Source organism: Phoca vitulina, unplaced genomic scaffold, assembly GCF_004348235.1.
Source record: "Phoca vitulina isolate PV1807 unplaced genomic scaffold, GSC_HSeal_1.0 scaffold33, whole genome shotgun sequence".
NCBI classification, from domain to species: Eukaryota; Metazoa; Chordata; class Mammalia; order Carnivora; family Phocidae; genus Phoca; species Phoca vitulina.
In genome coordinates this window covers 23,626,541-23,698,629 of record NW_022589736.1, presented here as the reverse complement: position 1 = coordinate 23,698,629, position 72,089 = coordinate 23,626,541, and the positions used below count along the sequence as shown (strand labels likewise).

The 72,089-nt window shown below is 43.3% G+C and overlaps 1 protein-coding gene across 2 annotated transcripts; it reads right to left on the bottom strand.

Annotated features, from left to right (window-relative positions):
- Positions 1-31,575: 31,575 nt before the first annotated feature.
- On the bottom strand, positions 31,576-51,933 carry MSRB2 (methionine sulfoxide reductase B2). Of its 2 annotated transcripts, none has more exons than XM_032425766.1 (5): positions 51,775-51,933; positions 43,081-43,181; positions 38,881-38,957; positions 33,478-33,655; positions 31,576-32,335 (listed from the first exon to the last, which is right to left on the bottom strand). In XM_032425766.1, the coding sequence occupies exons 1-5, from the start codon at positions 51,884-51,886 to the stop codon at positions 32,231-32,233; spliced, it is 573 nt and encodes a 190-aa protein (XP_032281657.1). In that variant the 5' UTR covers positions 51,887-51,933; the 3' UTR covers positions 31,576-32,230. The 2 variants fall into 2 exon arrangements, with proteins under 2 accessions (XP_032281657.1, XP_032281658.1); XM_032425767.1 differs by having other exon boundaries at positions 33,478-33,625.
- Positions 51,934-72,089: the final 20,156 nt, after the last annotated feature.

Below are 72,089 nucleotides of genomic sequence, written 5' to 3'. Positions count from 1 at the left end.
AGGCAGACGCTTAACCGACTGAGCCACCCAGGCGCCCCCATGCATTATATTCTTTATGCTCACATAAATTCCTCCAAAATCAGCATCAATATTCTCATTTCACAAGGAAGACTCTAAAAACCTTGTCAGAATTCTTGCTCTAAGCATTTAGAGACTGGTGAGCTCATAGCTCTGCACCTTTAAGGAATTTTACTGGGTGCTCTAAGTACACCTGGACTTTGCATCTCAATGGCAAGAGAGAGAAAAGGATGTGAACTCAATTTTAGTGGTCCCACTGGACTGACACATACCTGTTGACCCAGTTCTGGGAGGAGCTATTCTAAATGGACTTAAATGAACCTGTTTGGACGTGGTAAATTCCCTGAACTCTGACTCTGGAAAAGGGACATGTTTCGCATCTTAGAGAGGTAATATTTTTGGCTCTAGAAACTCCACTTCTAGGGATCAATTCTAAGGAAATAATTTGAAATATGTAAAAGACTGTATACAAAAGTTCCGCCATGACACTATTTACAAGTAGAAAAAGAGGAAATGACCTAAATGTTGTTCAAGTTGGTTTATCATTTAATGATGCATTGTTAAGTAAAATACATAGTCATTAAAAATAATCATGCAAAGGGTGTGCAATTACTTTTAAAATGCATACAGGATAATGTTAAGTGAAAAACATTAAAATATAGATTTAAAGAAATATGGCCATCTACAACAAGAAATAAAAACATCAAAAACTAATTATAGAAAAAAGATTAGAAAGAAATATACCAAAGGTTAACTGTGTTTGTCTTTGGGAGAAAGAATTAAAAGCGATTTTTCCCACTTTTCTGATTGTTCTCTTTTGCTCACAAGTATGTTTTATAATGGGAAATCATAAAATAAGAAAATTTCAGATGTAATGCATTTTTAAAGGAAATCGTTTAGAATAAGAATTGTAACCTTTCTTTTTAAAAGTGTGAAATAAAGCATGCAGACAGAAAAATAGATCAAATACAGAGCTCAAAGATTTACTAAGATGAGCACCACCAAGGTGAAGAAGTAAAACATGGCCAGTGCCCCAGGAGCCCCTCTCATGTCCCCCTCTCGATCACCATCCCCTTTCAGGCCCCTCATTTCCTTCTTTTTCTTTAGAATTATGTCTCCTAAGCTTGAATCCTTAAAAACTATGATTTCATCTGCTTTTTGAGTGTTGTGTAAATGGGATCACAGAACATTACCATCTATCTGCTTTCTTTTATTCAACACTACAAAGAGAGATACATCCGTGTTGTGGCATGTAGCAACATTCATGCATTGCTGTATAGTATTCCATTATAGGAACATCCCACTCTTTATGTAGCATTTCCCCATGGATGTTTCCAGTTTGGGCCATTATGAACGATGCTATGAGCATTCTTCCACATGTCGCTTAGTGCACATGTGCAGACATTTCTTTGAGTATAAACCTAGAAGTGTAATTTCTGGGTGATAGGGTATGCATGTCTTTAACTTCAGTAGATAGCTAATGCCAAACTGTTTTCAACCGGGGATCTAATAGTTTACACTCCCATAAACCAGAAGCATGTGCTTTAACTAGTTTTGTAATGTGAGTCTATGGCCCAAAAAAGAAGATTGTAGAGGATTTGTTTTTCAGCCCCTTTGTTTCCCTGGGGACAGACGGAGGGGAGTTTCAATATCAGATTATGGAGTCCCCAAGGCTCACAATGGATATCACCATTGCTGTACACTTTTGACAGATCAGAATCCAAGCTGACTTTGAAGTGAATCTACCAATACAGTGAAAAACCCCGCCACCTAGGGAGCTGAGAGGTACCCAGAAACTCAACAGTTGCATTAACAGAGTTAGATACTGAGGAGTAAATGGATCACACAAATGAAATATTTTCAGTAGTTCTCAATCTGAGGCCTTTAGGAAGACGTAGAGGTGGTAATGGGGCTTCACCAAGTATTTTAAATATTAAGTCAAAATTAGAAAAATCAAACATTTACTGAAGATTGAATTTCTAAAGCTCCCTGGCTTCGTTTTTGCCTGGAATGCTATGAATCATTTCGAGCTCGGGCCATTTCAGGCTAATCACAAGCTTTGGTTGGAAGTTATATGTATCTCTGATGAATAAAAATAGAAAAGAATAATCTTTTAAACGTTGGGGTTCATAGGGTCCGTGGTGATGATGAGGTTGGCACGCACTGAAGGGTTTATGAGGAAGCTATGGGTGCTCTTGGCCACCCCTGAACACGCCCATAACTGCCGGCTCCAATAACTCCTTCTTGGCCGCTCTGTACTTCTAGGGCAGGCTCTCACTGGGTTCCCATGTGTGATGACACTTTCACCCATATTTGTGGGGCATAGGGACTTAGTATTCAACGAGCCTGTTACACCAGGATGAAAGAATGAATCATGGAGATGACACGTGCCACATCCCTGAGAAATACACCTTGGGAAGCAGAATGGGGGTCACCAGATGATGAGCAGAAAGACCCTGTATTCATTTTCTATGGTTTCCGTAGCAAATTACCACAAATTTGGTGGCTTAAAACCGTACAAATGTATTGTCTCGCTGTCTATAGGTTGAAAGTCTGACACAGGTCTCACTGGACTAATATCAGCAGGGATGTGTTCCTTTCTGGAAGCTCTAGGGGAGAATCTCTTGCCTTGCTTTGTCCAGCTTTTGGGGGCTGCCCACATTCCTTGGTGTGCTGCCCTCCTTCCTCCATCTGCAAAGCCATGACCTTGCATCTCTCTGACCATTTTTCCCTGTAGCCACACCTCCTTCTGCCTCTCTTCTTCTGCCTCCCTCTTCCACTTTTAAGAACGCTGTGGTCACTTAGAGCCCACCAGTGTCATGCTGGATAATCTGTTTTTCGATCAGCTGATTGGCAACCCTAATTCCATCTGCACCCTTAATATCCCTTTGCTGTGGAACCTAGCATAATCACATGTCCCAGAGGCTGGCGGTGGGTCCACTATTCCGCCTCCCTCAGACCTTCTGAAACAGAATGGTTGATGAGTGTGCCATGGGGCGGCACGGGGAGGGGGCCCTGAGTGGAAATGGAGAAGTGTGCAAATGGCTGTCTCCCTGCTTCCTCCTGGTGAGGCAGAGTGCCTGGGAAGGTGAGCAGACTCTGTAGACGATGTGACTGTGCATCGCGATCCTGGAAGTGACATCCTGGCATTTACTGAAGCATCCCTGTCCACTTTCTGGGGATTTTCAGGCCACCGCTTGGCTTGTTGCAGAGACACCTGCTGGGCTGAGTGGTGGTATGGTTGAATTCACCTTCCCTGGCATCTCTGGAGACCTCTGGTTGGAATGTTGCTCCGAGGGGTGGAGGGACTAGGAATGCCAGATGGAGGGACAAACACACTAGAAATCAACAGGGTCTTAGCAGCCAACAGTGACACCTCTATGAGTCAGATATCAGGTGTAAGAACTTTATATGCATTGTCTTCGTCTTTGCAAAAGTAGCTATGATTGATTACTACACCTGAGTTGAGAAAAAGAGCCATGTAGCCCATGTCTGTGGCTATTACAACCCTGCAGTCATGACCAAGCAGGGACGACCAGGAAGAAGAGCAGGGAACATCCAGGTTTTTTTTTTTTCTCTCGTGAATCCTTGTCATTCTGAAGGAGGTTGCTTTTTGGTTGAGCTTTCTCAGCTTTTGCTAAGCGACACTGAGCACGCTTGGCTGTCTGTACCTTCTCCATGCCAGCCTGGCGAAGGGAAGCAAGAAGTCATTACATCTCTAACTGAGCACATTAAAAATGCCAGTTCCCAGGATTGGATGGCAGACTTGCCCTCAGTGCCACCTGGCCCCTTTGAGGCTGCAGGGATGCTAAGAGGGGCGGGGGCCGGGGGTGGCCAAGGGATTTAGGTCTCCTTTGTCTCCAGACTGTCTTGTTTGGGTGGGGCTGCATCTGTTGTGGGGGATGGCTGTCCTGTAATGAGGCCTATGGCATGGTGGTCTCTGCTCCCTGGCCTCGTGGCATGGGACCAGCCTTTCTTACATGGGTGTGAGCCTCCTGCCCTCTTTATGGAGAAGGCTGGTCAGAACTGTTGAGACTGGGTTTCTCGACTGTCATTCTGACTCTGCTTTATTTACCACTGTGGTTCTCGGTGATCTCTCCTCTGGAACTCCTACACGACAAAAGTAAGATGCCTTGCTGCCACCCACCCCAGTATCTGAGTTTCTTCTGTTTCATGTTTCAGATGATTTCCTGTGTGTTATTGTTACCTTCCAAGGAATTTTCTAGAAGGCAAATTCCATTCTTATTTTCTCTGTCTCTTCTTTCATTCACACCAGTGCTGAGACATACAAGGTACATAAATAACTGCTGGTTTATTTATTTTTCTGGCTGGATTATAGCAGAAATTAAGCTATTTGAGTGGACTTCTGACATATGTGGACTTCTGGTAGAAATAATAGAAAGGTCAGTAACTTCTGAGCAACACATATCAAATAAAATGCTGCTTTATTGAAAATGATTTTCCATTACCTACATTTTATCCCCTAAAACCAAGATTCATGTCAGAAAATTCGTTTTGCTGTTGTGTCGGTAAATCTTTTATATCTTGAAAATGTGATATGTTTTCTCCTTCCTAAAAAATGGGGACTATGTAAGTAATTTTGTTTTCCTTCTGCCAGAGAGCTCAAAGGTACATTGGAAACATGAAATTATGCCAGAGAGCTCAAAGGTACATTGGAAACATGAAATTAAGTCCTCAATGTGGCTCAAACTTTCCGTTCTGTCTTCAGATTATTTTGGGGGGACAGGTGGAGTACAAATGAAGAAAAGTCAGGCTGACATTTTGGGAAGAAGAGAGAGCGAGAGACTGACTTATTTACTGATAAGAAAGCATAATTGGGAGATATTTTTAAAATATTACACCTGTTCTAATTTTGATTTTCCTCTTGCAAACCCAGTTGATTCCCGACTCACCGCCCACGCTCCCCCCCCCTTCCTTTTTCATTAGGAAGCCTAGCAATAGGGCTGCCAACAGCCCCAAACTGTGAGACTTGCCCCTTCAGATCTGTGCAGCCCATCCTCACTCAGACCCTGAGTGACAATGAGGGACACCAGCAAGACCCCTTGGACATCAAAGCCTTGGGAGTAACTGCTGTTGAGACTTAGTTTTTCATGTGCAATTTTCCTGATAGTGAATTTAGAACTAAACGACGTCTTTGTTGACCACGTTTTCCAGAGGACCCTATGCCTTAAAGCTCTGAACAGCCACCGAAAGTTCCGTTGGGTGGGGATCCCCTTCAGCTCAGCATATTTAACTCTCCTGGCAGCTCTGTCCTGCTGTTTGTTCATAATGAACTTGGGAGCTGCTGAAATTTTGACCCCCTTTCCCTGGGGTCACTGTCAAGCTGTGTCTCCCCCACGCGGCACTGGTGCAGCGGGTTTTCAGAGTCTAGGAGCTGGATGTTACTTGGAGCCATGATGAATTTCATCTTGTTAGTGGGAGCCCTTTGTTCTAGCTGCTTCTGATTGCTAACAGCTTATCGAGGAATCATGAACATTCCATAGACACGGCACCTATTTCAAGTTTACAGTTCAGTGCTGTTTAGTATACAGATCTCCCTCAACTTACAGCGGGGTTACATCTCAATAGACCCATTATAAGTTGAAAATATTGTCGGTCGGGAATGCATTTAATACACCTAACATCATAGCTTCGCCTAGTCGACCTCACATGGGCTCAGAATACATACATTAGCCTACAGTTGGGCAAAATCATCGAATACAAAGCCTATTTTATAACCCAGTGTTGAATATCTCATGTAATTTATTGGATACTCTGCTGAAAGTGAGAAACAAAATGGCCGGTGCAGAATGGTTGTGGCTCCTGATCGCATGGCTCACAGGGCTGCAGCTTGCTGCCCAGCATCACGGGAGAGGATCACACTGTCTACCGTCAGCCTAGTGAAAAAAATCAAGATTCGAAAATCAAAGTGCGGTTTCTACTGAATGTGTATCGCATTCCCACCATCATTAAGTCCAAAAATTGTAAGTTGAGCCGTCCTAAGTCAGGGACCGTCTGTATTTGGTGTACTTACCATATACCATATCCATCACGACAGTCAGTTCTAGAACATTTCCATTATCCCCCAAAACAACCTAGACCCCTTAGCTCTCACCCTCCAGCTTCCCCATCATCCAGCTCTAGGCTACCACGAATCTGCTCTCTGTCCCTACAGATTTCCCTGGTCTGGACATGCCATATAATCGGAATCGTGCAGTATGTGGTCCAGCGTGACTAGCTTCTTTGCCTTAGCATCATGTTTCTGAGGTTCGTGCATATTGTCGGCGTGTCACTGCTTTACTCCTTCCCCCCCCAGATAATATTCCATTATACAGGTATCACACATCAGTGGGTGGACATTTGGGTTGTTTTCACATTTTGGCCATGATGAGCAATCCTGCTGTGAACGTTTGTGTATAAGTTTTTGTGTAGACATATGTCCTTATTTCTCTTGGATGTATACTGAGGTAGAATATGGTAACCCTGTGTCAGACTGTGTTCCAAAGTGACTGCTCCGTATTAGCTTGCCGACAGCAGGGTATGAGGCTCCCAGTTTCCCCACGTCCTCCCCAACGCTTGCTATTATCCGTCTTTTAATACAGCTGTCTGAGTGGATATGGAGCGAGGTATCTTATATGGGTTTTGATTTGCCTGTACCTGGTCGTTCATGAGGTGGAACACTTTGCATGTGCTTATTGGTCATTTGTACATCTTCTTGGGAAAAATAGCTCTTCAGATTGCCAAATTTTAAAAGCGGGGTTCTTTGTCTTTTTATACGGGAGCTGTAATAATTCTTTTCATATTCTAGACACAAGGCCCTTCTCAGATATATAATTTGCAAAGGTTTTTCTCCCATTCCATGGGTTTTCTTTTCACTTTCCTGAGGGTGTCTTCAGAAACACAACAGTTTTTAATTTTGATGATGCCCAGTTTTTCTATTTTTTTAAGATTTTATTTATTTATTAATTTGACAGAAAGAGAGAGTGCACAAGCAGGGGGAGTGACAGACAGAGGGAGAAGCAGGCTCCCCACTGAGCAAGGAGGCCGACTCGGGACTGGATCCCAGGACCCTGGGATGATGACCTGAGCCGAAGGCAGATGCTCAACCGACTGAACCGCCAAGGTGCCCTCTAGTTTTTTTTTTCTTTTGTTGCTTATGGTTTTGGTGTCATGGCTAAGCATCCATAGCCTCCAGTTATGAATTTTTTAAAAATCCTCATCTGTCATTCAATATGTATATATTTCTCTTCCATGTACTATTATCTTCTACTTTAATGAGCAGACGGTGTCTATCCTTATGAAAGTGAATGTTGGCTGGCACAGGCTTGAGCACTGAGTGGGGTGGAGAGAGCAAACTCCTCATCAAGATCCCCCTTGCCTTCCTCCACGGTAATGGACTGGGAGCCGTGTGCTCGGCTGCCCCGTGAGACCTCATTTCCCGGCTGTTACATGTGGCTCTGCGACCAAGTTCTCCCCAAAGCTGGGGCACCTGAGACAGGGGAGTGTGCCTCCCCCGTGCTCTCTTCCACCTTCCTGCTGGGTGTGACCTGCACGCAGTGTGGCCACGCCCCAGCCACAGAGAGGACAAGGCCCTTGGGCGCAGCAGGGCCACAGGACGGAAGAGCCCCGGGCCCTGGATGACCACATGGGTAGAGTTGCCCACTGGCCCGGAACGCTCACTCCAGACTATTACAGGAGTCAGAAACCAGTGGTTTTCTTCTCTTCCAGCCACTGTATTTCTTTTGAAGGGAGGGATCTCATTATAGCAGTGTAGCCTTGGGCCCCACCTAAGGCTGACGGTAAGTTGCATGTTGCTCTACTCCAGGTGTTTTGCAATTGTGAGCTTAATGTGTGGGCAGTAAGCAGGGAAGGATCTGCAAAGCCCCCCTCTCTCTAATTCCCGGCTGCTGCTGTTCGTGGGACTGTGGCTGAGCGTGCTGGCTCTGGCATCGGCCTTCTGGATTCAAACCCCAGTTTATACCACTTAGGACCCTGGGAAAATTACTTAATCCTTATCAATCACCTCAGTTTTCTCAATTTTAAAATGCAGATAATAGTAGTACCCATGGGGCGCCTGGGTGGCTCAGTCGGTTAAGTGTCTGTCTGGCTCAGGTCATGATCCTGGGGGCCTGGGATGGAGGCCCACTTCGGGGGGGTCCCTGCTCAGTGGGGAACCTGTTCCTCCCTCCCACTTGTGCTCTCTCTTTTTCTCTCTCTCCCTCTCTCGCTGTCTCTTGATAGCTCTCTCTCTCTCTCAAGTAAATAAATAAAATCTTAAAAAAATAACAGTACCTATTTCATAAGTTATTTCTGGAGATTAAATGAGTTAACATGTATCTAATGCTTAGAGCCAGGCTAGCACATAGTAAATACCCGTTTTCTCTTCTTTCTTATTTTACACTCTGTTCGTAAAGATGTTATATATTCCACAAACACTAAGTCCTAGGATGTGCCTTGCACTCTGCTGGGTTCTGAGGCTACAGAGAAAATCAAGACCAGATTCTTTCCTCAAGATGCTGACGGCTTTGTAAGGAAGTCAGATTTAAATAACTACATAATGGAATTGGAGCTGTAATATGTAACAGTGTGTGGGGTCTCAGAAGAAGGACCCATTAGCCCCAGGCTGTGGATAGAAAGGTGAGGTTGGGTATCAATAAGGGAGTCTATTTTAAAAGAACTCGGCTGGCATTCAGATACCCCATTTCCCCAGCAGTTCCTGGCATGCTGAGTGCCTGGTCACGGGCAATGCCAACGGGAGAAAGCTGTTGATCTCAACGGATAGTCTCCTAGGTCTGAAGCAGGACAGATGCAGGAAAGATGCATTTGTCTATGCAGTTCCTAATGCAGAGCTAAGAAGAAAAATTCATGGTCAAGTCCTCTCTAAAACAGATGCTTAAATAGTCAATAATATTGTAATCACGTTTATGGTGACAGATGGTTACACTTACTGCGGTGAGCATAGTGTAATGTACAGAATTGTCAAATATCTCTGTCCTACTCTAATGAAACAAATGCAATACTGTATTCCAACTGTACTTCAATAATAATAATAATAATAATAATAATAATAATAATAACAATAAAACAGGGGCACCTGGGTGGCTCAGTCGTTAAGCGTCTGCCTTCAGCTCAGGTCATGGTCCCAGGGTCCTGGGATGGAGTCCCATATCGGGCTCCCTGCTCAGCAAGGAGTCTGCTTCTCCCTCTGACTGTCCCCCTTCTCATGCGCTCTCTCTCTCTCAAATAAATAAAAATCTTAAAAAAAAAAAAAGATTATTTGTGGGCACCTGGGTAGCTCAGTCATTAGGCGTCTGCCTTCTGCTCAGGTCATGATCTCAGGGTCCTGGGATCGAGCCCCACGTCGGGATCCCTGCTCAGCAGGAAGCCTGCTTCTCCCTCTCCCGCTCCTCCTGCTTGTGTTCCCTCTCTCGCTGTATCTCTCTCTGTCAAATAAATAAATAAAATCTTTAAAAAAAAATAATAATAATAACAATAAAACAGATGCATAAAATGCTGTTAGTTGAGAATATATGAAAAGTGATCAACTCAGTTGGGTAAATTGTTTATAATCATAAATCATTCTCCATCCACCCTCAACTCCTAGCCCACCAATATACTTGACTGAATTTATTCCTCACTATGCATCCACAATTTAATTTTCTTCCTAAGGCAAGATTTCTTCAATGATTCTACTCCTTATTAAGAGGGCAGAGAATCTTCACACTGTTAAATGCTTTACTGCAGCAGACTTATTTTTTTGTTTAAAGTGAGTTGTTAAGCAATAAAATACAGAATATGCATTTCTAGTGCTAGGATTACTTCTGAGTTTTTAAATCTCCGGGGAGGGGAAGCGAAGGGGAGGAAGGAGGGTATGTCGATGAATGTTACCAAAGCCTTTTCCCAGAGAGGAACCCTGCAGTGAATGGTTCTAAAGCAGTCATTTGGCTCCCTCTAGTGGGCTTTCATAGAATTGCTTATTCCCTCGCGTGTAGTGGGTCACACATAAACGCACACTTGCGTGGGAAATGGAAATATACAACGACCCAGTCTGTTAACCTAAACTCTTAGCTCTGTGCCAAGGGTGGGGGGACCTGGCTAAGGACTTTAGGTCAATCTAGGCAGACCTAGGGATTAAGTGGAGAGATAAAGTTGATTAAGCTCTATTCCACCCAAAAGGGCTTTGACATTTTGGCAATATTCATTTGTTAATTTTTTAGCCACCAATTACCACCCTCCCCCACACACACACCCAATGCCCTAGTCTACAGCAAAACAAAACAAAACAAAACAAAACAAACACTAAATATATCTCAGGGTCTTGCCTACCCCCTCCAAAAAAAAAAAAAAACCCAAACTGTTGGACGCTTGTAAAGGTAAGGGGCGCCCTCTATTGGCATGGAGAAGTCCCACACGTGAGATTTTTTTTCCCCCTTCATTTGGAATTCTCAGTGTCTATGCCTGCACTAGGCTATGTTTCTGAGCCTTTAAGAGTTAAAAGACCCCCCTTCCCAATCACACACGATATTAGTTGCACATTTCTAATTGTAACTATTTTTTTCTAATTTCTAATCTTTTTATTTAAGGATTTTATTTGACAGAGAGAGAGACACAGCGAGAGCAGGAACACAAGCAGGGGGAGTGGGAGAGGGAGAAGCAGACTCCCCGCGGAGCAGGGAGCCCGATGTGGGGCTCGATTCCAGGACACTGAGATCATGACCTGAGCCGAAGGCAGACGCTTAAGGACTGAGCCACCCAGGCGCCCGTCTAATTTCTAATCTTTTATCTAATAAAAGATACTTCATTACCATTAAGATCAATGATGCCAAGGCACAATTTGCATTCTATTAACCGCGTGCACATGTGTGTATATGTGTGTATGTGTACACATACACTTTCTAAACCACGCACAATTTCTAAATTACAGCTGGTCAGGGGGATGTGGATCACAGAGGTTTGCCCTTGCGGTGGAAGCAGACAGATGAGGGGCATCCCAGCTCAGCTCTGCCCAGACTCGGGGCACCCTGGCTCTCTAAGGCCCAGAGGTCCCGCCTCCAGAGCACAAAAGCAGGCCCAGTAAATAGACCCAGTAAGATGCCATGCACCTACTGCGTATTTCCTTCTACCTGTGGGGTCAGCTGAACTCCCTCCTCAGCCTCCAGAACTCCACCTTGCCCCCCTTGATCCGCCTGCCTTTTTATGATGGTGCATTATTAGATGGGCCCACTGTGCCTGGAGCTGATCATGATGGCAGCATCATGGGATGCTGGGGAAGGGGCGTCAGCCTTTGAAGGCTGTCCACAGACCTTGGCTTCTGTCCACCGACCGAGAGGGCACCAGGGGCTAGTTTCTCACAGGCGAGTCTCCTCTAACCCGACTGCACACGGAGGGGGGCTCACAGCAGCTCCAGGTGACCTCGCAGGGGGACCTCCTAAACCAACTAGCTCTGGCTTACTTACCCTCTTCGGTTTAAAAAAAAGAAAAGGTTTGAAGCACCTCCTATGCACCGGCCTGGACACTGTGGGAATTGAAACGTCAGTCACATCCAGCCCTGGCCTGGGTCTCTCTCTCTGTGTCCTTGTTTTCTTCTCTCCTATCATCCGGCACAAGGCCCCGCACACTGCGAGTCTGCAATGCTGAGAACACAGACATATAAGGAAGATGGGGTTAGTTCGGGGAGGGGCTGCGGACGAACGGGATGGGGGTGGGGGTGCCCCTTCGTCCAGGGGCTGGTTCGCGTCATACACAGTGCCCTGCCACCACCTAATCGGGAATTCCTGGCTGGCTCAGTCGCTAGAGCATGTGACTCTTATCTCTGGGTCATGAGTCCAAGCCCCATTTTGCATGTAGAGCTTACCTAAAAAAAGAAAAAAAAATGTATCTAACTGGGAGTTCCCCTAATCAGCCCACAAGCAGCCCGTCCAGGCTTCCCCGCCACACCTTCCCCTTGCTCCTTTCTGGCTCCATCCAGCCCAATCAAGCAGACGGATAATTCTCATCTTGCCTTTTTTGGGTTCTTTCTGGTTTGGGACTGTGTTGGGACTGCTCTGACCTTCTTGTGTATGTCTTTTGGTGCAAATAAAGGTAAACGTGGTTAGACATTTATCCAGGAGTGGAACTGGTAGGTCATAGGATGTGGGTATGTTCAGCTTTAGTGGGTATTACTTGTTCTGGTGACCTATGGCTGCTGAACAATGTTAAACCGACTTTAGTGGTTTACAAAACCGCTATTTCATTGTTTCTATTTTTGGGGGGCCACGAATTCAGGCAGGCTTGGAGGGGCAGTTCTCTCCATGTGACGTTGACTAAGGTCGGGTAGGTGCAACCACCGCATGGTCTGGAGGGACCCAGATGGCTTCACCCACTTGGCTGGTGCCTCGGGGGCGGGGGGGACAGCTGCACGGCTGGGCTCGCGGGGACTGTCGAGACCCTCAGTGGGGCCTCTCCAGCATGGCAGTCTCAGGGGGTGGCATGGCCTCTGTGGCTGCTGACATCCCCCAGAGCGAGTCTTCAAGAAGACCGAGGCGCACGTCTTCTGATCAAGCCTCCGGCGTTATGTGACGTCGCCTCTGCCACAATCCACAGGTCACACTTGTCACCGAGTCCAGCTCAGAGTCACGGGAGGGAGAATCAGAACCTCTCTGCACGGGAGAGGGAACAGAGGATTTTTTCCTGCACTGCCCAGTACTTTCCCAAAGCCTGGTCACATGTGTCTGGAAGCTTCCTTCCTCCCCCTCACCAGCTACAGGGCAGAGGTGCCGGAAGCCGGCTCAGTCTCTACAGGAAGAAAATTTGAGGCCATGGACTTAGCTGCCTTAGCTTCCTGCTCCCTGGAGACAAGCTTCTCATCCGACGGTCACCTGACTCCTTCCCTCCTCCTCACCAGGGTCAGCCTCTGCCCCCGACCTCTGCGTCGCCGTCTGCTCTGGCCTCCCCAGGACTGGGCCCCAGCGCCATGGCCACCTGCCCTCCGTTTTCAAGCTTCCCAACTCTGGCTTGGGATGCAACTCTCAACTGAACTAGCTTAGAAACTATTGCAAACTTAGTGTGGGCACATAAAACATGTTGGCTTTTTAATGTATTTTTAGCAATCACTCTGAAGTTGCTTTCGAATCCAGAGAGTTTTTTAATGAAACAATTAGATAAATACATACATAAATAAATATACATACATATATACACACATATATATAATAGAATCTATACATGAAATCGATTATATATATATATATATATATATATATATACACACACATTTTTTATATGTACGTGTTCTTTTTTCTTCTAGAAGGGTCCTGAAAGGGAGAGACTTTCTCAGCTTAATCAAAATCAGAGTCCCAGCACTTGTCATTATTATGACTACGGGGAAAGGCACTGACAGGGACTGAGATGTCTAGTGGTTTAGAAAGTTTTAGAATATCTTCCTAGATATCGTAGACGTAGGATTGAGAAGAATCTCCAGAAATCTCATTAGTTATATTCCTATGTTTGGATAATCTTGATACCCAAGATTTACCCTGAGAGGAAAACGGTATTTATTGCCTTTTAGAAATGTCCCTGTCTTGTGCTTCAGTGACGCAAGCCCAAGACTTACTCCAGGAGGGAACAGAGAAAGAAAAGGGGCGGGAGAGTAAAGACCTCCAGCTGCGGTTCTGTGTGTCCAGGCTGTGGCAGTGTCCCCTGCGGCCCCCTGCCTGTCGCCCCTGTTGTCTGGCCTGGCCCAGGCCGAGCAGCCACGAGGTGAGGTGGCCCCAGCCTGCTCCGGGTGAGATAACAAATCACGGGAACAGCGACAAGATGTTTGGGGTCATGAAGGGTTACATGCTGCCCAGCAACTTGCATATCTTAGCCCATGCCCACCCTCCACCCCCCGGGGGTTCTCTGACAGACAATTAGAGCTTTTGATTTATTAGTAGCCACAGTCACTGATCAGGCCCCCTGTTTCCTGGCAGTGAGCAGAACACAGAGCTTTGTGCCTCCCCTGCGCTGGCATCCCCGGCTTGGCGACGAGGTGCTCGGAACCGCAGGTTAGCACCTACCTTGCAGTGCCCTGGAGCCGATCTGCAGCCCCAGGGTGTCTGCGGGGCCATCCCTTGGGAGAACCATCCTGGGACTCCATGGAAGGAGCACGTGGACGGAATGAGACTTCACGGATTCTTGGCCTTCCGGCTTTCCTCTCGTGACTCGGCTGGAGGCGCCCGAGAAAGCACCCGGGGGCCGCCCTCTCCTGGTGTTTCCACAAATTGATCTGACAGCAGCACACTGTGCAACCTCGGACCAATCGCTAATTCCTCCGAGCTTCACTTTCTCCATCTGGGCAAATCAGACGTGGCTATGATGGTCCCTTTCGGTGCCAATTCCATTTTATTCCAATTAGATTGAAGGGTGGGCACCTAAAGGATGCTAGATATCCTTGTATGCCAGGCTGGGCTGAAACCATCATCCATTATGTCGCCTCCTCCTTCCAACGACCCTCTGAGCTGGGTCCTGTTCTTATCATGTCCAATTTTACACACAGGAAACAGGTACAGAGAGTTGGAGAACTTTCCTCAGGCTGCACAGCTGGTAAATGGTAGACTCATGATTCAGACCGTAGCCGGCGTCAGGGGCCCTACCGCCCCGTGAGACCCCAGCGGGGCAATGGTGGTCTGGTTCCCTCCAAGGGGCCTGCCCAGGGCTGCAGGACTGGCAAGTGGTGGGTCCTGGAGGCAACGCCGGGTTTTAGCTGACTCAGAAGTCTGCCCTCTTCAGTACTCTGCTGCAAGAGCTCCTGGGTGCCATTCTAACGGCAAACTCTCGGGAACGTACGTGTAAATGCCCGATGGTGGGCCCTTTGCTACATAAACAGTGGCACCGGCATACAAAACACTATGCTTTAAAATTATGCGTGAGAGTATGTATGTATGTTGAGAAGGTGTTCAAGATGCATTAGGTGCACGAAGCAGTTACAAAACAGTGTGTGGCTTAGATTCACAGGCGATCATGGGAAGAAGGGTAATGAAACAGAGGGAAAGGCGGTTTCTAGCCGATTAGATTGGCAACCATGTAAGCAGCCTGACAGTACCAAGCACTGATGAGAAATGTGGAAGTCCCTGGCATCTTGACATACTGATACCCTTCAACCAGCCATTCTAGCTCGGCATACACATCTTAAGAAACCCTTGAAGGAGGGCACACAGGAACTTGCAATGGGGATTTCCTTGCAGCAATGGTTGTAATAGTAAAATATTGGCTACAACCTAAATTTTAACAAAAGAGGCATAAGTGAAATATACATACAACAGACTGCTACCAGCTGTTTAAGCAAACCAGCTAGTGTTACTTGTATCAACAGTAACAAATCTAACAGATCTAAATACTGTAGACGGGAAGTAACAGGTTTCCGATCAATCTGCACAGATACTACCTTTTATTTAAATAATGTAAACACATACACTAGACACACACACAGCCTGGAAGGAGACAGACACGTCAATTCATGTTATTGATTACTCTTGGGGAAAGAGGAAGGTGAGTGGAATCGCAAAGAGAAGCCAAGGGGATGGTAACTTTATCTGAGATACTCCATACACACACACACACACACACACACACACACACACACACACACACACACACAGCTACGTACATTATTACCAGATGTTGGCATTCATCAGCGCTGCGGGGGAACAGTGCAGGTATGCTTGTTAGATTACTCTATACTTTCTGTATTAAATTGTTTTCAGTGCTCCCCAAGTGTGCTTTCATTTTTTAAAAATAAGTATATATTTTCATAGGAGAAAAATGACCTCAAAGTATTCAGAGTGTCTATCTCTGGGCATCAGTTTATGGAGATTTGGATTTTCTTCTTTTTGCATAACTATTTTCTAAATTTTCCAAATTAAACATTTATTACTCTCATATAAGCGGGAAAAAGTGATTTGCATGGAAATTCTTGAATCTAGAATCCATGTGAGAAAGGAATTTAGAGCCCCGAGTGAGGTGTTTTCATCCCTGCTCTGCATTATGGCCAATGTTTCCACCCAGGACTCGAGTGTTAGCTGCTGAACAAAAATAGAATTATGACTGACTCTCCCCTTCCTCATCAAAAAGAATTTGGGGTTAGTATTGACCCTTATAAAACACATGGGGTCAGGGTAGGCCGGTAGCTGACCACTTTCTGCAGATAAGAGAAAACTTCTGCCTTCATTTCTAGCTCAGAGTGTGTCTAAAAGGGCTTTGGCTAAACCATGTAGAAGTTGGTTCAAAAATACGAATACCTTGAAATGATTTTGATTTACTGAGATGTATCTATTTAATAGGAAGAAGAATTTGGACTGGCTGATTTTTCCGCTAGGGCATCCAAATATGTGGTGCTCCAAACTAGAACATTTTTGGAAGGGAAAGGGCACCGCCAGGACAATCGGGCACAGGGGGACATAAGGTCATCCTAACCACACACCTCGGAAACTCTTTGTGCACCCCATGACCCGGACGACCAGGCAGGTCTCCAACATCAGTCATCCGGTGAAGTGTTCGGGCAGTACCTACCGTGACCCAGGTACTCTGTAGGTCCTGCAAAAATAGCAGTGAGCATGACAGCCTTGGGGATCCCCGCTCTGAGCCCATCACCTCCACCAAGAGGACTGCTTACCTTTGGTGATGTGTCCAGGGCCCGCTGCTCCAAGGCAAGGCGATGTCAGACTCTGGCTTAAGCCACACCTGAGACTTGCGATTTAAGCCTGCCTTCAATTCCTCCATGGGAAATGCTGGAGGGACTGTGGTTAAGTAGAAGCTGGGAAACCAGATCCAGATGCTTGCAGCTCATCATCAAGAGAGGAAGAATGTAAATAAGTAATTACATCATTTTTGAATTGCAGGGGTAATTAAGTCATTTGAGAGAGTCCAGGGTGTGTGATGGGAGGGTGGGAGCTGGTCCAGGAGCTCACACGTTTTTCCCAAGCAAGCGACAGTAAGTTGAGCCCTAGGAGTTAGGCCACTAAGAGGGAAGGAAGGGGGTTCCATGCAGAAGCCCCCCCCCCCCCCCCCCCCCGCATGCTCCAAGTGAGAAGGAGCACGGCATGGTTATGGATCCAAACAAAGCCAATGTGTCTAGAGCAGAAGTTCACAGGCTTGGTTTATCTCTTTATTTTCCAGCATTTGACATATCGATAAAAGGCTTTGTGGAGTTTTGGAGTAAAGTAGTCGACAGACACACTCTTTTTCCTGGGAAGTGCCCAGAAGCTCCCAGGGCAGCAAGGGAGTGGGCGGATGGGCCCTTCCTGCTGTGGACCACAGGGGGGACACCCAATGTGGGCTCCACATTGGCGTGGTGGGGGGGCAGCAGCTGTGTTCTCTCAGCCGTCCCCCCCCCGCCCCAGGCCCACTGCATATTTTTAGGAGCTGACTGGTTTTCATGTCCCAAGCTCCTCTGCCGCTTCCCGGGTTCGGGTTTTATCTTTCAAGTGGCCCAGAAATCCTGCATCCACGTGACCTCAGAGTGACTGGCCAGCCCAGCTAATCACTGGGCCAGGGGCGGATCAGGCAGGGCTAGTTTGGCCATGCTCCCGGGGCAGCAGCTTTCCCGAGGATCTTCACTGGAAGACGGACCGGGGATGTCAGATCCGTGACACATAACTTGATGAAGGCAGAGTGTCCACGTTACATATAAAGTTGTGCCAAAAACACAGATTTTGGAGTCAGAAAGACCTGGGTTTGAATCTCAACTTGGCCACTTTAACTCCTCACCTGTAAAATGGGACTATCAATACGTATCTCATAGGGTTCTGGTAGAGATTAAATGAGATGCTATATATCGAATATTCAGCAGAGTACCCGGCAGGTGGTGCATTCTCGGTAACCATCTGAACGAGGGAGGAAATGATTTTTTTCTCCCTTCTTAACCTCAGACACACTGCCCTGGAGCTCATCTGCTCTGGAGGCTGGACCAGGGGCACTAGGTCAGCTGTCAGAACATCACAGATTCAGTGTGGAATTTGGGGGTAAGATTACAGCAAATGTCTGCTTGTTTCTCTTTTTTTGATGATGGTGACCTGGATCCATCTTTTCATTAGGGACTGCAAAATGGTAGTGCAGCACGATATATCTATGTATCATCTGGATTACTTCTTTAAAGAGAAACCTCCCCAAAATCAAGGATTTGACTGTCCCTGAATACAGTCCCTATAGGAAAGGCAGGATTGGTGCTTGAGACCTTCCTTTTATTTGCCAGTCTCGTAACCCATGTGGACTGCTACAACAGAATACAGTAGACTGGGTGGTTTATAAACAAGAGAAATTTATTTCTCACAGTGCTGGAGACTGGGAATTCCAAGATCAAGACGCTGGCAGATTCGATGTCTGGGAAGGCCATTCCTGGATGGCAGACGGCCATCTTGCAGAAGCAGGACGGGAGCTCCCTGGAGTCTCTTAGAAGGGCACCAGTCCCATTCAGGACACAATTACTCCACCCTCACGACATAAGTACTGTCCAAGGCCCCACCCCCAAATACCATCACACTGGGCACTAGGTTTCCACACATGAATTTTGGGAGGACACAAACATTTTGGTTATATAGCAGGCACTTTTCAAAATAATTACTTGGTTACCTAATACCCCTCAAAAGTTGACCAATGGGGGGCACCTGGGTGGCTCAGTCAGTTAAGCATCTGCCTTCGGCTCAGGTCCTGATCCCAGGGTCCTGGGATGGAGCCCCGTATCGGGCTCCCTGCTCGTCGGGAAGTCTGCTTCTCCCTCTCCCTCTGCCCCTGCTTGAACTCTCTCTCTCTCTCACTCTATCTCAAATAAATGAATAAAATCTTTAAAAAAAAAAAAAAAAGTTGACCAATGGATGTTTTGTGTTTTTTTTTTTAAGATTTTATTTATTTATTTGACACAGAGAGAGCACAAGCAGGGGAAGCGGCAGGCAGAGGGAGAAGCAGGCTCCCCATGGAGCAGGGAGCCGATGCAAGGCTCAGTCCCAGGACCCTGAGATCATGACCTGAGCTGAAGGCAGACTCTTAAGGACTGAGCCACCTAGACGTCCCGACCAATGGATGTTTTATTTTTTATCATTAGGAATTCAAGATTTACACATACTTGAAGTGTTTTACTCTCTTGTGGACACTAATCGTACTAATCCTCAGATTGTCCATCTTCAAACCGCGTGGGCCCTCTCAAGTTGGACCTTGAGTGCTTTTGACATGATCCTGGTTACGTGTTTGATAACCTCCTTGCCATCCGGTTATGACAAAATGCTCCAGGTTCATCTTATACTTTTCCTGTCCCATCTCTGGAGTCATCTGTTTCTTTAAGGAGCCTGGTTTCCTTCAGTGGGAAATATTTAGAGACCACAAACTGCTTACTGCCACTGGAATGCTCCTTGTTTTTAGGCCTTTTCATGGATAGAGTTAGGAAATTAATTTTTTAAGATAAAAAAATGAGTTGAATATGATTGCATACTGGTATTTCTCACTCAAATTGAAAACTATAGGGTCTTTACTCAACCTTATCCATCTTCTATGGGTTTCTCTTTTCTTCCATCCTGAAAATCCCAGTTCCCAATGACACCAACGTAATTATGCCAAAAATATGATACTGAAAATGGTTTAATTTTTTTTCTTTTGAAGTTTTTTTTTTGGCCTAGGCAGTAGCCCATTATGGATATACAGTCAAATTATCATGTTATAGAATCACTTAAAACTGTGCCTCTCTGTGTAGTTATGACACTAACATGATGGACAGTTAGGTGCATTGTTTCATTTTGGTCTTGATTATTTGGGGATTGCTTTTTTATTTTTTATTTTTTTAAGAGAGAGAGAGAGAAAAAAATGCACGCTTGTGCGTAAGTGGGGAGGTGGGGGGAGGCGGGGGGGCAGAGGTAGAGGGAGAGAGAGCGAATCTGAAGCAGGCTCCACACCCAGCACAAAGCCCCACACGGAGTCCGATCTCATGATCCTGAGATCATGACCTGAGCCGAAATCAAGGGTCAGACGCTTAACTGACTGAGCTACCTAGGCGCCCCTGGGGATTGCTTTTTTAAATTTATTTTGTTTTAAAATTATGTAAAATATTATCATGGTTTCCAATGCAAATCTACAAAGGAAGGTTTATTTGGAGAAGTCTCCCTCTTCTTTAGATGAATAGTAGGATACTACCTACATTTTTCTCCACTGTGCTTTTTTTCACTTAACAATATATCCTGAAGATCACTCCAGAATAGCATATAGAGATACTCTTCATTTCTTTTTATAATTGGATAATACTCCACTGTGTGCCCGAGCATAGTTAATTCAACCATCAGCCTACTGAAGAACATCTGGATCGTTTCCAGTCTTGGTCTCACTAACAGTGCTGCAGTGAATACCCTTGTGCAGTCTTGCCAATGTATCTTTGGGATCAATTCCTAGGAGTGACGTTGCCGGGTTAAAGGGTGGGTGTAGGTTTTCGGGTAGATATTGTCAAATTGCCCTTAAATTGGTCGTGCCATTCTGTATCACGAGACCTGTTTCTCCATAGTCTCACCAACAGAGAATGTCCGCAAATTTTGGACTTTTGCCGATTTCATAGGTGAGAAAATCTCAGTGAAGTTTTAATTGAATTAATTTTTTTTAAGATTTTATTTATTTACTTGAGAGAGAGAGTGAGCACAGAAGGAGAAGGAGACGCAGACCCCTGCTGAGCAGGGAGCCCGACTCGGGGCTTGATCCCAGGACCCTGGGGTCATGGCCTGAGTTGAAGGCAGCCACTCAACCGACTGAGCCACCCAGGAACCCCTAATTGAATTAATTTTTAATGTCAGTATTTACTATCAAAATTAGGATAAAGAGGGAAGAAATGTTTTGTCTGGCTAATCTTCTCTTTAATTTAGCATTATAATCATCATAGGTGTACGGGGTACATCCAGGCTTCACTAGCCTGTGGCTACAATATGAAGTACCACCCATTTTTTTTTTTTTTTAGAGGGAGAGAGAGCGGTGGTGGGGGGCAGAGGGAGAGGGAGAGAGAGAACCTTAAGCGGGCTCCACACCCAGCATGGAGCCTGAAGCAGGGCTCAATCTCACAACCCTGACATCATGACCTGAGCCGAAACCAAGAGTCAGATGCTTAACCGACTGACCCACCCAGGTGCCCCCCCATTCATTTTTAATGCCCAGATTACCATAGTTTGAGGTTCCCTAAACATACTTTGAAGTCTCCAAAGGGGGCCTTGAAGGCAGCACCAACCAGGCTATTAGCTGCAGTCACCACAGCTGGTTGCTGGCCCCTCTCTCTGGCCCGCAGGTAGCTCCTGCTGGCGGCCATGACGCATCCCTGCTGCTGGTGGGTGCTGGCTGTGAGGACATCAGCGCTGACCACAGCCCGGCCATGGTCCCTGGAGGTAGCAGGACACGGCTAGGATGTCTGAAGAGGCCGGGGAAATGGCTGCCCCCACCACTGTGCTAACCCGTCTCCCGCCCTCTGCCCCCCATCATGCACCATTCTCCTCAAGAATCTCCTGAAGAGCTCCGGCCGCTTCTCTAGAACCTTATAGAGATGTTCATGAAAAGGGTTCCTTCCTCGGATGGTGGAAGGCCCCGCCCCAGGGGCCAGAAGCAGAACGGAGGACGTCCTCTGCTCTATAAACACACACCCTGGAGTGCGGGCAGGTATGGGAACATGAGTTACACCGGCAGCATCTTCTTAGCCCCTGATGTGCCCTCCCGTGGCCATGACCTTCCATCTCGCCGGCACTCAGGCAGAACGCACAATTAGCTGACTCTTACTTGGAACAGTGAAGCAGGAATTCCTCACTGAAAACTAACTCCCATCAGTTTAAAAAGCAAAATAACTGAGGGAGTGGACAGTATTACTTGAGGATGCATTTACACACAAGTAATCCTGGAGCACACACACATTAACAATACAAAGACTAGTGATATGAAAGATTAGTTTTGATCAACAGCCTTTCAGAGATTTACTTAGAACCGAAGAGGAGATTTTAAATTCACAGAAAGCATTGTTAAGCCAGCAAGAGTAAGCATTCTGATTGAAATGAATTAGGAAAAAATGCCCCACTTTGGAAACAATTTCCTAAAGAAAAAAAAATACATAAATTCATAAAATAGTCCTAGGACTCATAAATATTGCAATTCTCATGCAAGCACTCCTACATTTCAAAAAAAAAAAAAATCACAGAAGTGAAAAAATGCTTAAAGGCTTATAAAAGGTTTATTTTTTTTTTTTTACTATTTATTGCTTTTTTACTATCATTTTCATTAATTGGTTATTCTGTGTCATAAACTATCAACCTGTTAGTTTTAGAATGAGCCCGAGCCACTTTTGTTAAATGCATCCTGATTGGTGGTGGTTGGGGGGGGGGCGTCCCTGGGCTCTGGGGGCTTGCTGTTCATGGCAAAGCCCTGTGAGGCTTAGCTCAGACATTCTGGAAGTGTCGCTGAACTGAGTTTAGTCTAGGTCTCACCGGCCCACTGAAGATATTTTGTAGAGGGTCACGTGGTAACCATGTCTCAATGCGTGTTGGCAATGGGGGACCCTCTGTCTGTTCCTCCCAGCCCTGCCTGCTGGATTGCCCGAGGGAGGAGGCCCCAGGGAGGGTTCTTACCATGCAGTCATTATTCTGATCCTGGAATGACAGCTGAGCCTAGGCTCCAGGGATGACGGATGTCTTACGTAAGGTGGAAATGGTCACCCAAGGGGCTCTACAAGGGGACCCTCCCTTCCATTCCTGACCCAGACTCCGGGCCCAGGTGCGATGGCTTAGCTCCCGTTGGGGATGTTTCTTCTCTGCTGCACCTTGTCTTGCTGACTCTTCTCAGTGTCAGTCCTCTGCCCAGGTCACCCTGCCCCTTGCCATTGGCATCCCCTGGTCCTCCACCCGTAGAGTACTTGCAGGGACAAGGGTGAGGCAAGAGAGGGACTGGGGCTGCAAAATCACAGCATCAGCTGCCCATGGGGGTATGAGAGCCGGTGCCCCCTGACCAGGGAGGTGGCCCCTCTCCCACCTCAGCAAGGGCTGGCCCTGCTGCAGGCCTCGGTGTGCGGGCTCCGGGAAGGTTGCAGAGGGCGGGCAAGGAGGCCATGCAGGATGGCCACCCACTTATACAGAGCCCCACCACATTTTCTGCAGCTCTCAGACTCTTGGGCCTGACCTTGGCCTTGAGAAGTCCTCAAGTCTATTCCTCTGCCTGAAATCAGGATCACACCTGAACTGTTGTGCAAAGCGAACACCTTGCTTTTTCCACAAGAGAAACCACCTAAGCCAATTTCCACCCATAAAGACCACCCCCCGGGGGGGGGGCGGGCAACTGGCATGAGGTTCAGGAACCTTGGATGCCACGGCCATCACTAGCTAGTTTAGTCTCGCTGGGATTCAGGTTGTTTATCTGTAAAAATGCACCGGGGTTGGACCCAGCGACTTTTCATTCTCTTCTTTGTGTAGCAAGGCTTGGTGCTGGGAGTCTGTTACTCTGGGACTGACCCCACCGGACTAGCATCCGTGGGCGAAGCCAGGCTCTGGAGTGGGGGTGGGAGGGCTTGAGGGGAGTCCTGGTGACCCCTAGAAGCATATTCTCTGGAAAAGGCATCAAGTTCAGTTCTAAAGTGACTGACGCGCTAATAGATTTGGGAGCACAGGGCGCTGTCTCCCAACATTTAAGATGCCTCCGGTGATTCCAGCAGCTTGGAACTGGGCAAGACGAGGCTCCTGAGCAAAGCCGTGCCTGAGACTGTGAACTCAATCAAGCGGCCGTGTTGATATGGAAGCGTAGAAAATAGATTATTTTAATTGCTAATTGTTCTTGAGACCCCTACCAAGGTATTTTTTTTAAATGTGGTCTAAATGTTCTCCTCAAAAGGCACGGTGAAGGAATTATAGTTTATTCAGAGGCTGACACGCTGCTGATTGAAATACAAAGAAGAGTAATCAAGGTTGTTTTTTTTTTTTCATATGGCTTTTAACATTTACAAAGAAAATGATTTCAAGGGGTATGCACTAGAAAGAAACAAGCTGTAAACAGTTACCAATCAGCCAAATACTCCGATTACTAAGAATGTTCCCTCCACCCTCATCTCTTACGACCCCCTCCCTGATAATCGGCATCTAAATGTAACAGGAATTCCTCTTTTGTTCAGAACTCTCTGGGAGGAGGATAAAGAGTCAGACTTCAGGGCCTCCTGCTCCAGCACTCCAGCACCTTGTCTTGGATAACTTCTCAGATACAAACCCCCCTCCCTCACACAGGCTGGGATGCAGCCCCAAGGGATGCCCCCTTTTCACCTCTGAAGTGAGCAGAAGCCTCTCAGCCGGCCAGCCACAAAGGCCCCCTCCCCACCCCTGCTCCCCAGAGCGAGACTTGGGGGAGCCTCAGTGCGTTCTAAGATGGGAGAAAGGTCGGAGAGTATGGGGAGAGGAGATTGGACAGGTGGAGAAAGCAAGCCTGTGGACGACCCATTCTTTGAAGAATTCCTCACTTGCTGGTGCCTTGATAAAATGGCCTTTTCCTGGAGTCCTCAAGCCCCAGTGGCCTCTCGCGGGCCACCTTACAATGCCAGGGAGTCAGGAGGCCTGGGACTCTGAAAGTCACTGGTAATGTGATGTGTTCAAGTCACCCTTGCATCAGGGGGGATGGATAATGCTGTTTATGGCTTATGCCAGGGAAGGATCAAGCCACAACTGGTAACTTTTGAGGAATGTCCTTGGGCTTTCATTCTTTTTAAAATCTAAGTATAGTTACTATACAGTGTTATATGAGTTTCAGATGTACAATATGATTCAACAAATATATAAGGAACAGGCCCCTAACACCCCTCAGACCAATGGTGTGTCCAACCCGCCTGTGAGGACAGGAAGAACACCTGCAGTCATCAGCCTTCAGACTGAGGTTTACACCTTGGTAAGTGTGTGAGCAGCTACCTGGGCACGTTTTCAACTCGGTTTTTAAGCTAAACCTGACTTCATGATTCAGGACAGGATGTATGCGCTGGTGGCGATGTGACATGTGTCTGCTCCATTCTTTCCTTTATTTTTTATTTATTTGAGAGAGAATGAGAAAGAGAGAGAAAGAGAGAGTGCATGCGCAGGGAGGAGAGGCAGAGGGAGAAGCAGACTCCCCACTGAGCAGGGAGCCCAACAAGGGGCTTGATCCGAGGACCCTGAGTTCATGACCTGAGATGCTCAACCGACTAAGCCACCCAGGCACCCCTTTCCTTTCCTTTCCTAAATGCAATTACAGCCAACCCAACCACTCAGACCCTTTGATCAGCCTGAAGGAAGCATGCTTCAGAGGAATACACACAAACTAAGGAGAAAATCGGAGAAGAGCAAGGAGGAGCTCTCCCTACGAAAAGAAGCCCTGCTTCCTGGGCTTTACTGCAATTTCTAATTGTATTATTCTAATTTTTATTCTATGATTCTAATTATTTTTTTCCAAATTTTGGTGTCGTCAATATATCTACATTTAATTCATCATACTGTATGTTATTCTTTTCCTCACTCACTCCTCTTCAGCCATACTGGTCTCCTCACTGTTCATAAAGAACACTCCCACCCCATGAACTTTATAGTGTGTGTTTCTCTCTGCCCAAATGCTCTTCCCTCATCTGCCAGTCTTCTCAGTAAGGCATTCCCCCAACTACCCGATCCGAATTATAACCCACCCAATATACTTTGTCCTCTTCCATGCGTGATTTTTCTCCATAGCACTTAGCACCATCTAAAACCTTATTATACTTATTAATTTATCCTATTGCCTATCTCCTCTACTACAGACTCTTATAGCTCCAAATGAGGGCAGGAGCTCCGAGATTTCATCTGTGTTGTTGATGGCTGTGTCTGTCGTAACTAGAAAAGAGCCCAGCAAGCAGCAAGTACCCCTTAAATATTTGTTGAATAAATACTTGAATGGACGAGTGATGTTGGCTTAACCACTCCCCACACCCAGGCAGCCCAGCCTTCTCTGAATGCTTAGGGCCCTCACTTCGTTAGAGTCCTGCCCTCACCACCCCCAACACGTCTGGAAGATTTCTGTTATGTCTTGTAGGTTAGCAATCTAATTCAAAAAATCAATATGTTTCAGGCAGGTTCTGTTTTGTCTTAAACTGGAGGGACCTTTAAAGAATCTAATTTTTCAGGGGCGCCTGGGTGGCTCAGTCGGTTAAGCGGCTGCCTTCGGTTCAGGTCATGATCCTGGGGTCCTGGGATTGAGCCCCGCATCGGGCTCCCTGCTCAGTGGGAAGCCTGCTTCTCCCTCTCCCTCTGCCTGCCTCTCTGCCTACTTGTGCTCTCTATCTCTCTGTCAAATAAACAAATAAAATCTTTAAAAAAAAAAGAAAAAAAAGAATCTAATTTTTCATACTGATCAAAGTGAAAGCTACATTTTATTCTTTTAATATCCTATTAAATTCATTTTGTCAGTAATTTGCTTAATGTTTCCACATCTATTTTCTTAGGTAAAATTGGTTTATATATTTCCTTCCTTTATGTTATCCTCTACCTTGACAGGATTTGATGTCACTGTTGTGTTAGTTTTGCAAATATTAAATCTATGTATATGGCATATGAATTGTTGGAGGTTTGAAGGAATTCACTCATGAAACTCTCCAGGTCCAGGGTTATTTTTGAGAGGCAACTATGAATAATTTCTAAAGTTTTCTCTATGCATATTAGTCTATTCAGATATTAAGATCTTCTTGGGGTCCTGGCTGGCTCAGTTGGTAGAGCATGCAACTCCTGATCTCAGAGTTCTAAGTTTGAGCCTCATGCTGGGTGTGGAGATCATTTTTAAAAATAAATTCTTTTTTTTTTTAAGATTTTCTTATAGCAATTTTGATAATTTAATGTTTTCTACAGAAATCATACATTTCAACAAAAAGGCAGCCTACTGAATGGGAGAAGATATTTGCAAATCATATATCCAATAAGGGGTTAATATCCAAAATATACAAATAACTCATATAACTCAACACAAAAAATAAATAATTCAATTAAAAATGGGCAGAGGACCTAATGAGACATTTTTCCAAAGAAGACAAACAGATGGCCATCAGACACATGAAAAGATGCTCAACATCCCTAATCATCAGGGAAATGCAAATCAAAACCACAATGATACATCACCTCACACCGGTCAGAATGGCTGGTATCAAAAAGACAAGTGTTGGGGAGGATGTGGAGAAAAAGGAACACTTCTGCACTGTTGGAAGGAATGTAAATTGGTGCAGCCACTATGGAAAACAGTATAGGAGTTCCTCAAAAGTTAAAAATGGAAATATCATATAATCCAGTAATTCCACTTCTGGGTATTTACCTAAAGAAAATGAAAACACTAATTTAAAAAGATACATGCACCCCTATGTTTATTGCAGCATTATTTACAATAGCCGAGATATGGAAGCAACCCAAGTGTCCATTGACAGAGAAATGAATAAAGATGTGGTGTGTACACACACACACACACACACACACACACACACACACACACACAGGAATATTACTTAGCCATAAAAAAGAATGACATCTTGTCATTCACAACAACATGCATGGAACTAGAGGGTATTATGCTAAAATGAAATAAGTCAGATAAAGACAAACACCATATGATCTCACTTATCTGTGGAATCTAAAAAACAAAACAAATGAATAAACAAGCAAAAAACAGAATCAGATTCATAAAAATAGAGAATAAACGGGTGGTTGCCAGCGCAGAGGGGGATGGGAGGATGAATGAAAGAGGTGAAGGGGATTAAGAACTGAACACTTCCATTTATAAAATAAGTCACAGGAAAAAAAATAAAATAAAATAAAATAAGTCACAGGGATGAAAAGTCCAGCATGGGGACTATAGTCCATAGTACTGTAATAATTTTGTATCATGACAGATGGTAACTGTACTTAACCTTGGTGAGCATTTTGTAATGTATGTAATTGTCGAATCACTATGTTATGTACCTGAAACTGATGTTAATAGTGTATGTCAACTATACTTCAGTGAAAAAAAAATCCACACATTTCATCTGTATTTCTCAGTTGAGCTCTACAGAGCATGTGTTAACAATTTAAAAATTTCCTGTATCTGTTTTTATGCCCCACATTTTTATTTATATTTTAGTTCAGATGGGTATTCTTTCTTCTTGATTAAAGCTACTGGAAGTTTGTTCTATATTGTTGCTGTTTTTCAGAGACTCATTTGATATTTTACTCTAATAAATTTCTCTCCTAATTCATTGTCCTCTTAATTTGTCATTTCTTTATCCTATTAAGATATCTACTAAGATTAATTACCTTATTCTTTTTTCTCACTTCTTTAAATGAATCTTTTACTTCATTTACTTTCTTTTATAAAAAAGAAAAGCATTTAAGGCTATGAATATAGTATTGACAATATCCTATAATATTTGATATGTAGTGTTACTTCTTAAATGTCATATAATAGAGAATTTGTCTCATCCTTGTTCTGGGTTCCTGAGATAGAGCTTTTAAACCCTTGGAAATTCCTGAGTGGTAAGAGTGTCTTATTCATGAAGGGCCATTGGACCATACCCGAGTTTATGCTAAGGAGATGACCTGGTTGGGGGCTGGTTTAGGTAAGACCAACCATGTGATTAGAGGGTTGTGGCTTTGAGTTTGAGCCACATGGTATCAGCCCAACCTCCCTATCTCTGGGAGATAGGGAAGGGGGAATAGACATTGAGTTCATTCACGTGATTCAATCAATCACACCTATGTAATGAAATTCCAGTAAAAACTGAACACTGAAGCTCTGGTGAGCATCCTGGTTGCTGAGCATATCCATGTGCTGCGGGGGTGATGCAACCTAATTCCACAGGGAGAAGGCACAGAATCTCTGTGTTGGAACCTCACGCTATGTGTTTCTTCACTGACTGGTCTTGATTTGTGTCCTTTAGAATAAAACTGTACTAATAAGTATAGCACTTTCCTGAGTTTTGTGAGTCATTCTAGTGAATTACTGAAACTGAAGGAGGTCCTAGGAGCACCTCTGAATTTGTAGCCAGTTGGTCGGAAGTGCAAGTAACTTAGGAGGGACCCCTAAACTTGCAACTGGCAATGGACATGAGAGCAGTCTTGTTGAGGGCTGTGCCCCACACTCTGGGTGATTAGCATCAGAATTGCAATATAAGTCAAACTAGTCTCTTACGGAATGTTTTGGGCTTTTTGTTGTTGCTGCTAAGATAGAGGAACGGGTGTAACCAGCCCAACACATAATCCAATGATCATTTCATCAGTCATGACTCTACTCAAACAAGTCATTGGTTTCAACTTCTTTCTGACTATAATTTTTTTTTTTTTAACCCTGCGTGTATGGGTGCTAATCTGATGGTGAGACGTAGAAATACAGTTACGGCATATGAGGTTAATCTATAAAATTGCCAATCCAATAAAAAATTATTAATATTCTCTTCTGTGGCCAAAGAAAACCATGTCTGGAAAATAGATGAAAATCATATTCTATTAAATTGCTATCATTCCTCTACATGCATTATTCAGTGCTTCAGTGTGAGAGTGCTTACACAGTTGGTACTTGGTTGGAATGGCAGAAGCCTCCAGAAAGGTGGGTAGACTAGGATGCCAATAACTGTTCCTATTTTTAGGGGAGGCCTTTCTTAAATGAAAATATGGTCAAAGTGAAAACTTAACAGATACTGTGGCAAACACTCCTGAAATCAGGCATACCACCTTGGCAAAAAGTGCTACAGAGATGGTCACTAAATGGGGCAAAGAAACCTTTCTGATTAGTCAATATTTCTGAATGGCCCTTTTCTCCAACCTCTTAGTCTGGAGGATTATATCTGAGATGTATGAAAGCTTAAAAAAGAAACTGTTATTTTAGGACTAAAAAAGGTATAACACTTAAAATTAAGACTTTATAAGATGTGTTTAAAAGCAGATGGAGTACTCGCTCAGTTAAGTGTCCGACTTTTGATTTTGGCCCCGGTCATGATCTGAGGGTCGTGGGATCAAGCCCCATGTCAGGCTCTTCACTCAGTTGGGAGTCTGCTTGGAATTCTCTCTCCCTCTGCCCTTCACCTCCCCCACTCACCTCCCTCTCTCAAACAAACAAATTTAAAAAAATAAATAATAAATAAAAGCAGACTAGAGGAGCAAAAGGTAAGACTGGTAAGTTAGAGAGCATGTTGACAAAAAATATCCAAACTGAAGTACAGAAATTTAAAAGAATGGGAAAATTCAGAAAAGAATCTTAGAGATATGTGGGATGCAATAAATGGTCTTAACTTTTTGTGTGATTCAAGTTCCAGAAGGACAGGAGTGAGGTCAGGGAAAAAGCAATAGTGAAGAGAGAATAATCAAATTTTCCAAAACTGATGAAAAGATTCAAAGAACTCTATGAACCCCAAGCACAATAAATACAAAGACAACCACACCAGGGTACAACATAAACTGCTGAAAATCAAATAAAAAGAGAAATTCACAAAAATAGCTGGGGTTGAGGAGGGGAATACACTGCTTTCAAAGGAGCAACAATATCACTTACAACTTATTTCTCATAGAAAATGATGGAAGCCAAAGACAATGGAACAAAACTTTAAAAATGCTGAAATAAAATTTTTCTATATTAGAATGCTATACCCAGGGAAAAGAATATTTCCAAAATGAAAGGAGACCAAACTCATCAAAATTATAAATATGTGAAACTTTTTTGTATGTCAACTTTTTCTCAATAAAGCTTTCAACATTTCAAAGGAGAATAAATACATTTCTCAGCCAACAAAAAACAGAAGATCCATCACTAGGAATCATGAACTAAAACAAAAAGGAATTCTTCAAGCAGAAAAAAATAACCCCACAGGGAAACAGGATTTCAGGAAGAAATGAGGAACAGAAAGGGCAAAAATGTAGGTAAATATAAATAAATATTGACATATAAATTAATAATGACTTGTGGGGGTTAAAACGTGTAAAATTAAATACATAGGGATAGTAACACAAAATACGGAAGGGGTTTAATGGGGTTAAAGTGTTCTGAGGTTAGCATCCCTGGAGAAGTAGCAAAAAGTAATAAGTTTTATACGACTGTGACAAGTTTAGGATGCATGTTGTTATTTCCAAGGTAACCACTAAAAAAAGAGCTGCATAATGCATTACAAGCTAATAAGGAGAAGAAATGGAATAACTGTTTCCTTTCTATTACGTCCCAAATAATTTAAATACTTTCAATAGCAAATTATTCAAGACTCTCAATTTGTGAAACAGTTGAGTTCCTATTAGTGTTGGTATAACCAAATGCCTACTACCATGTAATCTAATTTTTTTTGGTATTTGATTTAGATTTCTAAAAAATATTCCAGGTTTTTAAAGATTTTATTTATTTATTTGAGAGAGAGAGAGAGAGATTGAGCACAGGAGCAGGGCAGAGGGGGGAGGGAAAAACAGACTCCCCGCTGAGCAGGGAGACCAATGTGGGGCTCAATCCCAGGACTCTGGGATCATGTCCTGAGCTGAAGGCAGACGCTTAACCAACTGAGCCACCCAGGTGCCCCACAGAATTGTTTTTATAAAAGAGCAACTTCATAGGCTCAGACAAAAAGCACACATAAAATTTTACTCAATATTTTATTTGAACATGTTAAAGCTTAACTTTGTAGCCACTTTTACTCATTATCACTGAAATCTAACAAACTCCCATTGGAACTTAATTGCTGGTAGAAGGGACGAAACCAGAATGTTCAAGACATTCTAAAATTTTGAAAAAGAATCATGCATCCCATTGATCACCATGTGTGCCTCCCAAATGCTGCTCTTCCATAATCCCAGTCCTTGGTACTTCTTTCAATGCTGGAATTGTTGATTACTCTGATCCCATATTTCCTTCCTCTTTTCTCTTGATCCCTCACCTATGTATGTCCACAAAGGACTTAATACCATGGAAAGTTCAGCGTAGTTTTGCAGGAATTTTTGGTTTGTAGTCCATTCGTTTCTTAATGTCCCCAAAGAGCCATGCCCTCTGGTCCCAGGCAAAGCCTAAAGAAGTCAATTGGACGGAAATGGCTGCCCCTCTGTCATTCTGTGAAATTCCACCATCCAAGCTGGAGTTGGGGTTGGGTTGATTCCCGGTAAATCAATTACAGAAGTTGGGACTTGCTTGGTGCCAGCAGCAAACTTTGCTTAGTTTGATAGTAAATAAAACAAGTCATTCACAGAAACTGAAAATTGAGGGGGTAAATGAAGCAGTGGCGATAGAAAGGGATCCTCGGAGACAGTCAGTGTTTCCTTGGTTTGAACTTCAGGGCCACACTGTTGATGCAAAACCTCTGACCACTAGGCCCAGGTCCATCAGGAAACACGTGGCCAAGATGGGCTTCACACTGCAAAGGAGAGATGCCTCTGTCATTTCTCCACTGAGACAAAGTTCTCTAGACAAACTAGACTGGTGAACCCCCCATGGCCGCCCCACTCCGGTGTTTGTGTGGGGAAAAAGTCCATCACAGCAGAATGCACGTAGGAAATGAAAGAATGCCGGGGCGCCTGGGTGGCTCAGTCGGTTGAGCGCCCGACTCTTGGTTTTGGCTCAGGTCATGACCTCATGGGTCGCAAGATCGAGCCCCAAGTTGGGCTCCATGCTCAGTGGGGAGTCTGCTTGGGATTCTTTCCCTCTTCCCCTCCCCCCACTCCCACAGTCAAGCGAGTGTGCACTCTCTGTCTCTCTCAAATAAATAAATACGTCTTTAAAAAAAAGAAGTCAAAGAATGCAAGGCACGGTAGCGGTAAATAGCTATCAGTGAGAATGTGAGCAAGTTATTTAACTTAGGGCTTGATTTATTCATCTATAAAATGGGAACTAACAATTATACCTACATAATAAAGCTTTTGTGATGATTAATTGATACAGTGCATGTAAAGCATTAATACAATTCCCAGGTAAGTACTCGATAATGTTGCAGCCAGTGTATTATTATGGTTTTTTGATGATGATAAGACTATGCTATGTTTATCTGCTTGCCTCTGGTGTTTTAAAAAACTAAAAAAGTAAGCATCCAAGGATATAAAAATGAGCCTGTTGTCTGGATTTAAGGCACCATCTCCTCCCAGACCCGCGGAAGGAATATTGTGCCAACATTCCCTGCAGCGTCCCTCTGACTTCTGGTGACATGCTGCAGAGTGGGAAGGAGGCGGAGAGATGCCAAGCACCCTGGGCCTTCCTGCTGTCTGTCCCCATTCCAAACAATGTGCAGGGCCAACTCCTTCTTTCAGACCCTCACTCTGGCCCATCTCTGGAAGGCTAGAACCAGGAAAGGCTACTTCAGAGTGGCTCAGGAAGGCTCTTTCTCTTCCTTACGGTGCCCAGAATCATGGGAGAGAGGGATCAGAAGCAGCAAGCACAGAAACCCAGCGTGTTGTAGTGACAAAAGTACTCCCAGGTTTTAACACCACATAGGCTCTCTGTGGCACCTGGGCTGGGGCAGCATCGGGGAAAACCAAACAGACAAAACAACACAAAAAACCCCACCTGCTTGCAGACAACCTCGGTGCGAGTTAATCCTAATGAGGTGTCCACACGTCTCAGGATGCCCACGTCCCTTTCATCAGAGCCAGACGCCCCGTGCGCCTCCGAGAAGGCAGGCCACCCGGTGCCGGAGCAGTACTTTTTCTCGGAACTGTGGAAGACATTCACCAGCCTGCAGCTGCTAAGACGTTATTAACATACAAAGAGCATTTTATGCCCCAACTCATTTTTCTACCCAGCAGGGTATGACCCCCTCCTCTCTCCTCTGCCAGATCGCCAGGCCAGTTACAGGAGCAATCCGTTCCATGGGAACTTCGTCCATTGCACTTTCACTATTAAACACATCTCATCATCGTCAAAGGACCTCTTGTTCCTTTGATGCTGAAGGCCTCTCTCTCCGTGTCTGACAGGGACTGAAAAACACTAGGGGCTTTGTGACCTGTGATGCATATTAGGAAACCCAGATCAAATCCAAGGGCTCTAAATGTAGGCAAAGGGGAAACGGAAATGAGACACTCGTGGTCACAGGAGGGCATGAGGGTCTGGGCCCAGCAGCCGGAGGCCTGATGAAACGCCCACTGTCAGCAGCGGGCCCTTTGGGTTACCTGCCTGCCTGTGTGGATTCCAAAGCTGCCTCTGCCATTTCTTAGCTGGGCGACACTGGGCAGGCTCCATACCCCCTCCAGGCCTCAGCTGTCGCTGCCAGTGCAGGGACCCTTCTGGGCAAGTCCCACAGGAGCTAATGACGCCGAGGTGGGAGAGGGCCAGAGGGGCCGACCAGAAGAGTGGGAGGGCAACAAGCGAATCCACTCGCCACAGAACCACTCTCCACGTGCTCTGAAGGTGAGCTCCCTCAAATGGCACCAGGAAAATAGAGTGAAAGTTTTTTAATGGCAGGGAGACAGCTCTCTCTCTCTCTAAGGAAGAGGGAGAGAAATGCACTGTAAACTGCAAAAAACAAAAAAGAAAACAAAATAAAAAACCCAAAAAGCTGAGCAAAGAGAAGGAAAAGTGGCAAATAATCAAATCCTGAGACTATGAACACAGAAGCAAGCTCAGTTTAGTGCACAAACCCCAGAAGAAAGTCTAGTGTAATGCAGTCATTCTCAAATGCTTTCATCTCAAGACTGCTTTATACTAAAAAATTACTGAGGATCTCTTTTCTTTACATGAATTATGTGTATCACTGCTTAACAAATTAGAAATTGTAACAGAATTTTAAAATATTTCTACGTTATTTTTTAAAATAATAAATTCATTACCTGGTAGCATAAATAACCTATTCTTCTGACAGATAATTATATTTTCCAAAATGAAATAAACATTTAGTGAGAAGAGTTGTAATGTTTTACAATTCTGCAAATCTCTTTAATGTCTAGCTTAAAAAAGGAAAGACCATTGACTCTTCATATGTGCTTCTACATTCAATCTGCTGCAATCTTATTTTGACTGAAGTCTAGGAAGAGGATGTGGCCTCGTGGGCAGTCAGTTAGAAAAGAGAGGGCCTTGTAGATCCCCTAAAAAGGTCCCAGGAACTCCCGGGGTCCTCAGACCAGGATTTTAAAACTTTGAGGAATAAGGGCCCTGACTTCCAAAAGGTTTGGGTATGAATCCGGGCTCTGATACATCTGTGTGACCTTGGCCAGTTATTTACTCTTTTACAGCCTCAGTGCCCTAATGGGTAGAACTGTAATGGCCTTATTACCTCACAAAGCTGCTGAGAGGGTTACCTGACGTACTTTCCAGGTATAGTGTATTTAGCATGGTGTCAGACATATGGTACGTAAGTCAGTAGCTACAATGTTTTTTAAACATCATTACTATTAATAACAGATATCCATGAAATTTGAGCAGCCGTGGGTCCAATTTTTTTTGCAACCCTTTTTGAAAGGGTTCAAAACTATTCATCCGAGCTACCCTGGCCCAGGGAAAAACATTTTAAGTGTCTTTTTATCACAGCCTTTCCACCCTTAAAGTTACATGTAACTAGTGATCATTAAAGGCATTTTGATGGAGAATTATGAATATAATAAATTTTTTAATGAATGAATCTAAGGCTAATAAAAAGTCATTTAAAATGTTTATGGGAAACAATAAATCTTTATTGATGCAATATACAGAATCTGGAGATTTTACCAGGGAATATGAGAGGCCCATCATACATAATTTAAGAGTGGAAATCTAACTTTAAGGCCAGTTTGAAGTTCCAATATACATAGTTAAATGATTAGCAAGGCTCTCCCTTGGAAAACTAAAACCATACTGGATCATCTCTTTTCATATACACTTAGAGGTGGGTTTTTTTTAGTGTTTTTTTTTTGTTGTTGTTGTTGTTATGTGTTTGTGTGTTACGTGTTTGCATGTTTGTTATATGGTTATTTGTGTTGATTTTTCTTCATTTCTGGAAATTCCAGAGCCCCCAAACCAACAGCAGAGGCACCTGGTGAGAATTGCCAACTCTATAACATCTTAGAAGAATTTCCATTCGTTTGGAGGAATGGGAACACACAAAAGGTTTTTCACCAATGTTACTTAGTTCCTTATAACATGCAGGACATCTGGATGTTATGTAAAAAGGCAAGTAATATCAGGCTCTCAGATTCCCTCTATTCTGAGGAGATGTAGGAGCATGAGGTATGTGGCCCCACAGTCGATTTTAATAAACACTTCCAGAATTGGTATGGCGGGGGGGAGAGGGGAAAGGAGAAGAAAGGGGAACCACAGGAAGCGGGGGCAAAGTCACATGATTCCAAGGTTAATAAAGCAACAGACTGGAGTCCCCAGGGGAGCGATAACATCCTAAGAGTCTTCCTGACCTGGAAACCCTGGATCAGAGGCCTCTGGTTTGGAGAGGTGTGTCTCCCGGAACACGCACCATGGTGGCCGTGTGTGAAAGCAGTGTTGCAGGCAGCAGGGGCCCAGCGGCCCAGAGGCAGCGGTCCCACATCTACCTGACTCTTTCTGGGATGACCAACGTTTCGCCTCATTTTGACTCTACCTATACAAGCATTTGAAGGAACGTTGACTTTTTCTCCACCCCTGCTCGCTATTATTAAGGCTGGAGACTGGGACGGCGGGGAGAGAGGGGAGTGAGAGGTAAAACAAGAATACCTTCCTAAGACTATCCTCTTGAATGGGAAGCATGCTCAGGAATATAATCTCCACTTACAGATTCTCATTAACTAGCAAACATTCACAAGAATTCCTCATTATCAAAGATTTATTCATATAGATAGCCTGAAGAAGGATCTATCTCTAAGAAGAATTGTTGCTCACGTGTACTGAGTGCTCGGCACGTGCCAGGCACGGCACAGGTGCTTCTGCATGCGTTACCTCATACCTCAGTTGATCCTCTCACAGGTTTCTGAAGTCATGCGACTTCACAGGTGAGGAAATCAAGGCATGGACTGGTTAAGAGACTTGCCCAAGGTCACACAGCAATGGAGCCGCGATGTACCCAAGCACCCTAGCCACTCTCCTATACCATCTCTCCTATAAACAAATACAGCTTTAAGAAGAGTATATTCTGGAACATAAGAGATTCTTACAAATATATTCTTATTTCTCCCAGTCTCAGTTACAGTAGCATCAGCAGTAGCAGGAAAATGGAACAGAAACTTACTCCAAAGTCCCTAAGAAAAGAAAATAGAAACTTTCCAACCAAAACTAAATGATTAAAAAAGAAACAAGTCAGGCTGGTGAACTAGCAGCTCAGTACACTGGCCTTTGGTAAACGGGCTTTGGAGAATCGGCTGGTTCTCCTATTAGTCTTGGCTGCTTCACTATCTCCGCGACCTGCGGTTGGTCACTCAACTTAATTTGGACTAGCATTGTGCTAATACAGTAGCCACTGGTCACATGTGGGCTTTTAGGTTTAAATTAGTTAAAATTGAATAAAATTAAAGATTCATCTTCAAGCAGCATTTTGAGTCCTCAAGAGCCACATGTGGCTACCATACTGGATAGAGCAGATACAGAACATTTCCATGATCACAGAATTCTCTACTGGACAGAGCTTTGCACTCTGGTCTCAGGTCCCTCCCTGCTCCAGCATTCTGAGACTCCATGACTGACTGCTGTGGTGAGGGATGGTGGGCACTAGGTAGGAAAAGGTCTCAACTTTGCTAGTGCAGAAACCGGAACACCAATAAAGTCAAAAAATGAAGAATGCAAATTAGAAGAATGCTCTTACAAGAGTGACTTCTCATCTTTTGTTTTCACAGTCCAAAGATAGACAAGAACATCTATCTGGTTACCACAGTGTAACAAGGCGGTCCTTTACATCTTCACATGGTACACCTTTTTTGACTAAAAGCAGGTTGGCCACCTCAAGGTCCTAGTTCTCCTCCTTAACAGAACCAAACGTCAAGGAATAACTAATGTCTCAGAAATATGTGTCCCACATTTTACTTTGTTAAGATTAACCTGCTTCTCTTAGTTTTCACCAGGCCATCCCGGGCCGACTGCCACCTTAGATGTCTCCTCACCAGCCACTGACATAGTGAATGAATCTGAGCAAAGACCTGCCCTTCCGTAAGCATGAAGGGAAATCAATCCTAATTGTTCCTCATCCTTGCAGGCAGGGACTGGCTTTCCAAATTCAGCCCACATTAGCAGCCAGCAGCCCAAGAAAGCCCAGTCTGCTCAAAGCCCAGAGGACGTAATGAAGCGCTGCCTAATGGAAGATTCACAGAGCTGGCTTGATTTATATTTTATTCTAAACCAATTTAGAGTTGATGCAGAAGAAAGGAAAATATCTTTGAAGTTCTGAAAACAGGACTTCAAAGATGTTTTCCTTTCTTCTTCATCGAATCTACTTTTTTTAGACTGTTTCCGGCATGTCTAAACAAAAAAGCCTTTGTTGAGAGATTTCAGATCCTGATTGACTTAAAAGAGGCTTTGAAATCAAGGGACAATTAAATTTACTTTTAGCTATATAGAAGAGGGCATGGTATTCACTACTGTCAAGCACTGTGGGGAATCTATCCTCATAAAATTCTACATTTCCCAAATTAAATTATAAACCCATTTTCCCTTGGAGAGAGATAGTTTTAATTACATGGCCAAGCAAATACTATTATGGTTTAGATTTCTTTAAATACTTTCCCAGGAAAATATTCTAATAGCATTATCTTAAGGTGCCTCCGAAGTTTTATTTGTTTGCTATTTCTCAGGGATACGGGAAGAAAGAATATAGGCTAAGAAGTCTCGTTAACTGCCCTAAATGCTGGAAATAATCAAGACGGGCAAGTACTTTATAGAAATAGCTCTCCTGATAGCAGCCATGCCAAATGAGGAGGGCAATTAAAAACAACACGGGCATGTATTTATCCCAGGCTTCGAATGAGACAGAGCTGTAAGAAATCTGGAGGTCCGTTCTCCTTCAGTACCTCTCTCGATCCTTACCTGAAGAGTGGGCTGTCACAGCACACACAGTGATACATTCCTGATTCCTTGTTATTCAGATAGACCCCACTGAAAGGCTGAAAGTAAATTAGACATATCAGGTACAGGCTTCTCATAACACCAGCAGGAGATGATACAGCAGATTTAAATCCAAGATTCAGTCCCCAAATAAAGGAATTTTTGTACTAATTGGACAAAGTGTAAATATCACTGGAGAGGAAATCATAACCTGCCCAATGAAGCAGCCTTGCAGGCTTATCACAACCCGGCCTAAGTGCCAAATATTCAAATTATGACATTAATAATGCTTTGTATTTATACAGCACCTTTCATCCAAGAACATCAAAGTCCATGAAAAAGTGAGCGAACAGTCCTCTGGATTGTGTAAGATTTCAGTCTTCATCTCAAAAGAGCTAATACAATAGGAATCCAGTCCACTGTCTAAAACACTGTGAAATCTCCAATTAAAGATAGAATATAAATACATAAAAAGCACAGCTCTGTGGGCTCGTGGCTATGCCTTTAACACGCCTCACGTCGTGGTGTTTAGGACACAGCATACTTAATAAATGTTTAAATAATGAGTTAGATTATCCCAGTACCGAAGTTACTACTTAGATGAAATTACTTCATTAACTGTGGCTTAAAGAGTCTGTAGGCTTTCAAAGGTCTCCCAAGAACACAGGAGACTTGAGCCAATGAGTCTGCCAAGTCAGTACCTTTCAAAATGCTATTTTGAAAACTGGATTTCATTGTTAAAAAAGAAACAAAGATCTTCTTGCCCAATTCCTTTTGTTAAAGTAAATTAAAAGGAAAAAAAAAAAAACCCAATAAACCAACCACGGAAGATCCATAACCAGAGGCTGGTGGCAAGCACTATCCCATTTCACGGGATGAAAGAGAAGTCAATGCACAGAATGGGTCACCAAGTCACAGAACTGACTTAGGAAATAAACTGGACTCTTCTGCCCTTTCTAGATTCCCCAACTCAACAAATTCACAGGTCAAACATTCAAATTCCCTGTAGTAGTATTAACAGCACATTTTCAGCAAGCCACATAATGGACAATTTCAAAATAACCCACTGAGCCTACCATCTGGGCACACTTGGACGTTTTCCCTCTTTAAAGACTCTAAACTTAGCTGCAGAAATCTGAACAGTAGTAAGCTGATCTTTTTATGGCCTGTCCCTCTGCCATGAAGTTTCACACCCCTCCCACCTGGGCTGACGAGACACACGTGCCAAAAGGCTACCTGTCCTGAAGCTGATCTGGAAAGCCTACTCATAGGATCCAGACAGTCTGATCAAAATCAAAATATAATTATGTCATTGCAGGGGACAAGTGAAGTAACAAGTAACAAGCAACAGGTATCCCAGTAAAAAGATAAATAAATAAAAAGGAATCCTTAGCTGAGGCATTTTTATGAAGTGACATCTATCCACTGCCTCCTAGACTGATTTCCTGATGTCTCCCTCCTCCTCCCTCAATTCTGTAGAAGTCCTATCATTTATTTAGAGCCAAACTCAACTTCTTTCTCAATTGTTCATTCTCGTATTTACTTGAAAACCTAGTATGTACCCAGTGCTGGTCTGGGTGCTAAGGTTACAGAGATAGGGGGAAAAACCGGGAACTGAACTGGCCAGCACCCTAATCTTGGACTTCCCAGCCTCCAGAACTGTGAGAAATAAATGTCTGTTGTTTAAGCCCCTTAGTCTGTGGTATCCTGCTACAGTGGCCCAAAGGCAGTCTGTCTGGACCAATGGGACTTCTCCCTCCTTTGGTCTGGTCAATACAACATACCGGTTGGAAACAGACGGCACACTCAAAGGGGTGATTTGCAGATAATTTCATACAGAACGATTTACAAAGGTGGGGACAGGGCCAGTGGAAACTAGCAAGGGAAGGTGAAGCACTGGGAGGGCCAGGGGCTCTGAGAACACCCCACCCCGACTAGGCCCGTAGGACAAAGGAAGAGGCAGTTACCAGAGCCTGGAGGTGAGGGCGGCCTGCGGCAGCTACAGCCTGCACTAGAGGACCCTGGATCCCATTTCTCTGTTGTGTCCTCTGACCTTGCTAGCATCATCCACTGGCCAAACCTGAGCAGTAGTCAGAAGGAAAGGGAGCATGTTATTCTTCCCAGAGCAGAGGGGAGCATGTGGAGAGCAGATCTGTAGGGGACAGAGAGGAAGGCCTGCAGGAAACCGGCCTTCTACTGATACTTGACTTTTAGCTGTTGTGCAACCAGGCTATAAACTCCTTTGTTGTGTCTAGTAGAGTGCACATGTTTTTATTGCTGCCCGATCAAAACATGTACAACTGAATTCTTAAGTTTGAGTCACCAAACAGAAAGCTGAGATGTGTTACTTCCCTTTCGTTAGCCAGGCTTACAGTTGGTTCTGCAATATTCTAAAAAGTTACATGTGGAAATGGATCAACTGAAAGGGATTTATAACATTACTTAAAATAATGGATGATGCTCATTTTGTAAAATGGCCAAATGCACAGAGTATACTGCACCATCTGTTTGCGAATCCCACAGATTTATTCTCCTCAACATCTGTCAGCTCATCTCCAGGCTCTGTACACATACCAAACCCCGCCTGGCTGTGTCCCTGAGAAAGGGCTGGCTTAAATATTCTGGGATATACCCAACTGCACACAGAGCATCACACGTGGCTCCCCCAACCATTTGCAATAAATGACTGTGTCTCTTTCCCCATGAAGGATTATTAAAATCCCACCCACAGGAGGTTTTAAAAAATACCAGTACTTTACAAGACTCTATTGGGATCTGCTGGCCTAACGACTTTAGCATCAGAGAAGCTGAGGGTTCACCATGATGATAAGGCCCCGTGCACATGGACAGTTGTCTGGACTTTGCAGGGACTGCTGAAGAAAAGATATAAATACTCTACAACTTTGCAAAACCACCGTGGTCCACTCCGTGGGGTCTGCTTCACAAATGAAAATGTCTAATAACCACGTTCAACAGCTCTGTTCCAAGGGTTATATTTGGGTCTAAGATAGACGACTTGTGAAGAAACGCTGTGTTGGGAAAACAGAACTATAATGAGGAACCACTGAGGACAATTCCCTCCGGAAATGAACGAAAGCTGAGCTTGTTGAATGCCATTTAAATAATGTTTGCGCCTCTCAGCCTGCACTCATTCAGTATTCACGAAAATTTACTCTCTGAGTGCAGACTCTAGCTGGGCACGATGTTAGGTGCCAGGACTGTCCCGACAATGGCAAATGCTCTAAAGGGAGAGTGCTGGGAAAAGCAAGCCCGGCTTGGGGCCGAGCACATGGGATTGGAGCTGAGGGAGGAGGTTTGTCTGAATGAACAGGGCAAGGTGAGGGGAGAGAAGAAGGACGCAGTAGGCAAGGGCCTTAGGGAGAAGGGAGCCCAGGGTGTTTGAGAGCTGAAAGAAGGGCAGTGTGGTCGAAGTGTGGAGATAAAGAGGAAAAATAGCCAGACTGAGGATAGGGGCAGAAGGCAGAGGGCAGAGCCTGTAGGGCCTAATAAGCCGTTTGTAAACTTTTTTCTTTACCTTAGAAGTAGTGGGAAACCACTGAGGGATTGTTAGCAGTGGAGGGATGTGGTTGGATTTGTGTTTTTTAGATCTCTTCTGCCTCTTTTTTTTTTTAATATTTTATTTATTTGACACAGACAGAGAGAGAGAGAGAAAGAGAGAGCGCACAAGGCACAAGCAGGGGGAGCGGGAGAAGGAGAAGCAGGTTCCCTGTTAAGCAGGGAGCCTGATGCACCAGGATCCTGGGATCATGGCCTGAGCCAAAGGCAAACGCTTAACCGTTTAACCGACTGAGCCACCCAGGCACCCCTTTGGCAGCCTTGTAGAGAATGGCAGCCAGAACAGCCTGAGGCTGCCACACGCCATCCACCCAGCAAGAGGCGGGGGGAAACCTGGGGCAGCGTGGAGGCAAGATCGGGCAGAGAAGCAGAGCAACTGGAAGGTTACTGAGGGGACAGAAGAGGCGGGCGAGGCGAGGGAGGGGAGGCATCCGGGGCCTCCTACCAGTGGATGGGCAGCGGTGCCTGAGAGGGAGAAGCCCAGAGGAGGACCAGACTGGCAGAGCAGATGCAGATGAGCGGGCCTCTGTAGCTACATCTGTCCCAACCCGCCCTCCCGCCACCCCCGACCCATCCAATCGCGAAACTGTCATGGGCGCAGCTTACGGCTTCGGTTCCTTTTTCTCTCGTAACATAGAACTGCTCTGGAGTCAGCTTCTTTTGCCATTCACTCTTGGTGAGAGACGGCCCATGCTTTGGGAGAGACCCTGTGTGGTTCAAGAGGAATTTTAAAAAATTAAAACAAAAAGGCACAATGATGTTTTTTCTTCAGCTTTTCTCCTGAAGTACATGACCCCCAGCAGAACAAGGCCGGCCCCTCCCTCTCCTACATCTTCCTTCACAGGGACCAGAAAGCCCCAGTACGAAATGCTTCAATTGACTCATCAGTTTAACAAGAAAGGAGCAGCAAGCAGCCAGCCAGTGTTCCAGTCCCACTGGGGTACAGAAGCTCAAGAGGCAGCTCAAATATGAAATAATGCAGAATAAATTCTCCTCAGGTACCCGGGGGTAGAAATTGATCCTTCTTCTATGACTACGTTCAGAGGAGTATTTCCCGTCAGGATACATCTGGGAGTAGCTGAGTGATTGGAGAGGAAAGAACCTTGAGCTAGTGGGTTATTAAACTCTTCTCCTTCGCTGGTTTATAAAAATCTCTCTGATTTTGTTTGTCAACGGAGGTCTTTATTAAAAAATCTTCTTGTGTGGAAAAAAGAAGAGACTAGCCGATGCCCTTAAAAGGAAACGGAGACCTACCAGAATCTATTCTTATGCTTCAATCTTACTACTTTTACTCCAGTGAGTGTAAACAAAGCAAGTAGGACAATACTCCTTTTAGCCAAAGGGGAGTAGGAAGCCTGACGTATATAATCAATGTTTCAATCATCCAACACGAAGAATTGGAAAGGATTTTATAATCTGTCCACCTCGACTTACAAATGAGAACACAGAGGCCTGGAGGCTTAGTAACCTGATCACAGCAACATAGATGAAAGGCCAAACCCTTGTGGTATCACCACCAAATATGAAACATGTCTGAAAATCGTATTTGATATTCATTTTTGGTTACCAAAAGGTCCTAAATTATCTTTCAGGTAAGAAAAGACTACTGTCTTCATTGCTAGCTCATAATACTATACAATATGGTATGTTCAGTATTGTATATTGTTGATTGCTTATAGTTGTTTACATTTTATTAAAAGGTTTTTAATCTGTTAAATATATTACAAGTTGTCCTTTCTTAAATACTTTTTACAAGGCTATGGGGATTTCTTGTTTACTCTGGAAATGCACCTCTGAAATTGCCTATGAAAATAGAGCTCAGGTACACACTATTTTTCTGGAACTCATTTCTTGGGGAGCAAAGCAGAATGTATTTATGTGACAATTATTGCTGCTCAGTGGCTTTCAGAGTTACCAGGCAGAATGCCAAGTAATAAATGGACAAGGAATGATAAACCTTTTATTTTTATTTTTTAAAAAGATTTTATTTATTTATTTGACAGAGAGAGAGAGCCAGAGAGCACAAGGCGAGGGGGGGGGGGAGGGGAATGGCAGAGGGAGAAGGAGAAGCAGGCAGCAGCAGGGCTCCCCTCCGAGCAGGAAGCCCGATGCGGGGCTCGATCCCAGGACCCTGGGATCACGATCTGAGCCGAAGGCAGATGCCCAACTGACTGAGCCACCCAGGCGCCCAGAATGATAAACCTTTTAAAAAATCTTTATAATCACTAAAATTATAAGTGACTCAAGCAAGAATCATCAGGGAATTCTAAAACCCTGGGTGGGAAACTGCTGAAGAATGGAAGAGTCACACATTTTCAAAATATTATTAATTACAAAGGAAGAAAACGTATCTTTACAATGGAAAAATGTACAAGTGACCACCTTAACCAAGTAAGCCAAGTAAGCATGACCAACAGTGGGGCAAGCCGACATCGCGTGCCTCTGGGTGTGACGCACTGAAGACACAGCACCCTCCCTCCCCCCACTGCACTGCATCCATTCTCAGAGAGTCCACTGAGGACTTCTCAGTAAAACCTAGAACACCTCATCCTTCTCTCTCACTTCTCCGTAGTATTGACACTTGACATTCTTCTGTGGTAGCTTTTATTTCCCTTGGCCTCCATGGCGCCCAATACTCGTCTCTCCTGTTATTCCCTTTCAGCGTCCTTCCTTAGCCCCACTTCTTCTAGCCATCCCTGGAATACTGGTGGTTTTCAGATGAATCTATCGTCCTAGGCTCGCTTCTATCACCACACCACACCTGCCCCTTGGGTGATTTTATCCAATGAGTAGCTTACAGTACCATCCACATGATGAGACTCCCAAATCTATTTTACCCTCCATCCTAGATCTCTGCTGAGTTCTAGATCCATATATAACCACACCTGGAGACCTCCATGAGGATGTCCCGTTTCAAACACCACACACAGAAGGACTTCGTGTATCTCCCTTGCCCCAACCCAAATCTGCCCCTCCTCTCATGTGTTCTCATTGACCCCATGCTTCAAATCAGAATGCCAGGCCATCATGCATGACTCTTCCCTTTTCCTTGCACCAAGCCCTGTTGCTTCTACTTCCTAAATAACTCTAGGATCTGCTCATTCTCACTTCTCTGCCACTACCTTGGATCAGGCCACCATTAACTCCAGTATAGATGATCACAAAAGTCTCCTAATTTTTATGCTCTCCCCTGTTTGTACCACTTCTTTTTTCTCACTGCCCAAACTGTTCAATGTTGTCACACTGAAATGAGAAAATATGCCATGTGAATACCTAGGAGAAGAGCATGTAGGCAAGAGAAAAAATTAGTTGGGTGTGCCTGGCATGTTTGATGAATAGCAGGAAGGCCAGGGGGAATGGGTGGAGTGAGCAGGAAAGTTATTAGAAGTGAGAGCAGTGGGGCGCCTGGGTAGCTCAGATGGTTAAGCGTCTGGCTTCGGCTCAGGTCATGATCCCAGGGCCCTGGGATCGAGCCCCACATCGGGCTCCTGGCTCAGCGGAGAGTCTGCTTCTCCCTCTCCCTCTGCCTCTCTCCCTGCTCATGCTCTCTCTCTCTCTCTCTGTATCTCTGTGTCTCAAATGAATAAAATTAAAAAAAAATAAGAAAACATTAAATGCTTTCTTAAAAAAAAAAAAAAAAAGAAGTGAGAGCAGAAAGCTAATGGGGGTGGGGGCAGACCAACGAGGGTCTTGAAGGCTACCCTAAGGATGGTGGTTTTTATTCTGAGTGTGGAAGTCATTGGAAGGTAAGCAGAGGCATGACATGACCTAGCATATTTAAAAGGATTCCTGGCTGATACACTAAAAGAAATTGAAGGAGGCCAAAGGTTGCAGCAGGGCACCCAGGACAGAGGGCACTTTAACAACCTGGCTGAGAGATGGAAGAGTTCTGCGTCAGGGTGGTGGCAGTAGTCAAGCTTAGAGGGGTCACACACCAGACGTATTCTGATGGCAGAGCTAGAGGATTTGCTGACAGAGCGGATGTGAAGTACATGAAAGAACATGGTCAAGGGGCACTACTCCAAGTTCCTTGGTCTGAGCAGTAGAAGATGGGGAAGCCTACAGGAGGAACAGGTTTGGAGGCTTGTTAATAAAAATTCAGTATTTTCAAAATTCAATGTTCAGTTCAATATTCAAATGGAGATGTCAAGTAGGCAGTTGGATACATAGATTTAGAAACTGGGGAGAAGTCCAAGGTGGAGATGTAAATTTGGGACTCCTCGGTGTTACGATGTTATTTAAAGCCATCAGCCTGGAAGATTCCCAAGTCAGTGACTGTCAAGAGAACAGAGAGGCCCAAGGGCTGGACTTGGAGGGATTCCAAGATACACAGGTTGAGGAGATGGGGACAAGCAGACAGAGAGGCAGGAAGAATACTGCAAGAATGTGGTGTCCTAGACAGAGATGACTAATAATTATCCATTGGGTTTAGCAATATGGTGGTCAGCGGTGCCCTGAAAAGCAGTTTAGGTGGAGGAGTGGGTGTGCATGTGTGTGTGAATCTGACTGGAATAGATTTGATACAGAATAGGAAGAAGGAAAGGGAGACAGTGCAAACAGGTAAGTCCTTTCAGGAGTTCCGGAGGTAGCTGGAAGGGGAAGTGAGATGAAGAGCATTTTTTAGGATGAGAAAGATCACAGTATTCTAGTATGCTGCTGGGAATGATCCAGTGAAGAGGATAAATTGATCATTTAGGAGAAAAAGGCAAGAGCTGTGGAGCTGTTCTTAAGCTTGACCTTGGGTAGATGAAATATGGGAGACCAGTTAAATTGTGAAAATTTTATTGACTGTATAAGCTTTAGATAACTATCAAGGTAACAACAGAAGTTTCACAAAGCAATGCCAGCTTAACCACCAGCTGAGTGGTGGGAACACTGAAATCTTTTCAGGCTGACTTAGCAGGGAAAGGTGTTTTTGCTGTTTTAACAGCCAGTGGGAGGGGAACCTGGGAGGCTCAGTCGGTCAGACTCTTGACCTCAGCTCAGGTCTCGACCAGGTCATGAGTTCAAGCCCTGCATTGGGCTCCACGGCGAGGAGGATTGGAACTGGTTTTAACGGATGTGAACTATGTGTTGAATCATAAGGGAAGTGGAAGGCATTCCATTTTAGGCACTTTAAAAGACCGAGAGATGTGTATATTTTGTAAGCCTTCAACAAAGGGCAAGATCCAAAATTTGGCCAGAGCCAATGTGTCAGCATGACCTAAGCTGGGATCGGTCACACAGAGGCCACCTCATACAGTGAAAAAAAGGAAGGCAAGAGCATGAGTAGGATTTGCTAGTAGGATTTGATTCCTCCTCCCAGAATCTAAACTGGTTTTGAGGGGAATGTGTGTAACCCGAACCCTGGCTATCACTGACATCTATTAAGGGAAGGGGTAACAGCGCAGCATGATAAAACACTTTCTTTACCCTGCAAGTACCTGTCCTGCCATGTCACTCCACCTACATTCTTGGCTTTGGCAAACATCTTGCCTTATTTCTATGGATTTCTAAGAGGAAAACTGACTCTTGGTCCGAAGATTGGGAATTATAATCTGGAAAGCTGCTATTATCTTCCCTTCTCCTTTTGGGGAGGAAGTGGAATGGATTAGAGGGGAAAAAAAAAAAAAAAACTGGATTGTCTCCTGGAAGCATTGTCCTTAGTGTCTTTCCACATGCAATATGATACAAGAGTTGACACGAGAAAGTGGGAATTCAAGAAGAGCTAAAATTCAGTGGGACTCCCACACTTCAGCTTTGAACCTAAAGTCTGAGTCCCGGATGAGACCCCAGCTCCCTCTCCAATTGTTCTGTATTTTACTACACCTATTAGAGTGACTACTTGTTTTCAGATACTCCCCTCCTCCCTCTTTTTTTTTTTAGCTTAAAATTTAAAACTAATACTTAAATTGTTAGATGGAAGAATTACTCCTTCATCTAAATCAGAAAGTACATTTTTCATGGCTCCGCTAATCCTTGTCAGTATGTACCTTTTACACTGTGTGTATGAAAGGTTTCATAGGTGGGTAACCATGTTCAGACTAGTTGCTCTTTGAGCACCAACTGTGCAAAATTTAACTGTAAATCTGCCAGCCTGGAAGACTCTGTCAAGAGAAGACAAACTCTGCCTCGATAGCAAAATGACCAGTGGTCAGCTAGGTGCTCTCAGGTCAGCATATATGTGGTCTGCATCACTTACAGAGGTGTCTGTAACCACGGTGTTATGGGCTGAACTGTGTCCTCCCAAAATTTGTATGTTGAAGTCCCAAACCTCAGTACCTCAGAATGCAACTGTATTTGGTGATATGGCTTTTAAAGAGATAAGTAAGGTCAAACGAGGTCATATGGGTAGGCTCTAATCTATTTTGCTGTATCTTGGAGATGGGACCTTTAAAGAGGTGATTATGTTAAAATGGGGCCATAAGAATGGGCCCAATCTGACCAGTATCCTTATATGAAGAAGAAGAGACTCTAGGGATGTGTGAGCAGATAAACGGCCATCTGCAAAACAGAGAGGCCCCAGGAGAAACCAACCCTGCTGATACTTTGATCTTGAACTTCCAGCCTCCAGAATGATGAGAAAATAAATTTCTGTGTTTCAACCTTCCAGCCTGTGGTGTTTTGTTGTGGCTGTTCCAGCCAACTAATATACTATGCTTTAGGAAACAACTAAATTCTGAATGAAAATTGCATCATGAGTAAATTCTGCACGGTTTTACCAAACAGCAATTTGGTACCTGTACATACGACACACAACAAGTGAGAATTTAGGAATGAGTAAGGTTACTTGGCCAGCAGTGGCCAGAGAGGATTCTGCATTGGTCCTCCCATCCTTTTGTGCATGACTGAGGTGTTTCCTGTCCTCAACCCACATCATCTGCACCTTGAGTTGGTCCTTTTGGGGCCACATGTCTTCCAGATGCCCTCTGCATTCTCTTGCTATCTTCACTATCAAAAGACTTGGGTGCTCTGCTATTGTACTAGATAGCTACACAGCTTTCCTTTGAACTAGGCTTTGAAAAACTCAGTCCTTTGGGTTCCTTTCTTTCTTTGTGCTGTGATTTGCACAGGCTGTCTTTCTTCTTGGTCACGTGTTTCCTGAGGTGGGCTTACATCTTCTCATCTTTAAAGAACACCCTCTCTTGGTCATATGGTCACCTACCGGTTACCTCCTTCTGGTTTTGCTAACCTTTCTGGCCACAGCTGCTATACTGCCAAGTGTCACACACAAACAAGCCTTGTTTCAATAAATACTTGTTGAGACTAACAGAATCTATTACAAACTGGCACAGAACGAAACCCCAGCCCACTCTAATTTGCAGACTAGTCTTCTTTCCCACCCCAGTGACTGGACTGGTTGAAGCAATGCTCAGGATGGTTTCCTAGCTGAGTATTTCTAGAGTGTTTTCCTGAAACAACAGTTTTCTCCAGAATACTCCTTACTTTCCTCTTTCAGTCTCGACTGAGAGACTGAGCATTGACTTTGCTCTTGTTAATCTTGACGACAAAATCATAGGAGTGGTACCTCTCGCATATCAGAAATCTTAGTGCTGTGGAACTGTCCTCCATCACTATCAACATCTTCTCGTTTCTCTTTCAACCTTCCCTAAGTCTATAACATAGGTTAAATGTAGCTGCGCTTTTGTCTTTTCCATTTATTTACGTAATTATAAATAACATTTATTGTGTGCTTACTAAGTGCCAATCATTGTGATGAAGCCTTTTAATTTTTTTTCATTTATTCTGTACAGCCCTATTATTATCATTATCCTTATTCTATAGAAGAAAAAAACAGGTTTAAGCTTACCAAGTTTAGGACGTGCCCACAGACATAGAGCCAGGGAGTGGCACTGTCAACACCAAAGCCCTCAGCCACCAACTACTACCTATCTATACTTTTTAATGGGTGCCTAATAGTTTGCTGAATTGAACTTTTCTGGTTTACTTAAGCATTCCTTAACTGATGGACATTTGGGTTATAGCCAGTTTCTGGTTCTTAAGAGCAGTGCTGTTAAAAACATCTTTGTACACATAGTTTCGTTCTTTTGAATTAGTTCCTTAGAATAAGGAAGGGAGACACCCCGGGGGGAGGAGGTGTCTGATAAGTTACACAGCTCCTGTTATGTACTGGAGTTTGGCCAAATTTTAATTGCTGCTGAAGAACTTCAGATCCTAATGCAGTTCATTAGGCTATTTCTGACACCATCAGGACAACCATAAAACACAAGTTTCCATTGAAACCACTATCCTATAAAGGGGAATGAGGAGAGCTCCAGCCCACAAGTATGATGTTTCCATCACCTGTGGTTCTCAGAAAACCAATGCTTGGCACACAGTAGGTATCCAACAAATATCATCAGATTGGCTGACTACGACACCAAGAGGTGCTGAAGGCCATGACTGGAAGTCATGCTGGATCAGCCACTACTCCACACTGCCTGTGCTTTTATTTATTTAAAACTACATTTTGAAAACTTCAGGGGATAAAAAGAAGTCCAAGCGACTGGATACATTTTCAGAGGAGATAGGTATCTTCACATTTCTCCAGTGGATACGTAACACAATCGGATTCAGAGATGGGACAGCGGGGCATTTGCCCATGAAGCCAATGCACAGGGAGCACTAAATTACCCTGAAATATATCTGAAATACAGGGCCATTGACACAGGTCTCCCCAGGTGACTCCATACTAAAAGGTGAAAGGCAAATGTGCCACAGTCCAACAGAGGAGCCAAAGGCATTTCGAAGAAACACACACACACACACACACACACACACACACACTCCCCTGGTCTGTCTCATAGCCAATGACGAACAATGATTATCAGTCTAAAGGGGAACTAGTTATTAGCCCACACGTCTCTCTGGATCCGGGACACACACATAGAAACAGCAGGGCAAGAAGCAAATCCACAGGAATCCAAAGTCTGAACTGCTTGCTTCTCACCTAGGAAAAGAAGCACGCAGAATTTAAGAGGGGGACAGTGTAACAGACCACAGGCCATTACAGGAGGGAGCGCGCGGTGTCTGGTCGCTGACCCAGCGACTGTTCACCTGGAGTCCGGGGATAAGAGCCAGGGGCTCCTGAGCCCGACATTTTACGGGGGGGAGGAAATCAGTAACAATCGCCCACACCTCTCTAACTGTACAACCCACCGTCCAGGACCGCAAGGAGGGGCGGACACGGGCGCACCCAAATAGTTTCTCGAGAAGGAAGCGCCAGGTGCAGAACCAGCGCTCCGGCCCTCTAGTCCAGGCAGCTGAAGTAAAACCGAAAGCCAGGAGGCGGCGGCGGGGCCTGCGCGGCCCGCGTCCTACCTGCGTCCCCGGGACTGGCCCCCGCGCCGCCTCTGCCCGCTGGGCCCCCCACGGCCCGCAAGGGCACCCCTCGAAAAGGCAAACCCCTGAACGCACGGAGCAGGAGTGCCATGACGCCGCACGCGTAGGCCCCTCAGAGCCGACGCACGCCGTCCCTGCGCGCCCCGCCTCCCTCCCCGCGCGCCCCGCCTCCCTCCCCGCGCGCCCCGCCTCCCTCCGTCGAGCCGGGCTCCTACCCTTGCCTCTCCTCCTCCTGCTTCTCTCCTCCCACTGCTTCTGGCACCCCTGCCTCCACCCTCGGAAGTCCTGCCACCACCCAACTCCCGCCCGCCTCCAAGTACCTCCTCCTACCTCTCTTCCGCGCCTACCCCTACCGGCCTTCCCTTGACCCTCCCTAGCCCCTTCTCCCTTGCCCACCTGATTGCTCCGGCGTGCCCACCGCCTCCCCATGCTTCTCCCCCGGCCCTTCCCTCCACCACCCTTCCCCACTCCATTTCCCAGCCCCCAGCCCAAACACTGATCTGTTTTACTTTGTTTGCAGAATTGTATGTATCGTGGAACTACAGATTATTTTGCATTTCTTTGAGTTGCGTATAAATGGAATCCTTGTTCATGCTGAGTAGTATCCCATTTATGGATATACCACAATATATTTATCTAGTCATCTATCGATAGACATGTATATTATTTCCAATTTTTCCTTATTAGAAATAAAGCTGCTAGAAACATTCCTGTACAAATCTTTATATGCATATGTGCTTCCTTTTCTCTTGGGCAAATAATATTATCAAAGATGTCACAGCACTGCAATGTTAAGTGATCAAACTCATTTTGGATGATTCCAGTGATGTAATTTTTCCAGTGTTTTGCGTGCCATGTCATAAGGTTGTATGTAGAGAATTCATATTAAAATAATGTGATTACTTTAAGCATGCTGTGTGCTTGGGATCCAAGTGGCAGAGATCACTCACCTAGGCCATGCATTTTGTTTAGAGCTGGAAGGTGCAGGCAAGATCATCTGGCCACCTACCTTAAATGGTCCATGGTGAAAATGGGGCCAGTGTAGCTAGTGGTTTATCAATATCACACAACCAATCAGTATGTAGGAATCAGGATCAGAAGTGTGGCTTCCCAAAGCCAAGATAGCACTATTTTTTATAGAGATAAATGGAAGTGTCACCAAGCAGAAGACAAGAGAAGTCAGAAGGATGTTCTTGAGATTTTCTTGATAGAGATACACACACACACACACACACACACACACACACACAGAGCCCTCTCTCAGTGCCAAAAATTCCTAATTCTTACACTTTTCACTTGAAAGGTACTATACGATATATCATCTGGAAGGTACATTTAGCACAAGCATCTGCCATCCTCCAATCTGTACCTGCGGAACTTGGATGCTCTGTTTAGTGTGTGCTTTACTCTAAATGCAGCGTTTTGTATCCTTTTCTGAGATTGCTCCTGCCATTCCCCCTTCCTCTCTTTTGAATTTTGATAGAGGAGCCTTCCAATAAAGTTATGCCTCTTTTTTAGCTTTTGATGCACAATATCAATTCAGAAATGGTGGCAAAACCAATAAACCATACAACAGCATTTGAAGCTTTTTTTTTTTATTCTTCCCTAGCCCAATACTGTAAGCTTCAACCTTGTTCATTCTTCTTCCACAATGTATAGTGTTTAGCTCACTGATGGGAACCTCCTAGGTAGATCTTCAAAAATTACAATAAATAAAAAAAAGAATGAATCCAGGATTTATAGAAAAAGATATAGATCTATACACACACATATATGCTGGATCAGAAAATATAGTTAGATTGCATTTTTAAATTTTTTATTCATCTAATTTTATTAAAAATTTTGTTTAGAGCTTTTGCATCCATGTTCATGAGGGCTAGTGGTCTGTAGTGTTCTTTTCTTCTAATGTCTGACTGGTTTCATATTTGATTCAGATCCAGGCAGGTTAATTAGCTTGTCCATGGTCACACTGCTAGTTGGTTGAAGAGTTTGTAGAGTCCCCCTAAGGTTTTGATTTTAGAAACTGTCAGGAAATAGCAGAAGTGTATCCCACTCATCTTCATCCCTCCTAATCCCAATAAATAAACTTATTCTCCAGAAATAAATTTAACCTTGTGACATTGTGAAAAAACATGGAGTCTGGCCTAAGACCCAATTCCGGGTATCTTACATTTTAAGATGCATGACCTTGGCCAAATATTCAGTTTCTTTATCTCTAAACTGGGGTTATTGCCCACCACCATTTGTCTAAGTCCAACTTAACCATGAAGACCATGTGCCGATCTCTCATTAGCAAATGGTCTTAGTCTAAAGAAAACCCTTGTTTATGTTTTACCACGGATGCTGAGTGGTAGAGACTATAAGCTGCTTGGTCAATATCCATTCTCCCATCTTCATTTATAGACAGATTTTTTATTTTATTGAGGGTAGCAGTGTGCCTAGCTAAAAATGTTTCACCCACCAGCTCCCTTGTTGCTAGTGGTGGTCATTTGACACAGTTCTGGACAATGACAAAAGCAGACATCACCTAGAGGCTTCCAGGAAAACCAGTTTAGGAAGATCTGACTTGGTTAGTACTGGCCTATTGGTCTTCCTTCACCCTGGAAATTAGTCATGATGGCTAGAGCATTAGCAATCTTCTGATATACGTGATCATGAGCCCCACACCCTGATATCAAAGTGGAAGTCAGGAAGTTGGCCTGGGTCCCTGATGACACTGTGTAACCAATGTAATGGATTGCCTACCTTCAGATTTCTCATTACATGGACAAGTCCATATTTTCTTTAAACCACTGTTATTTGGGATTTTCTATTGTTTGAAACTGATACTCTATATCTAATGTTTGGAATTTGATTGTGAGAATCTCTTAGAAAGGCAAGATTCTGTAACTTTACCTCTTTGTGTACCTAACATACTTCCCCGCAGACTGTAGTACATAAGAAACTATTGTTCACAATAAAATCCTTAAAAAGATAACAGTGACCCAGAAAATGGGAGATCAGTTCAAAAGCCAGTTTGCTTTTCCCTACCAAAAAAAAAAATGAGAATAAGCTGTGTGCTTTTGCTCTCCACTGAAGAAACCATACGCCTAAATTTCCGTATCAATGCCCATATTTTCTATGGCAATCTAGAAAAGTCCTAGAAATGAACCAACTGGGATATACCTAACTAACATCTGTAAACATTTTATTTTTTTTAAGATTTATTCTTTTGAGAAAGAGAGAGAGAGAGTGGGGGGGAGGGGCAGAGGGAAAAGATCTCAAGCAGACTCCCCACTGTGCTTGGAGCCCAATGGTGGCCTGTCATGGGCCTGTCATAGGCCCGTCCCAGGGCTCGATCCCATTACCCCGAGATCATGACCTGACCTGAAATCAAGAGTCGGACGCTCAACCAACTGAGCCACCCGGGCACCCACATCTGTAAACGTTTTAAAGCATTAAAAGAAGCAAATGAAGACTTGAATAAATGGTGTGATAGAAAAAGTGCCAGATGAAATAGGTCTTATTTTCAGCTATTCCCTAACCAGATATAGGTTTGGGGACCTTGGTTTGATCATCTGTAAAATGGGAAAAGTGCAGAGCAGGATGGCCTAGAACTAGAAATTGAATGATATCTGAACTCTCTTAAGCCTGTAATCGTATGACTTCTGGTGAAAAATGGGAAGTTACACTTTCCCACTGACCAGAGAGCTGAAATGGTGAAGATTAAAATAATATTCAAGTTAACTTATAGAGTTAGGCAATATCATTTATAATTCCAGTGGGTTACTTTGTCAAAATTGACAAAATAACTCAAATGAGTGTGGAAAAAAAGAATACTTTTATAATAAAAGTAATCCTGGCTACACCATATACTAAAGTTCCTTGTTGGGAAACAGTATTTATCAAAAATGGGCTAACCAAAAATTAGGCCTGGGAGGCAAATAGAGATTCCCCAAATCAATATATATTTAATCTGTTATAAACAATGGGAGATAAAATCCTTCAATGTGTGTCCTGGGGGAAGGTTACTGTCAAGACAGGAAAATAAGCTTAGAGTCTAAGGCTTAGAATGATAACTTACTTCAACCAAAAGTAGTAATTTTTGAGTTAAATTTAGTGTCATATATGTGTGTGTACATATATACCTATGAAATAAAACAAGGCTACACATATCCAACTGGAAAGGAAAAGGATTTTCGGGCAACGGAAGCAGCTAAAGGAATTACCAATGAACCAATGCAGAGATGGACAGGTTCAGTGCAGGAAGGTTAAAATGCGTACATGCTGACCACAAAATACAGAACAAAAAAAATGATTAGTCCCTGTATTAGTCAGGGTTGTCCAGAGACACAGAACCAATGGGAGATGTATATAATATAGAGAAATTTATTGTAAGGGGTTGGCACACATGATTATGGAGATTGAGAAGTCTACAAGCTGGAGACCCAGGAAGCTGGGTTCTAGTTCAAGTCCTGAGAGATGGAGTGTTCAGAAGCAGGAGTGCTGAGGTCAGTAGGAGACCGATGACCCAGTTCAAGAGTCAGGCAGAGAGCAATTCAACCTTCCTCTGCCTTCAGCGATTGGATGCTGGTCCACGCTGGGGAGGGCCACTGGCTTCACTCAGTCCACCAATTCAAACATGAATCTCTTCTAGAATCGCCCGCACAGACACACCCAGAAATAATGTTTAACTAGTTATCTGGGTATCCCGTGGCCCAGTCAAATTGACACATAAAATGAACCATCACAGTCCCAAATTGGAAAAGTAAAAAAGGAAAACAACAGGGGAGCATTGTAATAACCTATAAACATTTACTATTATAATATAAGGGAAGTTAATATCATCTATATGGGCAAACTCAGATCTGACTGGACAGATGGTAAAAGGGTATAAACAGATGGTTTGCACAAGGGAAAATACAAATAGTGAACAAACGCTGGGAAAAATGTTTAACTTCCCTAATAATTAAAGAATTGCAAATTAAAATAGCCCAATATACTGTTTTATATGTATTAAATTATTAATAACAATTTTTTAAACCAGAGTTAATAGTGCTTTGGGGACACAAGTATACTCATACATTAATTGTAGAAATGGTAGCATCATTTTTCTGGAAAGAAATCTGACAACATGTACCAAAGTTCATGTATCACTGAACTCATCCTATCCTTTGATTTGGCAAATCTGCTTTGGAGAGCAAATCCTAAGGAAAGAACTCAATAAGGGGAAATACCCAATTTTTGCAAAGATGTTTACAGCTGTGCCTTTCATAATGGTGGAAGAATCTAAAATCGTTAACAGCTGGGAAGTGGTTAAGTAAATCTTGACATAGTAACACAGTGAAACATTATAGAGCCATTAAAATATCCAATATGAAGATTATTTGGATTTATGGAATGATCTATATGAAATAATGTCAAGGCGAAAGGCAGAAAACAAAATAGGTAATACCCAAGAATAATAACCCGTAAACGTGGGCAGGGTGAAACCAATCTGTTCTGAAGCATAAAATTTTGGAGAAAATATTTTTTGGTGAAAAGACACATTTTTTGTACTTTCAAAAGATTTCCTTTTTAATTTCACAAATGCTCATGTTCCTTTTGGGTAAAATAGAAAATAGAAGTATGCAAAAAAAAAAATTCTTGAGCACTGCCTCAGAAATCTTTAACTGATCATATTTTGGTATATATTCTTTCAATCTTTTTCATATGTACTACAGTTGATATGTTTTAAATACTTCCCCTTCTCCTTGGCCTATACTCTGATTTTTCTTTAAAGAACAAACTCCTCCCCCACCCGGGTAACTGCACCCCCAACCCCCATTCTCAGTTATGTGATTTGAATAGGATGGATCTAGAACAAGTTTTCTCAACCTCAGAACTTTAGACATTTGGGGACAAATAATCCTTTGATGTGTGTTGGAGGGAGGGAGGGAAACAGTTGTACAATGAATGCATTGTAGCGTATTTAGCAGCATTCCTGGGCTCTACCCATTAGACACCAGGAGCATCCTCTTCCAGTTGTGACATTATCAAATATCCCTTGGGGGCAAATTCACCCTCGGTTGGGCACCATTCATGGGATACAAATAACTACATCTTAAAACACTTTGAACTATTGTTTAGGGTGTTTTTAAGCCCCACATAAGAGGTATCATACTGTTGGTATGCTTTTATAACTTGATTTTTTTTTTTTTTTTAATGTTTTTTTTATTTTTTATTTTTTTATTTATTCATGAGAGTCAGAGAGAGAGAGAGAGAGAGGCAGAGGCAGAGGGAGAAGCAGGCTCCCCGCCTAGCAGGGAGCCCGATGCGGGACTCGATCCCGGGACCCCGGGATCATGACCTGAGCCGAAGGCAGACGCTCAACCATCTGAGCCACCCAGGCGCCCTATAACTTGATTTTATCATTCAGTATTTTATATATAGATAGATACAGATTTAGCTCATTCATTTAACTGCTGTATGGAATATGTTGTAGCGATGAGCCAGAAGATATGCATTATTCTACTTAGAGACAGTGGGATGTTTTCATTCTTCAGCTCTTGCAAACCATGCTACCATGCTATGAATGCATAACTGTGTACAAACCTTGTTCATGCCGATTTCTCTAGAGTAGACTTCTAGAAGTGGACTTGCTGGATCAAACAATCAAACAAATATCTTCAGCTCTCCCAGGCCTTTCCTATCGCTCTTCAAAGTGGTGCTACCAACAACATGTACGAGTCCCTGTTTCCTCACATCTTCATCAGTATTTCAGGTTATGGGATTTACTAATTTTTACCAATATGATGAGTACAAAACGGGTTTCATTGGTCTTTAATTTTCATTTCCCTGAATGTTAATGGGGTTGAGAATCTTTTCAGACATTTACTACCCACTAAGGTTTTCCGTCTGTGAGTTGTGTGCATTCTTGTCTCTTTTTCTTTTCGATTGTTTCTCTTTATTTTACAGCTTGTTAGAATTTTTGTTATTGTGCATACCAATTTTGTGGTGATTATACGGGTTTCAATTGTTTTCTCCTATGATGTGAATTGGATTTTTACTTTGCGCATTATCTCTTTCGTATGGAAGTTTTAACTTTTAAGTAGTCAAGTCTATCTACCTTTACCTTTAGAGTTTTTTTATGCTCTTTTATTGTATTTATTTGCATATGTGTATGGGTCTGATATTCCACAAACAGTACACACTGTTGTCATCATACTGTATGTATCCTTCTCCAACTTGCTTTTCTTAATATTTTGTTTTAAAATTTTACCCGTATGGATTTAAAAAAGAAATCTCTTGTTTATTTTAATGGATCTTATGTAATAATGACATTCTTTTATGTTACCTTCTAAAGCTCCTAGTTTTATTTTTCACATTTTACGTTTCTAGTCCACTTGAAATTAATTTTTGTGTGAAATTAATTTTTGTGTATAGTATGAGGTAAGGGCCTACGTTTGTCTTTTCCTACATGGAGAGCCAATTGTCAGAACTATTTATAACTGTTCATTTACTAAACCATTTATCAAAGAGTCTATTCTGTTCCATTGGCCTATGGTGTTTATCCCTGTACCAATACCACACCTTTTCAATGCTATAATTTTATATTAAGCTTTAATATTTAGCAAATATAAATCTCCCTTCTTCAAAAATGTATTGGCTATTCTTGGCTTTTCTTTCATCCAAGTAAAATATAGAAGCGCCTTCCATATATTTAGTTGCATGAAAATAACTCTATTGGACTGTTGGTTGGAATTGCATTGAATTTGTAAACTAAGGGGTAGACAGTTGCTATTTTTGATAATATTGGTAAAAGTAATGTAGGTCTTCATTTATTTTGGTTTTCTTTTGCATTTTTCCATAAGTTCTATGTTATTATCAATAGAAGGGTTGCCCATATTTGGTTACATTTATTTATAGAAACTAACTTTTGTTGCTATTGTGTGTGTTTAATTACATATTCTAATTTCTAATTATTTATTGTGTATTTGAACGCAATTTGGGCATATTGATATTTTATCCAGTAATCTTTCCAAACTGTCTTCTTATATTCAATAGTTTGTCTTGAGGAGTTTCTTGAATTTTCTATGAAAACAATCTTATTGTTACATCATCTTTCTTTCTTTCTAGTCCCTATATCTTTAATTTCTTATTGTGCTGGCTTGGACCTGCAGTAAATGTTGAACAGATACAGGGATAGCAGGCACTTTGTTTTGTTCGGACTCTAACAGAAATGCTTATAACATTTCTCCAATATACATTATGTTTGTTGTAGATTTCTGGTAATCTTTACTGGGATGGAGATGTTCCTTTCTATTCCTAGTATACTGAGTTTTTGTCATGAATGAGTGTTGACTTTTATTTGTTGGCTTTCTTGTATCTAATGAGATGATCATACGGCCTTTCTTTTTTACTGTGTGAATGTCGTATATTGCATTAATAGATTTTCTACTCATGGTAAACCATCATTGAAATCTTGAGATCAACCCAACTTGGTCATGATGTATTTTTTTACACATTCTCAGATAGTTTGCCAATATTTTATTTAGGATTTTCACATTTATATTCAAAACTGAGTTTACTTTGTTATCTTCCTTTCTCATGGTGCCATTGTCTGGTTTTAATATCAAACTTATGCTAGTCTCACCAAATGAGTCTAGAAGTTCTTATGTCTATTGTTCAAAATCAATCGATGTAGCTATGTATCATAATTTTAATGGCTTCACTATTATTTGGATTATCATAATTTATTTACAAATTGAAGAAGACACTATGTATAGTTTGTTACTAATTTTAATTGTGAGGATGGTAAATAATTAATAAAATCAATTTTAAAATAATCTGTTATTTTCCTGACCTATCTGTTTCTGCCCCCATATCACAGATATTTCCTGGCCAAATTGGTGTGGCTGGCACTTGCTTTTTCACTGAGGCTCAGTTCTCCCTCCAGAGGACTGACATACTGCTCTGAAGACCAGTCTCATTTCATATGACCTGAGCTGGCCCAGGGAGCTTTGGGTTGGCCTGTGATCTCCTGCACCATCTTGTCTCTATCCCCAGACTACGGTGATTTGTTTTTGTCTATTAAAATGTGAAGGCTTTCTTTGCCTTCTGTGCTCCTTTGAGTCCTTGGCTTTCTGAGCTTAATTTAAATTTGTTTCTATGTTCTTCAAGGGAGTTGGCCAGCATCTGACTCTCTAGAATGATCCAGAGAGCTGAATTCTGATTCAGAGTGATTTCCCCATTAGTCCCTCCTTTTACTCCCTTTCCTTTTCATGAGCCTTTCTGTTTATCTATATACATTACAGTTTCCACTGTGGGTTTTTGTTGTTGTTGTTGTTGTTGTTGTTGTTGTTGTAGCTTTACAAAGTACTCAAGCCCGTCCTTAAAACCCAAACATTGCCCTCCTGGGGCAGAGGAATATTTCAGCACGGAGGGAGGTCTAGATTTTCCTCCCGTTGCATTTTAATTTCACTGGGCCAACTGAACAAGGCTTTCATAAGAAACATCACTGCGCCTTTGAGCACCTTCAGCAACTCCTTCAAAATCATGGTGGCAAATCTCTGAACATATTTCCCAGTGATGGTGAATCTCCTCTCTCCAGATGGCTCACCACAACAAGCTAATCCCACTTCATGTTACTGGTAATTGAATTCTCCCCAGAGAAGGAAACTGTATGAGATCCATGAACATTTGATGTATGGATATTTCTAAACAGCCTGACTTGGAAAAGATTAAAACAGCCTTGTATTCCCAATCCCTCAGACCTCCTCACCGGCAGGACCCAGATTTTAATCTGCTCCAGGTGGCGAAAATCAGGAAGGCTTAGAGCTCTCAGCATTTTCAATTAATGCCAAGTGTAATCATAGTTGGCAGGGTGCAGGGTGTTCTGGCACATTCAAGGGATGGGCATAGAACCTCTCTGCCAAGTCCTCAGAGTACTATCTTTTGGATTGCACTTTTCATAATCAAAAGCTCCTGTGATTACTGAGCTACAGGCAATGGGTAATCCCCTACACTTAAAAAATCAGAACCATGGGGAAGAAAAAAACAAACTAAGAACAAATTATTCCACAGAGCCCTGGGTTTCTCAACCTCAGAAGCTTTGTGCGAAGGCTTTCCTTACGGACCTTTGCCATGCAGACAGCTGAGTCTGATTGAGTTGCGTTATGTCTGAGTGGGAGAGCGGTTGTCTGCCGCTCTGCATCAATGTGTGTATCTGTTTTAATTTTGCTCGTGAGCTCAGAGACGTCTGGATTTGGCCACATTTAAAAGTAAAACAAAAGCCTCAAAACACTGGATTTGGGAAGTAATCACGTAGCTGGACTTGCCTATGCCTGCTGATTGGCTTCTGGTCTGAGGCAATCTGAGTCGAGATGTCGCTAGAGCTCGTTAGAGGGACAGCTCTGCAATGGAAATCGCAAACCCTTGGACACCACCTTCAGCAAGCCATAAAAGTCTGATTTATACTCCAGGACTGAAGTTCTACCCCAGGAAAGATTAGGAGTTGAGTCAATGTTTTTCCTTAATTTGATGGCTGCTGCGAGGTTTAAAAAAGCGAAGGTTTCTAAATTCCACTAGAAAAGCAAAGAAATCAGTCACCAAGCCGATGAAAGAGAGTCTAGTCCTTGCGCTCCATGCCTCTTTAGAAATACTACCAAGATCACGGAGTAAAAAACCACCTTTAGAAACTGTAATAGACTTACAACATTTTTGATGTGGGTACTATCTTGGCTTTTATGACTATGAAGAGGTCACGAAAGAACAAGAAAATAGTGTTCATATGTTTTGGGCGCCTGGGTGGCTCAGTTGGTTAAGCCACTGCCTTCAGCTCAGGTCATGATCCTGGAGTCCCTGGATCGAGTCCCGCATCGGGCTCCCTGCTCAGCGGGGAGCCTGCTTCGCCCTCTGACCCTCCCCCCTCTCATGCTCTCTCTCTCTATCTCATTCTCTCTCTCAAAAAAAAAAATAAAATCTTAAAAAAAAAAAAAAAAAAAAAAGAAAATAGTGTTCATATGTTTTGAATAAAGTAAAAAAAAAACAAAAACCTTAGTAAGTCTTGGCATTTCTTTCAATTTTATAAATTACTAAAGTTTGTATTTAAATTAGATTTTATTAGTCATTGTAAAATGGTGCATTGACTTCATTACACATTGCTTTTAAAAGCTGGAGAAATGGAATCCTAATTCTATTTTATCACACATGATATAAAAGTCTTTGTAATGACTTTGTCTCAGGAGACTCCCCACCAGTTGGGTGCATTGTAAATCTCCCGTTCCACCGTTTATAGATGGAGATAACCAAGTACACGGAGGTTAAGTTGCTTGTGTTCACATTACAACGGCAGTGGTAGAATTAAATCCGAGATGTTATCTGTAAAAGAAGGACTTGCCTTAATACGTGAAACCCAGAGCCCTCCATTGTGTTGGCAGAGAGGAGCTATAGAAGGGTATCTCCAAACTGTAGAGAGAGCATCCACACGTGGGTCTCAGTCCTTTCCCGTTGGACATTACCTGCCCCTTCAGAGCTGTCAGTGTCCAGTGTCCTGTGTTGCCAACAACAATAACAACGGAAGAATGTACTGGATTCCCCCTTAGCACAGCCCAGGCAAAACGGCAATTTCTAAAGAATGGGAGTCAATGCAAAAGGAAAATCAAAGGAAACAAACAGAATTAAGCCTCCTCCATTCGCTTCTTCTCCCCCTAAGCTGATTTCATTGTGCCCAAACTCTTCCTCCCCCGGCTTCCCTTCCAGTGTGCCCTCTGTAACTCCTTCTACCGTAAACAACCTCCTGCTTTGAGGCTCGGGTTACTTATGTCTACAATACCCATGACCTGTTCCTCAGTCCCGCCATATGTCAACCTTCAGGTCACTCTCCCCCATTCACTGAGGACATTTGCACCTGGCTCTTTGTCTTTCTCTGCAACCCAACTGCTGGGCGATCTAGAGGACTGACAATTCGACACCCTAAGGGCAGGTCTGTATGGCTCCAAGTTTAATAACTTCCACTTCCTCCTGTAGGCGAAGAGAGCATCAGAATCATTAAGCCAGGCAACTTAAATAAAAGGTGACAACCAGAGCTTTTTATCTCTAGCAGCCACAGTGGAACTCCCAGACACAGAATCAGAAATACCTCAATCACTGGGGAAATAGCTCTTAGTCTTAAGATGTATTTTATCTGAGGCAAGGCAGACTCCCAAGCTTCTTGTTCAAACTGCTTAGGAAAGAAGGTCCTAAAATTTTTTTGGCGTACAAGAGAGTCAGTGGGGATTATTAAAAACCCATTCATACTAATTTAATATTAGAATTAATTAATTAGAATTAATATGAGTATGTAAATTATCATAAGTATTACTAGTGATTTTGTGTGCTGCTATGTTTATGTGATTTCGTGACTATAACAATATTTGTAAGGGCTTTTCCCACAGGAACTGAGCTACCCCCAGGGCCATAACACTTGGCTGGGGGAGGGGAGTGTGTAGTTGTTTGCTCTTTGTTTTCCAGTTGTCCAATTGTGTTTTTTGCTTCTTTTTATCTCATTCCCTGATTTTTTTTTGTTTCTTTGGTATCTCATTTTTCTCCCTAAGTGGGCTTTTTAGGTTATACCTCTCTGTTTTATTTTTTTGATGTTTATTTATTTAAGTAATCTTTACATCCAACATGGGGCTCGAACTCACAACCCCGAGATCAAGAGTCACCTACTCCTCTGACTGAGCCAGCCAGGCACCCAACCTCTGTTTTATTTTTTAATGGTTGCCCTAGAGATGACCATATACATCCTTATCTTATCACAGCGTATTATACACACCAGCTGACTTTAAGGTTCAATTTTCAGCATTTCAACTATGATGTGCCTGGATGTCATTATCACTATGTTTATTCTGTTTGAGGTTTGTTGAGATTCTTGAATCTTTGGGTTGAAATTTTTCCACAAGATCAGAAATGTTTCAGCCATTATATCTTCAAATGTTTTTTCCTGTCTCAATCTGTCTCTTTCCTTTTCTTTTGTTACTCTCATTATGGGTATATTAGATTACTTGATGCAATCCCCCAGGTCACTGAGGCTCTGTTAAAGTTAACTTAAAATGCTTTTCTCTCTCTGTGCTTCTGCCTTGAAAGTTTCTATTATCCTGTGTTCAAGGTCATGGGCCTTTTCTTGTTCAGGGTCTATTCTGCTATTAAACCAATATAGTAAAGTTTATATTATAAATCATATTATTATATATTATTATATTATATTTATTATATTATAATTATATTATATCTAGATTTAAATATTTTATTTTTTAGATCTCGAATTTCCATTTGGTTCTTTTTGTTATACTTTTCATTTCTAGGTTGAGAGTCTATATCTGTATCTCATATTCATCTTTTCCTTTAAATCCTTGAACAAACTTATCATATCTGTTCTAATAATTCCAGTATGTGTCATCTTTAGATCTATTCCTATTCACTTCTTATTCTTCCCTGTAATGGATCACCTTTCTCTGCTACATCACATCTAGTAATTTTTTTTTATTATATACTTTGAAAATGCTACTTCGTGCTGCATTTTGATGTCTTTCTTTAAAAAGTGTTGGGTTTACTTCTGGCTTTCAGTTGATTTACAGAGGGATCAGTTGGCCCCTGCTGAGACTTGTTTTAGGCTTTGCGAGAGTTGGGCTGTCCTTGTTCTAGATGTAGCCTTTCTAAGCTCTCAGCTCACTGCCTGAGGGGTTCCGCAGGTTCTCCTCCCCCTGGGCGGTTGGAACTCCAACATGATCCAGCCCTGCATGGCCAATGGTGACTCTGTCCTGCTCAGACAGGGTTTCAGCCCCGCTGGGTCTCACCTTTCACGTGCACAGCTTAGACCACCGCCAAAGACTCAAGAGGACCTGTTGAAAATCCAAGGTTTCTGGAGCTCCTTCTTTGTGAATCCTTCCTCTATAGCATTTTATCCTCCTACCTCCACTTTAACATCCTTGAACCTGACCTCTGCTTCCTCAGCCCAGTGAGCCCACTCTTGTCTCTTGGGGCTCCATTTCCTGTGCCCTAATTTGGAAGGCACCATTAGGCAGATCGCAGGGTGAATGCGCAGTTTCCTTCCTTTGAAAGATCACAACCTTGTGGTGTCCATTGTCCACTGCCTGAAAAAACTGCCTCACATATTTTGTTCAGATTTATAGTTTTTATGTTAGGAGGGTGACTCTGAAACTTGTTACTTCACCATGACCAGAACCAAAAGTCAGCTCAAGGGTTTTTAGAAATATAAACCTTCTTGTTTGGGGGGAAGGAGTACTATCTTTGCATTTGTTCATTCATCTTCTTAAGGTGGCACTGCAAAGATTTCTACTGTTCTTTTTTTTTCTCCTCTTTCCTCTTCTCTAGATCCTGTTCCTTCTTTTTCAAATTCTCTTTAACAGGACTGACTTGAGGTTTGCTTATATGCAAACGGGAATTTCGGCAGCTACAGAAAAGTTTTATCCAGCAGTAAATCTGCATCTACTAGAATCTTAAGAGAAATCAGAGAGGGATTGATGTATATGAAACTTATAAACATCTAGGTTTACAAAGCCCAGGTGAACAGAGCTGGCAGGAAACTTGCTTGCCTTATTTCCCTGCTCACGTCCATATGAACACACTCTGATTTCTCACTATTCAAGAGTGGTCACTTTTCTCTTAGACAAGGCCAAGGGACACCAATTCAAGCTTCATGACTTCCCAAAGCCTTCCAATTCATTTTCTAGTCTAGGAAAGTGCCTTGATCCCAAGTGAATAACAAGACTTTTATGGTCTGTACTCTGAATTTAATCATGGTCAAAGTGAAAGTGAAACCCCACCCTCAAACCTATCCAATCCCCACCACCCAGCTAGAGAGTAGTCAGCCCATTACAATTCATGAAATAATGTTTTAAAGATGCAATAATCTTAACATTGGAAAGTAAAAACTTGAGCACATACTATGATCCCAACGTTGTGCAAGATTCGTGTTGAACGTGAGAGTAGAAGCGTTTTTAGAAGTCACCAGATTCAACCTCTTCATTTTCATTTTAGCCAAGTGAGGTCCAGAGAGGCTGATGTCCCTGATTTCACATATCTAAAGAATCAGAACCATTTCTAATCATTAGCGGAGATTCTTTATGCTTCACAACACAAATGCGAGATTCCCTTATCCTGATTCTCTTGTCTTATTAGATCTGCTTTTCAATACGTTCTATTCACTGGAGAACGCTGTAGGAGGGCCAGGATGAAGCAGAAATAGCTAAAACAATCCTATCTAGTTTATCTTGAATATAACGGTGCATTCTAAATTTCTTAATTCTTGGTTCATTGCTCCTTTAGAACCCATGTTCTAATTAAACATACTCGTTTTTGTGATAACGAATGCATACATTTTATTTAAAATTATCCGTTCGACTGCATATCTTAACAGCTGAGTAAGCAGTCCATTGCAGCCTGTTTCGATGACATTTCACCTCTCTTCTCTTCACTTACCCAGATCTGCCTGGGCTTTTGGACCACTGGATTGCAAAATAAAAACCCAAACATCACACACCATTTATCTGAAAGCCAAGTTCACATAAATCCAATAATTCTCCACGCAGGGTATCATCTATTTTTATGCCTTTGTAAATAATCTTCCCTTGAATAAAAATCATTTGCTTCTTGGTTACCTATTATTTCTAATTTTATAGAACTTTAATGGGTTCAAATTATGATTTAAAGAGACATCATCTCGGGCGCCTGGGTGGCTCAGTTGGTTAAGCGACTGCCTTCGGCTCAGGTCATGATCCTGGAGTCCCTGGATCGAGTCCCGCATCGGGCTCCCTGCTCGGCAGGGTGTCTGCTTCTCCCTCTGACCCTCCCCCCTCTCATGCTCTCTCTCTCATTCTCTCTCTCTCAAATAAATAAATAAAATCTTAAAAAAAAAAAAAGAGACATCATCTCTAAACTGTCAGCCTTTTAGCTGCTACCTCATGTAAGGACTTAATTCGACAAATATTTAGTCAGTGCTTGTAAAAAGCCATCAAATAAAGGACATGATATTATTACTGTCCTCATAATGCCTCTCACCGAGCTGGGCAGTCAAGATGTTGACCCGCAGGAATGGAAACATCATTGTGGATGAGCTGGGTAAGTTAGGGGTAGTGTTATAGAAGTTAGTACGTATGGAAAGAGAGAATTTGTATAGCTGGAAAAAGAAAAAAAAAAGCACTCAAAGCGAGAGTAGCCCAACAAACAGAAATAGAGAAGAGAGGGAGCAGGCTATTTGTGGGGACTACAGTGGTTGGGAGAGTAAATAAGAACCAATAATGTCTGACATTCCTCGAAATCCAGGCACTCCTTCTATCCCTGTGCACACGTGATTTTATCTAGCTCCCCCAACAACGAGGTATTGGTTGTTAGCTGACTTGGGTAGGAAATAGATACTACACTTCCTGCCCCTCTCTCATAGACGAGGAAATTGACGTTCCCAGAGGGAACTACGCGCCACAGACTCCACAGCCCATAGTGGACTATTTCAGTTTCTACTCAAGTTGGACTTCCTTGGTTCAGCCTCACTGCAGGCTCTAGCTTCAGCCTGCCCTGTGACCTGCGTCCTTTTCAGATTACTCTTTCGTTGTAGGTAAATTCTTGTCATAGCCGCGATTACTAGAGCTTCTCATTTTGAATTTCTAACTACGACGGCAGAGAAGAGGTGAGACGTGAAACTGGTCTTCACGAAGTCAACTAGAAGGAGTGATGGGCATTGTAGGTCTGAAAGAAAACCTGCACCAAATCCCAGGGGGGCACCTGCTGAGTGAAAGGGACTTTCGTTGGCGTTACATTTCTAGTTTAATGTACAGATTTACATCTCGGGTAGTATGTGCGGAAAACCATTTCTGCTGAAATGTCAGAACGCCTTGCCGCCCAAGTCTGATGTGCCTTTAGCAGGACTCTGCGGTTCAGCTGCATCCTGCTATGGTAAAGAATGACCCCTGACATGTGATCACATCTGAATGTCTACCTATGTTTTCGTGTGTGTGTGTGTGTGTGTGTGTGTGTATGTAAACACTGAACATTCAGAGGGATATCCGAAGATAATGAGATTCTTAACACATAATATCACCATAGAAACCAGTATTTAATTAGTCTCTGAACGACACTAGATTGGTTAATGCTTTAATTGGCCAAAATTGTGGATATTTACTCACAGAACTAAAATATTCCTAGTACTTATTATACGCAAGAGTAAGGAGGTTTTTTCTGTTGGAAAGTATAAGATAAGAGTATCCGCGGGACTAATAATAAGGCAACAACATTTTTGGGTGCCGAAGGCGCCGAGACTGATATTTACATGTAATAGCTGATAGAAAATGTTTGCATTAACTCTGATATGTTAGGTTATCTCTCCAATGGAAAGTTCTGTTATTTAATTTTCTAACTAGACTTCAGTCATTGACCAAACTATGTAAGTCAAAGTTTTTAACACACCACAGAGAGAGAGAGAGAGAGAGAGGGAGAGAGGGAGAGAGAGCCCTAATGAAAAGCTTTAGTCATGCATGCATATTCATTAATTTCTCCCTGAGGAACTCCATCAATCTTAACATACTAATGCCTGACAAGTCAAGCTGGCTGAAAGTTCTCTTTGAGCCATGAAGTAAGATTTTCCTGTGTTGTAAGACACGATGCATAAGGGACTCTTTTTTGTAAAGCTAAGAGATAGTGTGGCTCCCAAAAAGTGAAAGACAAAAACCACAGCACTTACACCCTCCTCAACAGTGGAAATTTGGAAGGTGACATGTGCCCGTGTGTTTCTTTTTCTTCTCCCGAGTGAACTTTTTAGGAGTTAACTTTGTCTGAGAGAAGTGAAACAACACTCTAGTTCTTTCCCTGAGGACTTTTATTCTACTACACTTCTGGCTGAGGTTCCAGATTTGGAACGAAGGAAACTCTGCCTTCCCCCCCGCCCTTTTCTTTACCTTAATTCTCTCCTTTTTTCTGAGATAATCACTTCTAGAAATTGCAATGCCTGCAGAATATTTGCCTCTGATCCCCTCACGGGAGCCTTAACAAGTAGGAACAAAGAGCCGTGAGAGAATTCTTAGCAACACTTGACATGGATCCTCTGCAGCCGGGCGTGCGCAAGCACATGGGGGCTGTTGCCAGTTTTTGGCCTAGTGTCCAGTGGAGTGCTCTGTACCAGTGAGTCTTGAACCATGAGAGTAGCCTCCGAAGACATGGGGTAGAGTCCCACCCCAACCAACTTCTCTGTGCTCCTTGAGAGATGGGAAAATTACCCTAATCATTCCCATGGCTCCATATGAAGGAGTATAGAGCCTAGAGAAAGGGTAAGAGCTGGGGGGCTTCCCAGGAGTTCACCAAGCCAAATGATGGGGTGCTCCATCCTGGGAGAAGGCTGGAAGTGTGGACTGCTGGAGAGGACAGATGAGATTATTGCTCTGAGGGGCCTTCGGTGACAGGAGACTGGGATAAAGCCAAACACCATTCAACCAAAGGGAACAAAGCACCTATGTGGAGTCTACCACCTCCGCCTAGGTCACCAACTATTAGATCACACCAAAGGCAAGCCGGAGAACTGTCATCCTGAGCTCTATAAAACAGCATGTCAAATCTATCTGTTCACTTGCACTTGAACATCCAGCTATATATAGTGTTACTGCAAGACATTCACATCGGTTCCTGAGAGGCATTTCATTATCACGGCAACTGCCACTTAGGAAGTACTGTGAGCACAGTACTGCGAGCACAGTACTGGCCTTATCCTTCCCCTACGTTCCCACCAAAGCAGAGCTCTAGCAGAGTGGGGTCCACAGCTCCCTCGAGCCCCCAGCCAAACCCAACATGCTGGGATGGGAGAAAGAATGAACATGCAAACCATGACCCAGACCCCACTCCAAGCCCTTGGCCCCCAAACCTAGCCTGTATCAGGGACAGAAGAAGCTTTGAATTTAGTTGACTATGTTTGTTTGTTTGTTTTTTAAGATTTATTTATTTATTTGACAGAGAGAGAGAGCACAAGCAGGGGGAATGGGAGAGAGAGAAGCAGGCTTCCCGCGGAGCAGGGAGCCCAATGTGGAGCTCGATCCCAGGACCCTGGGATCATGACCTGAGCCGAAGGCAGTGCTTAAGCAACTGAGCCACCCAGGCGCCCCTTGACTATGTTTTAATAATTGAAAGTAACCAGAAATTATGGATTCTGCCTGACCTATCATTAGGAGAGGGGAAAAACTCACTGGTAGCTGTGGTTGGGGGAAAATAATATCTATATCCTCAAAGAATTGAAATTCCTTGGTAAAGCATTTACCTATATAATTCATTGTAGAAAGATTGCCATCCAAGGTGGCTGGGTTTTTTTCTAAGTCTGAAACTTTAAAGAAGCAAGCTAACGCTATCCAGAAAATTAATTTATGAGTTGCAAGGTTTTTTTCAAATTATATATAAAGTGTTAGTATACTTCCTATTTCATCCCTTGTCTTCAAAAAAATGGAGGGAAATTACTGTAATCGGAGATGGACATTGTCCTAAGTGGAAGGAATTCTTTAAATAGAAGACATCTTATCTCTTTAAGTATGAAGAAAGTATCACTTATACGTGGAACAGCAGTTTTTCCAGATGGGGACCTCAGGATGAAATGCACTCATGTATCTTACAAACTTGAGCCACTGAGGACCTCTCACCTGGAGGACTTGTCCCCGTGTGTCATGAGAGTAGGAAGCAGAGCTAATGAAAAATTATAGAACAAGAGGGGCGCCTAGGTGGCTCAGCATCCAACTCTTGATCTCAGTTCAGCTCTCAATCTCAGGGACTTGAGTTCAAGAACCACATTGTGGAGCCTACTTAAAAAAAAAAATTACAGAACAAGAGACGGATAACCCATTCTTCTTTTGTTTTGTATGAGTTCCTTTGTTTTCGTTAAGAGATTTACTTAAGCAGCCCCGTCACCATCACCAAGACCAGAGTGAAAATAGACAAATTCCAATCATGTTAGCATATGAGTTACAAGTCTGAGCCTCTATTTTTGATGGTCATTTGGTAAAATTTTCACCTCGGCTTTGTGACACTTTTTTCATCATTTGTATTTTATCCTTAGTATTTGGTATTAGAAACAGTCTTTTATTATATGGAACCTTTTAAGATAAGCAACTGACATCATCTCTACTTGGCTGGGTGTGCAGAGCCTTCCTGGGATGTATGTCGGGCTGTACCATAGAGAAAGGACACTGAAGTGAGCTGGGCAAGAAGTAGAAATTGAGACAAATGAACACATGAATGGGTTTTTCAGATTAATCTCTGATTTGCTGATCAAGGCTGGAGAAAGCCTGGAATAAATTGGGTACTGTTCA

Coding starts and splice junctions, on each gene's coding strand:
- MSRB2 (XM_032425766.1), bottom strand. CDS start 51,886: ATGGCACTCCTGCTCCGTGCGTTCAGGGGTTTGCCTTTTCGAGGGGTG. Junction 43,182..51,774: donor GGCCAGTCCCGGGGACGCAG/GTAGGACGCGGG, acceptor TGAACCACACAG/GGTCTCTCCCAAAGCATGGG. Junction 38,958..43,080: donor GAGAAAAAGGAACCGAAGCC/GTAAGCTGCGCC, acceptor ATTTACTTTCAG/CCTTTCAGTGGGGTCTATCT.